The 52,914-nt window shown below is 36.4% G+C and overlaps 4 protein-coding genes, 1 long non-coding RNA gene and 1 pseudogene across 5 annotated transcripts; 5 read left to right on the forward strand and 1 right to left on the reverse strand.

The window, feature by feature from the left end:
• Positions 1–8,021: 8,021 nt before the first annotated feature.
• On the forward strand, positions 8,022–12,820 carry LOC103938981. The gene is made up of 4 exons (XM_009349036.2): positions 8,022–8,746; positions 12,268–12,376; positions 12,489–12,601; positions 12,817–12,820. Exons 1-4 carry the CDS (start codon positions 8,310–8,312, stop codon positions 12,818–12,820), a joined length of 663 nt encoding a protein of 220 aa, XP_009347311.2. The 5' UTR covers positions 8,022–8,309.
• A 62-nt stretch (positions 12,821–12,882) lies between these two features.
• On the forward strand, positions 12,883–30,588 carry LOC103938980 (annotated as a pseudogene).
• On the forward strand, positions 26,802–30,588 carry LOC103938966 (transmembrane 9 superfamily member 8-like). The gene is made up of 7 exons (XM_048588463.1): positions 26,802–27,073; positions 28,078–28,242; positions 28,331–28,440; positions 28,528–28,636; positions 28,726–28,838; positions 28,934–29,075; positions 29,304–30,588. Exons 1-7 carry the CDS (start codon positions 26,960–26,962, stop codon positions 30,447–30,449), a joined length of 1,899 nt encoding a protein of 632 aa, XP_048444420.1. The 5' UTR covers positions 26,802–26,959; the 3' UTR covers positions 30,450–30,588.
• A 4,564-nt stretch (positions 30,589–35,152) lies between these two features.
• Positions 35,153–38,552, forward strand: LOC108865308 (transmembrane 9 superfamily member 8-like). The gene is made up of 7 exons (XM_009360841.3): positions 35,153–35,445; positions 36,042–36,206; positions 36,295–36,404; positions 36,492–36,600; positions 36,690–36,802; positions 36,898–37,039; positions 37,268–38,552. The coding sequence occupies exons 1-7, from the start codon at positions 35,332–35,334 to the stop codon at positions 38,411–38,413; spliced, it is 1,899 nt and encodes a 632-aa protein (XP_009359116.2). The 5' UTR covers positions 35,153–35,331; the 3' UTR covers positions 38,414–38,552.
• Positions 38,553–41,450: 2,898 nt separating this feature from the next.
• On the reverse strand, positions 41,451–44,048 carry LOC125479299. Its single transcript, XR_007259919.1, has 3 exons — positions 43,133–44,048; positions 41,773–42,745; positions 41,451–41,730 (listed from the first exon to the last, which is right to left on the reverse strand). It is a non-coding gene; the product is annotated as an uncharacterized LOC125479299 (long non-coding RNA).
• Positions 44,049–45,408: 1,360 nt separating this feature from the next.
• On the forward strand, positions 45,409–48,895 carry LOC103949729 (transmembrane 9 superfamily member 8). The gene is made up of 7 exons (XM_009360844.3): positions 45,409–45,639; positions 46,260–46,424; positions 46,504–46,613; positions 46,709–46,817; positions 46,907–47,019; positions 47,130–47,283; positions 47,513–48,895. The coding sequence occupies exons 1-7, from the start codon at positions 45,526–45,528 to the stop codon at positions 48,668–48,670; spliced, it is 1,923 nt and encodes a 640-aa protein (XP_009359119.2). The 5' UTR covers positions 45,409–45,525; the 3' UTR covers positions 48,671–48,895.
• Positions 48,896–52,914: the final 4,019 nt, after the last annotated feature.

Below are 52,914 nucleotides of genomic sequence, written 5' to 3' on the forward strand. Positions count from 1 at the left end.
CCTTTAAACTTTCTTCCTCTTCTTCTCTTTATAGAGTAAATTGTAACACTAATATGATGACACTATATAACATTCACATTAACGCGATATAATTGTAACTGTTCAAATATGAGGATATTAAAAAAGAAAAATTTGGACGGAAGAGAATACATCTGTTTGGCAAAATTTATCCCGGTCTAGACGTTTTTCTTCGAGAGTAATATGGATTTGCTAGTTTAAACTTTTTTTGTAAGATAATCAAAATTATACTCTCATTACAATAGAGAATACCAAAATAAAACTTATCGTAATCATAATTCATTAGTTCACTCTCTTGAACTACATCACTGAGATCATGTCATGACTCATAATTCATAAAACCTAGAATGTAAGATCAATACATAAGCTCGCATCTTGCAACTTAAGCGAATTTGTAATTGTTACACTAAAAAAGCACTCATTAAGTAGATAATAAAGAGCATTGATTAAGTAAAACAAGTGATTACATATTTACGATCAAATCTTCAGCTGATGAGATTATATAATGAAAACCATTATATAATCTACCTACCGTGCAAGCAGATTAAAGTTAATCGGATTGAGATCCTCTCAGGATAAAAGACTCCAAAATCTAGGTTGTTTAAAAGATAGAAAGATATCCGTATATTTTAAGTTTTTGAGATACTATGGAATGGGCTAGTAAAATGAGTCAACAAATATTGTAGGATTGAAACTGAGTTGGCTAAATTCGAACTCCTAACGTAGAAATCCAAAATGTATATGACAATACGAATCCAAATTAATCCACCGACTATCACCCATTCACATTTATTATTATCCATGGCATGAACCAGATCTATTTTAAGCAGTAAATTCACAGACAACATGCAATCAATTGGTCAAACAAACCAAATTTCAAACACCTAACTTTTCCTTTTCCTTCGTTTAATTATTATTATTATTTTTTGTTTCTTTTAATAATACAGCCTTAAAGCTTCGGTTTTAAGCTTCAAACTTCATGCACATGGTAGGTCGTGTGTGACATTTAGGATCCTAGGCAATGGTTCATTTTGGCAAACTTAGAAATTTGACCATCCACTCTTTGACTTTTACTAGCCCGATTTAGACTCCAGAGTTTGGTTCATACTCGTTAAATGATTCTAGCTCATAGTCAATAATTTTATTATGTTTTCGCATGAATGTAGAACTAAATATGCGACTAAAGGTTCAATAATCAAGATCAAACAGATAAATGATTCTGGTATATATTATTTACCGATGAATATTAAAAAGCCGCTTATGTACTTTGCTTCAAGTCAAAAGCCAGTAGAGTAGGCAGTAGTTAATTTAACGAGTACAAAACATATTACTTGAATTGCCTAACTTCCACTATACTAGACTATTACAGACAATTACAGAATGCCCCCTTCAGGTAATACGGCTTTCGTGAGTAATATGTGAAGCAGCTGAGCGATGGGTCTCTTTGATCGCTATATTCTTGCAATAGCAAGGGCATAGTTCATCCCTTAAGAGAAAGTAGATGCGAAGATTCGGATCAAAAATCTTCGCTTCGGCTATCTCGCGAAGTTCAGCACTCGAAGGCTTGAGGAGCAGTTGAATTGCCTAACCTCCACTATATTAGACTATTATAGTCAATTAGAGAAGGACCTGGTTTCTCTGCCCTTCCAGTTCCCATACACTCTCATCCCCTCCTATTTGTGCGGTCACGGTTAAGCAACGTCAACATGTTATATCACTATTGCTTTTTGTCTTATTATCTCTACAAAAAAAAAAAATCAATATGAAATGTAGAAGTTGCTTAACCGTGACCGCACAAAATAGGAGAGGATGAGAATGTGTGGGAACTGGAAGGGCAAAGAAGCTGGGTCCATTAGAGAAACCTCTTACATGCATGAAACGTATGTGATAATTAATTAATTCGATGGTTGTCGGACGCTAATTCAACATAGTCCTGATTATTTTAACAGTATTTATCAGTTAGTACAAGGTAATTAAACTAGAAAATGAAAGTATAAACTTTGACAAAACCAACCAAGAAACTACTTCGTAAGTGAACTTAATTAGGTTTTGAATCTAAATTAGGGGGTATGTCGACTTCACATGTAATATGAATGACTTTACTGTTACGTAGTGTTTGAATTTGATAATGCAATATTACTGTGGTGAAATTTTTTAATAATATTCTACATTACTTAATTAGAGCGCCACAATAGCAGTAAATTTGTTCTGTATACAAATTTCTCCTTGTAGAGAGAAGAACAATGTTTGGCTACTCAATGATGAGTAAGAAGTTCTATTCAAAACTTTTCGTGTTCGAATCACAAAGTTTTGTGCATATGATCAGAACTGTTCATATTATGAATCACTCCATAAAGATCATCCATGCAAAATATCAATTAAGATTAGGGTCGTTTAGTCAATCTATATTGTAGCAAATACATAGAGACGTTCATAATGCATTTACTAATTCCGTTCATTTGGTTTTATAAACCTTGATGACGAAACGATATTAGTTTTAATTGATTTTTTTTTTCAGAAGCAATCTTCACATAGTGATTTATAATATGAATAATTATGATCATAAATACGAAGATCATAAATATGAACCCTTATGAACCGACAACGAACAATTTTAAGTTGAAACTCTTACTCATTCTTTGAGTAACTAAATATTATTGAAGAAAGAAATGACAAGCAACTGTGCAGGACAGGTGAGATATATGTGTGTTGGTGAAGTTGAACCATGATTTCCCTGTCAACTTAATATCAATTGGTCCAATAATTTTAATAGTTAGCAGAGCTACTATTGGTCCCTTGAGCCATAGGGCCTCTGGGTTTTGTACAAAGTGTAATCAATTCCCTTAAATGTATACTTATTTTCTTGGGCAAGAGAACCTTTCAGAGTACAAGTTCCCCCATTTCTCTCACATCTTTACAGCTGCAATTCATCATTCTACCTTTCCTCAACGACTTCTGCTACTTTATCCTTTAATGTCTTCATATCAAAACATTTCTTCTTTTTTGATGAAAAAAAAATCAATAAACGGATGAGGAAGAATCGAGCTCACTTATCAATAAGTGAGCTTGATTCTTCTTCATAAGAGCGTTTTCAGCCCATCCCAATTAGTAGGGTAATTGGGCAAAAATCACCCAAAAGAAGGAAAAATAAGTGATCGAGCCCACGCCCAAAAGTTGAGTAATTTAGTTGCCTAACCCAACCTGACCACTAAATTTGAGGATTACCGCCTGACCTTGTGCTCAAGGGATATGACATCAGCCATGACCAAAACAAAGGGGATGGAGAAGGATTATCGCCTGACCTTGTGCCTAGGTCTCCATCTCCTTCCTCTGTGACAACCTTGGCCGCTTCAATGATTTCTGGGTTGTTGTCGCTTTGACGATTTTTGGGTCGGATTTTACCGAAGTATGTATAACGCTCACACTCGATTACTTAAACTAATTAAGATAGTGAATGAGTTACATATCATGAATGCACCAACGATCACACACATAAATGTACGACTGACTCTAACACAACTCAAACAGTGTAAATAGTATTTCCAATATTGATTCACATGTTTAAGGCACGTACATTTGTTCATGATGTAAACTCGTGGCTCTCCTCCAAAGTAGAAATTAGTAATGGGCGTGAGCCTACCATCACAAAGTGATGATATATATATGATAGAAAGAAAGAAAGAAAATATGAGGGTCCCAAGCCAATATAGCTTTATAGAGAGGAGGAGGGGTTTGATCTCTGATGTGCTTTTTTGCTTGGCAAATAGGTCAATGTGGGGGACCATACATGCCTTGGTGAAGAATATAAGTTTGCACGTTTTGGGTTTGATTGGTGGTGTTTGGGTTACACATTGGAAGATTCTGTCCAGGTTTTATGCCCTTAAAGCTCGACATTTACTTACCCATATATCACCTCTGCTTCCCCTCCCTCCCATCTCCCGCGTACACACACTATATCGCGAGTATGAAATTTGGCTCGTGTCCTAAACCCTAAGTAACTGAAATCTAAATCATATGTAGGGGGTGATCATGGGGTTGTGTTCGTGTTACTTATTTATTTTTGTGTTGTGTTTGTGCCCATTATGTGTTGATCAATATGTAGGCAGATATGAAAATCATAATAGAACAATTGAATAAACAGTACTACTCATCGAAAAAGGAAAAAAGTTGTGTTAATCATGTCTTGTCATGTCATGTATTTGTGCGCGTTTTGAGTCATTTTAATGTGTTATGTGGAATTTCTTTGGTAAATTGAAATGATATTACGCTTATGAGTTATAATCATGTCATTTAAACCTAGGTTGGAAAGGTTCAATTGGACCGTTCTCAACAAATTAAATGCTCATTTTGGTTTGGTGGTTAGCTTGATTGAGCGGTTTTTTTCCCCAACCCCTAATTATGAGAATTCAAACTTAAAATATCGACTCCCCATTTCATACTTACATATACGCTATTTACAATTTATTTCATACTCACTTAATCTGAAGATCGATCAACCCCACATAATGCAAGTGGCAATCTAGGGTTACCACAAAGAAACCACAACCAGAAAATTCAACTTCAAAATATACCTATATTTATGAGGTTATGCAAATCTTAAAAAGGAAGGAATCTCTCTTTGTCCATCCATCAAGTAATGAGAGTGATTTTCTGTGGGTTTTTTTGCTTGTTTTGGTACAAGTAGATGAAGATGATGCACGTCCACTTCAAGTCATTACTCCGAAAGGATATTGGATAAGTAAACGATGTTTCTCCTTCCCCTCCTTTTGTTCAAGTGGATGCCTTCTCCATGTAAAGAACAACCTCCTTAACAAATTGACATTTATGCAGCTTATATGCCCATGAGAAACCAATCCTCTGAAGCACGGTATGATAATGTTAAAGTTTCAGAGAGACAGGACGTGGTCTACCACTAATAGCGTCGATATTGTTCACACTTAATCACCCATGCAATTATTAAGTTTGAGATTTCTATGCAAGAGGCCTTCATACAATTAGAAGTGGAACCATTTGATATGAGTTATACATGACAACTTTCATTCACTTTGTAGGGGAACCTTTATATGGGATTGTATCGATCCCGATATTCTTTTCAACATTCTTGCTGAAAATGTAAACTTACTGGTTAAACTTGATTGAATAAATTCTACATTTCGACCAAAAAAACGAGGAGACTCAATTGGGCTGGGTTGCTAACGCTCACGGTAACGGATATGAAGTGGACATTTTTTAATTACTTTTATACTTTTTTAATTTTTGAATCCATTAGGCTCGCAAATTAAGAAATTTTGAATTTTCACAAATTGCAAAACCCCCCACTCTCGTATTCGCGCACCATAGTTCGAACATGACCAACATTTTTTATTTTACAAATGATTAATTCATATAAACTACATGTAATGAGAGTTAAAATTAAAAGGCATTAGGTTAAAAAGGAAGACATTATTCACCGTTTACGCTATGCGCCGACGATAACATTATTCACCATTTGTTGGGTTTTCTTGTATTGTGGGCTGTTTGCCCACCTCATATCAATAGGCCTAGAAAACTTGGGCACCAACTAAAGGCCCAACCCTAGTTCATAGGTTGGCAGCAAAACCAATCTTTCGACACATCACCGAAGTGTTTCAGCCGTCGGTGTTATTATCTACTTTCTTTTTCGTGTCATGGCAAAATCATTTGTCTTATGGCTTAAGACTTGATATCATTGGAGTTGTGTTTAATTCCAATCATGTTGAGTCGCACAACTATAGATGAGACTTTTAAGACATAATATATCGGATTATTGCCGAATTTGGAAAATCTTATCTTAGCGTATACAAGTTAACTAAACATCGGCGCTTGATGCTGGACCAAATCTAAGAATAATTCAATTTAAGTCCAGCCACCGAACGAGGATGATAACATGATACGGTTTTACGTGAAAATACTTAAGGGTTTTAGTCGAGCCTTCTCGAGTCAAGTATGTGATAAGAACATGTTTCTTTAACACGCCAGCTTAAGTGTCAAATTGCAAAACACGCTTAACACGATAATACATATATTACATGTTTTTTTTCATTAAATTGAATAAATTTTAAAAAAAAATCAAGTTTCCTACTCATATTTCCTATTTCCATATTCAAACCAAAATTTCAGGTACACACTAAAGGCGGATGATGCAATGGTTTCACGTAACATATATAGTTGACAAAAAAGTACAAACGACATGTCGTTGCATTAACGTAAAAGGAAAGGAAAGCTAGAAAAAAGGAATCCCTAGCAAATTAGCAAATTCTTTAAAGGGGAACCAATCCAATCAATAGTGAAATATAATTATTTACTCATTTGTGATTATCCATTTTTTACCATATGCACGATATTTTTTTTTTTTAATAAACGATGTTATCTACACTAAGAGAGTGGGAGTGGGCTAAGCCTCATAATGGGTTAGCAATAATATTATTCAAATTTGTCTTTGACGAGAATTGAACCTAAGATCTCTTACTTACAAGTTACAAGTGAAGAGGAATATCATTAGACCGTAGTACTAAGTGCCTATTCCACACTTGTTAATATTTGAATTAAGGGTGACTTTGGATGTGGTCACTATTTATCAATGTTCTTTGATTGAAAGCTTGTTGGTTTTTAGTTTTTTATTGAAGTCCCTGAAATTAATGCAATAATGACCTTCTATGTAGGTTACTATAATTTTAAATTAAAATTTGATATTTGTAGTTACTTATATTAATGAGATTTTAAATAAAAACCAAGATTTGTGGGATTAAAAATATTAGAAAATAAATTATACTTATATAAAAAAGTATAATTTATCTTAATGACATGATTTGTCATTAAGATAAATTATATTTAAATAAAACCTATGATTTGTCATTACTTATATTAATGACATTTTTACATACTGTACATTTTACATACAAAAAGTTGGTACATTTTTTGTCACATACCGCCCTAAGGCGGATCACTTTCCGAGCCCGCTCCACCACCGTAGCACAATATTGTCCGCTTTGGGCTTACCATTCCCTCACAGTTTTGTTTTTGGGAACTCACGAGCAACTTCCCAGTGGGTTACCCTATCATGGGATTGCTTTAGCCCCTTCTCGCTTAACTTCAGAGTTCCTACGGAACCTGAAGCCAGTTAGCTCCCAAAAGGCTTCGTTCTAGGTAGAGATGAGAATATACATATAAGGATCACACCCCTGGACGATGTGGGATGTCACATTTTTTACAAACAAGGTGGTACGTTTTATATAAAAAAAGAATGGGTACATTTTATATACAAACTAAAACTAAAAAGAAATTTGGTACAAGTTAAAAAAAAGGGTTGCAAATTAAAATAGGTACAAATTAAAAATAAAAAATATAAGATGCAAAATTTAGCCATAAATAAATAAATAAATAAATATATATATATCAAATGTAATGTTTCTAACACTAAATGAATATATTTAGAAATAAAATTTAATTATCTTGACATGTAAAATAATTTATTATTAAAATAATTAATGACATTTATTAAAACCGAGGGACCATGATGAAAAATTGAAAAGGAATAAGGTTTCGATCAATGGAGTTGAAAAAAGAGGGATGATAACCTAAATTGCGATGAGTTGAATTTAACTGCAAGTATAGCACAAAATTGATGGGCGATGGAGCTCACAATTTCAAAGATTCATACATCTGTTACACATTTTAACGCCAAATTCTAGAAATCAATTTCAAATTTCGGAAAGTTTGTGATCAATGTGATGTATTTTTTTAATACAAATGATATTTGAAGTGGGACATCTTATAAAATTAGTGTGGAACTAGTGGAAGTGGATTTTTAAAATCCAAATTTGATCCACACCTTAAAATTTATTATGAGTGTCTTAAAAAGGAAAATATTGTGCGAAAATAGTTTCTCGTGTTTAAACGGATTTTTCTTTACTCGAATCACACAAGATAGGGTAGACAAAATTCTTGATGAATGATGGCATGTCAAATATTTGCTATGCCATGATTGAAATGCACACTATTTGAGACCAAACCATTTCCCTCTGATGTGAGTGTGTTTTCCCTCCGTTGTGAGGTTTCCAGATCGACCAACCTTTCCTGTAGAAACTCTACTCCCCTCTCAACTCCTGAACGCAGATCAGCTACCTTTCTCGAACCCTTGTTTACTTCCCACCTCAACCCTTGCTTACTCCCCACCTAATTCAAACCCTAGTCACATCATCTACCACATTCATCATTACGGCACAAGATGAAAGCACTGCAGTAAAGATTCTTGAACAAGTCCCTGGGCTGTCATGAAGCAGAATTTTTCTGTCAAGAGATGGCCGCCTGAGCTTGCACTTGAGGAGATCCAGATGGAGCTGGTCCCCTTCTGGGTACAAATAAGGGGTGTTTTGCTATACCTGATTACGGATACTAATGTTCGACGCCTGGCTAAGGAGATTGGTAAGTTCGTTGAGCTAGAAGACACCTCCAAGGTGCGTGGGTTCTTACGAGTGACAGTCACTGTTAATACCCAAAACCCATTGACGACGGGATGCTGGCTCCCAAGGGAGGACAACAAGGACTCGTGGATTGAATTTCGATACGAGAGGTTTCAAGATTTTTGCTATAGATCCACAAGGATCGGCCATGCCAACAATGAATGTTCCTTTGAACCTGGAAGTGGGGCGCGGCTGGTTATGGGGAATGGACTAAGGCCGCCTCAATACGGGGAGTCTAGGAAACACTGGCTATGACAATTCAACCCGTCAAATCCGATCTTCGTAGATAACCAATCTAAACAGTTTGGTTTTGGGATCAAATTTGGGGTATTTTGCAGTTATAGGTAACCGTCGGGTAAATTATCCGGTTTCGGGTTCGCTTTTGATTATTAGGGTATTTACCCAGTACCCATACCCGAAACCGCCCCGTTTTTCGTTCTTTAGTAAAAAATAAAAATATTTATTATATGTTTTTATTTATTTTCTCTAGCAACTTTATCAATTAAGGGATTCTACGAGACTTTAAGGGGGCGTTTGTTTGCCCTCACTAGGTTGGACTGGACTGGACTGGACTAGCTATTAGTCCAATACTGTGTTTGTTCCATGCTGGGACTAACATTAATGAGACTAAAGGGGACTAGCATGACAAAACCCTTCACTAAGAGGTCTTAGCGAGACCCCCCAATAACCATGGGACTAGCTAAGACTATCCTCTCTTTCTCATCCTCGTCATGCTCAACGACCACTCCCGACAAACTCCTCGTCATCTCCGGTCACCTAGATCAATCATTAACTTTCCGACTCTCTTCAGATCCATTTCACAACCAACTTTCATATAAAATATACCAAATTGAAGCTGGGAGTGACAAGATTACGATTTTACCTGAATCGAGGCCAAAATGTGGTCAAATGTGGCCGGAAAATGGCCTGGAAGTCTCGGCCTGTTTGGGCTTCTTCAAATCCATGACAGATTCGAGCATTCAAAGCTAAGATCTCGGTCTAGGGATGGTGATGAATTTTTTGGCGGTGCTAACTTCATCCAATTTAACAAGGGTTGGCCGAAAAACACATCGGGAAACCTACAACTCGTCGGGAAAATTGGAGCCGTGAGGTTCCATTCGAACAACGCATAGCTAGAGAGGGAGGGAGGACAGAGAAATAGAGACTGGAATCAATAAGGAGTTTGACCAGGAATGAGAAAGAGACATGAATTGAGAGGTCTAAGAGGAAAAAAAGAGGGAGAGGGTGGGACGATGAGAGAAGAGGAAAAGAGTGGGACAGAAATGGTAGGAAAAGATGAAGAAAAAGATAAGATCATAATAAAATATTAATAATTTATAAATTAAATAATATAATATTAGAATTTGTTATTATCTAGCTTCTTAGTCCAATACTGCATCAAACGCTTCACTAAGTTAGTCCAGTTTAGTCTAGTCTAAGCCAGTCCAGCTTAGTTCTTGAAGCTAATCCAGTCCGAGATAGTCCGGCGCAACAAACGCCCCCTAAAGGTCTTGAGCGTGCAGACTTCAAAGGTCTCCAACAACATTATGCCAAAAATTTCTGTGCTTTCAATCAATCGATGGAATCTAGGACAATTTGCATGAGAAACTGAATAAATTTCCTTCCAAAATTGAATTGTTTTCCAGCTTTTTGTCTTAGTTGGGATGGAGGAGAATCATGACTTAAGCTACTCTTTCCAACTATTATTTCTTGTTCCATTTCTTTGCATAGCTTGTTGCTTCATACTTGTTCCTCTTTTATGAATTCCTCTTATTTCATTGAAACCCAAAATTCTCCAGCAAATTTTGTCCCTGTTAATTGTTACTTTGAAATCCTCTTTTATTCTCATACAAAATACAAAATGACAGCGTCATACGGCCAGCAGCCTCTTGCTTTCTCCTTTGCCATCCCTAACTACATGGGGAAACCTTTACCTGATGGGGAATCCGTTACCTGACACGTTTGGTTATGGGTAATTCTTATTCGGGGATTCTACGGTTTCGGGTTCAGGAAAAATAATCGAGTTTGGTTATGGGGATGGCATATCTGTGGAGCAAAAAATAATCACAATGTGACATGTGGATCTTTGGATGAAAAGGACAAGAATACCCTTGAGGCACATCGGGATTCCTACGCGCGAGCAGCGGACAATCATCCCTCAACCAAGACAAAAGTGCCCAAAATAGGTAACAATTCAAAACTTATTTCATCCATTCTCCTCAAATCCTTTCCACAAGGTAACTCCCAAATCTTTCCCTTTTTAAGGTAACTCCTAAATCTTTCCCTTTTTATTATACTAATTAGCTAATCAATTAGGCAATTATTCTATTAATTGGCTAATTAATTAGTTAATTATTCAATTATGCCCAATTAAACACAAATCAAGAACCTAGCCCACAAAGAGAGCTAAGTGGCCGGTCCTCTCTCACCCAAGGAGGCCGGCCACACCTCTATAAAAGCCCTCTCATTCTCTCCAAAACTCAATTCCAATTCTCTTGCTAAACTCTCTAAATTCTCCAAACACTTTTCCCTCAAAATTCTAACTTTGACATCGGAGGTTCTTCGGCCAAAGCCCCCCCCCCCCATTCATCATGGGCACGTGAGGCTCTTGGCCTTGACCTAGGACGTTATTTGTTTTGCAAGTACAATTTTGTCTAAGAGCAAGGAGGAAGAAACTTACATCCATAACATCCGAACCCAATCTGTCCTGTTGCCATCCCTATGAGATGCCCATAGTCTGCCACTTATTGATGCGATGTCTAAGTTTGGTTGGGTTTTTATACATGCTTATTTTTAGTTATGCCCTTAGAACTCGATTTTGATATCTTTTTACCTTCTGTTAATCAAAAGTCATCACTTTACTTAATGAAATTCAAAATTCGCTTTACTTTACTATGTTTCCGTTTCGTCTGTCAAATTCGCTCCATTTTGATTTCACTTTGCCTTCTGAAACTCGATTTCGATCCCATTTTGCCTCCTGAAACTCAAAAGTCATCATTTTACTCCATGAAACTCAAAGTTCACTACACATTACCTTAATTTATCACACCTATTTCTATATAATTTAGTAACCAATCAAGGCAACTGAATCCGCATAGTAAAATAAGTTTTAGTTTGCATTCATATCATATTGAATTTACATTAAGAGCAATACAACAAAAGAAACAGGGTCCGTCCGAATTTCTAAATTCAAGCTATATACAATCTCTAAAATTGTTCAGATTTATATGTATTTCAATTTGCAACTAAATTATAATAACTTTAGACTGACAGCCTATGTTCAACAAATTTGGACCCCCACCAGTTTTTGAATTTGATTAACAATGGCTGAATTATCAATGAAGTTTTAAAAAGAGAGAGAGTGGTTCCATGGCTGCTTCTCCAAGTCCTTATCCGAAAAATTAAATTGGATAAAAATTATAAGACACATATAACAGTTGCTAATAATTATCTAAATAGGGTTTATTTCTCCGTGCATTAATGTGTTTGCCTTTACCGTTTATTCTTAGTGTAATATGTTTATTATCAGTACTAGAAAAAATTAAAGATTTGATGTTTGATGTCACAACTGTCCAACCGAGGCTCCAACGTTAGTTTTTGACAGCATAAGTTTCTTCACCCGGTATGCTAAAATTGAGGCGGAATTTGGCATCAAGCTCTTCATCGAGTGAACATGTATTTTTCTGACGCTTTAAATTATTTATCCTAGTATATTAGAGGAACTAAAACGAAGTCGCATCTCTTGTTAAGACCTTTCTTTCTATGACAGGATCCTCGATAATGTACCTCTACTCGTTCCCTTTGAAAGGCTATATCAAAAAGCTCGTACTGTTTATCAGCTTGGATTTCATGTTGGGTTCAAAGGCCATTATGCTGTGGTATGTCCATTATTTGTTTAGGGTTTAGGGTTTAGGGTGTTGGCACCAAATACCTTTCTTATTCGGGGATGATTATGTTTTTCTCGTTCTTACAGTATGTTATTGTGCTCAGAGCAAAGAAGAGGAATACTTCATCCACAACCATCTGGCATTTACTGTGAAGTACCATAAAGATCCGCGAACTGGAACAGCAAGAATTGTGGGATTTGAGGTTAAACCATTCAGGTCGGTATTTTTCAGGGCGTTCCTTTTCTCCTGCATGATTCCTTCTTGCTGAATCTTCTTTCTAAATTATCAGTTGGTAATATGGTTTGTTTGACTGTTGAATGTCATGAACTACCTGTAACCCCCATTCGAAACACACTGTTGTTAATTCTAACTCTCCTCAAGAGGTTGCTGAGAAGCAAGAAATCGTATTTACCTATGATGTTGAATTCCAGGTGAGCTCCATAATTTAAAATTTTACTTGGTATTTTTTCGTAGGAGAATTATAACTCATAATTTACCGTCTACTCTTTACTTATTACAGCATCATTTATTTGTGTCATGAACTACTATCGTATGTCTATTGCCCTAATATTTCTGATGTAATGGTGTTGAACATACTTTGTCATTTGTGATGAACAAGTCATCTCATCGGATACTTCTTTTCATGTCTACCTGTTTAGGAGAGTGATGTGAAGTGGGCTTCTAGATGGGATGCTTATCTACGGATGAGTAACGAAATCCGTTGGTTTTCAATTGTCAACTCATGGATGATTGTCCTCTTCCCTTCGGGTATGGTAGCGATGATTATGCTAAGAACACTCTACCGTGATATCTCCAAGTATAATGAACTTGAGACCCAGGAAGAAGTGCAAGAAGAAACAGGATCGAAACTTGTCCGCGGGGATGTCTTCAGGCCTCCAAATAACTCTGAATTGCTGTGTGTATATGTTGGAACTGGTGTTCAATTGTTTGGAATGAAACTGGTGACAATGATATTTGCTGTCCTTGGCTTCCTCTCCCCATCTTACCGGGGCAGTCTCATGACCACAATGCTCTTACTCTGTGTCGTCATGGGACTCTTCGCCGGTTACGCCTCAGTTCGCTTGTACAAGACGTTTCAGGGTACAGAATGGATGAAAATCGCATTCAGGACTGCAGTCATGTTCCCAGCAACTGTCTCTGCCATTTTCATTGTCTTGAACACTCTGATTTGGGGCCAGAACTCATCTGGAGCTGTGCCATTTGGCACAATGTTGACCCTGGTCTTTTTTTGGTTCGGAATCTCAGTCCCACTCGTATTTGTGGGAGGCTATGTTGGGTTCAGGAAGCCAGCACTTGAGGATCCAGTAAAGACAAAAAAAGTCCCAAGACAAATCCCAGAACCGGCCTGGTCCATGAACCCAGTTTTCTCAATTCTAATCGGAGGGATCCTCCCCCATTCGGAGCAGTTTTCGTCGAACTACACTTCATCCTCACTTCGATTTGGCTGAACCAGTTCTACTACATGTTAAGTTTCCTCTTCTTGGTCTTCATCAACCTCATCATCACATGCGCTTAGATCACCATCGTCCTCTGCTACATCCCGTTGTGCAGCGAGGATTATTTGCGGTGGTGGAGATCATACCTCACATCCGGCTCATCGGCTCTCTACGTCTTCCTCTACGCCACATTCTACTTCTTCACAAAGCTCGAAATCACAAAGCTGGTCTCGGTCCTCTTATACTTCGGGTACATGCTCATTGCTTCTTATGCATTCTTTGTTGTCACCGGAACAATCGGCTTCTACGCCTGCTTTTGGTTCACGAGGTTCATCTACTCATCGTAATCCAAATTCTTCACTTTCTTGGCCCACATTGCTGATCATTGAAATCACGTCATGAATGTAGTATGTAAAACCAATAAATAAACTCGTATGTTACAGCTTATGCGAATTTGTAATTGTCACACCAAAAAATCACTCAGTAAGTGGATAATCAAGAGCATTGAAACATGTGATTACATATTTATGATTGATATTCTTCAGCTGATGAGTTTATCGACGTCCCCTATTGTGATTTTCAGTTTAATTGTTTGGAACTATTATATAACATGCCCACAGCGCAGTCGGATTAAAGTTAATCTGCTTGAGATTCTCTCAGAATTAAAAGACTTCCAAAATCCAGATCGTCTAAGAAAAAGAGATCTGGTCAAGGTCCAGACAATTTAAGTTTCTGAGGTACTATGAGGTGGACCAGTGAAATAGAAAGGACTGGAAATCGTATTTATTACAACATTATGTTTGAATGAGGAAATAATCTTGGAATTTGACAATAGCCAGAATTTATAAATTGACATGCAACAATAGAATACTTCATAGTACTCATTGAAAAGGGAGAAAAGTTGTGTTAATCATGTCTCGTTGCATCACATGTTCGTGTGGGTTTTGAGTCGTTTTAAAGTGTCTTGTGTGGAATTTCTTGGGTAAATTGAAATGGTATTATGCTTATGAGTCAGAATCATGTGATTTAAACCTAGGTCGGGAAGGTTCAATTGGAACGCTTCCAACAAATTAAATGTTCATAAAATATGTACTTTTTATCATTAATTGATATTTATGGTTTGGTTTGGTGGTTGGTTTGGTTGGGTGGTTTTGCTGCCCACCTCTTCTTATGAGAATTCAAACTTAGATATCGACTGAGTTTACAATTCATTTCATACTCATAGATGTTAGCCCCACATTGCAAGTAGCAATGTAGGGTTACCACAAAGAAACCACAACCAGAAACTTCAACTTCAAAATATAACTACATATATATATATATATATTTTGAGGTTGTGAAAATCATAAAAAGGAAGGAAACCAAGTTGGCTCTCTCTCACTGTCTCTGTCTTTGTCCGTCCATCAAGTAGTGAGAGTGATTTTCTGTGGTTTTTTTGCTTGTTTTGGTACAAATAGATGAAGATGATGCACGTCCACTTCAAGTCATTACTCCGAAAGGATATTGGACATGTAAACGATGCTTATCCTTCCCCTCCTTTTATTCAAGTGGATGCCTTCTCCATGCAAGGAACAAGAACCTCCTTGACTCGGGGAGGAGGGGATTAGGGAACAAATTGACAATTGTGCGGAGAGACGGTTACGGTATACAACTAATAGCATCGATATTATCTCTACTTAATCACCTTTGCAATCAATAGGTGTGGTTTTTCTATGCAGAAGGCCTTGATATAATTAGAAGTGAAACCATTTGATATAAGTTGTGATTTGTTTTGTAAGATAGTCGATGTGAAACCTTTTACTTTATTCAACATGCTCCCTCACCTAGGACCACTTTGGGATGGGTCAGATGTGGAGCTACATTGGTAATGTTTATAAGTGAACCCAATAATTTGGCAACAGATTTGAAAACCCGCTCTGATATTATGTTAAAATTTTGAGAATTTTTGCATATTATTCTAATCCCGTTATGAAGGCAAATATGTGTAATTTACAAAAGACTATACATGGTAATTATACGGTCATATGAAGCCCTAACATAAAGCCAACTAGGAGACTATACATGGCAGCTTTCATTCAATTCGTACGGGGGAACCTTTATATGGGATTGTATAGGTCCGATTTTCTTTTCAACATTCTTGCTAAGGATATAAACTTATCAATTAGTATTGATTGAATAAATTCTACCTTTCAACAAAAAAAACTAGGAGACTCCATTGGGTTGGGCAGCTAATGCTAACGTTAACAGATAAGAAGTGGACATTTTTTTAATTAGTTTTATACTTTTTAAATTTTTGAATCCATTCCGCTCCCAAATTGAGAAACTTTGAGTTTTTACGAATTGCAGAACCCTCCACTTTCGTATTTGCGCACCATAGTCATAACATGAACAATATTTTTTTTCTTTTACAAATGATTGGATAACATAAACTAATTCATCTAAACTAGTGGAATGAAAGTTAAAATTAAGGGTTAATCTCATTTTACTATTATAAAGTTTTTTGGTTTTCAACATTTGGTATATAAAGTTTTTTTCGTCCCAGTCTGGTACCTAAAGTTATAATTTTGGGACACTTTCATACATCCGTTAAGTTTTCTATTAGAACTTCTGTTAATTGATGATATGGCGCCCAGTGGCGCTCACGTGGACAATAACTGGGCGCCACGTGTTAATATGGGCCCACTTGAATATTAAAAAAATAAAAATTCGAAATTTAAAAATTTAAAAAGATAAAATAAAAGAAAAACTCATCTGTCTCCTACCTCATCCCCCGCACCCTTTGGTCCTTCTCCCTCCCTTCTCTTTTTTGCAACTTGCACCACCCTCCCTTCTCTCCTCTGCAACCCATAACCAACATCCCCGCACACCCAGCACAACAAAATTCCACCCAAAGGAATTCCAATTCAACAAGAAACCCATCCAATTTCTGAAATTTATCAAAAACCCAGTTGACCTAAATCCCTAATTTGGATAAACTCCTAAATCCTAACCGATTCTTGGCATTCCTAGCCCCTGCCGCCATCGCACTGGACTCCAACAACGACACATGGTGGCTCCCTTGCTTTGGTTCTTCTCTCTCCTCGAGTGCCTTGCGAACTGTAGATGCTTCGAATCGAATTTCAAATTTGTGTTTCTCAGATTTTGAGGATTAGGGTTTTTGCAAATGGTGGAGGTGAAAAGGACGAAGGAGAGAGAAGGGAGGGAAGGTGAAGAGGGTGGAGGTGGGTCGGGTATAGAGCATTGGCTAGGCGCAGAGGAAAGAAGGGAGGAAGTGGGGGTGAGGTGAGGTAGGAGAGGTGGGTGTAGGTTGCAGAGGAGAGAAGGGAGACAGGGTGGGTGGGGGTTGTAGAGGAGAGAAAGGAGGGTGCGGGTTGCAGAGGAAAGAAGGGAGGGAGAAGGTTAGGGGGAGGTAGAAGACGGGTAGGTTTTTTTTTTTTTTTTTTGTGTTTTTGTATTTTAATTTTTTAATATTCAATGGGCCCATATTGACACATGGGGATCAGTTATTGTCCACGTGGACATCATGTCATCAGTTAATATAAGTTTTAACGGAAAACTTAACGGATGTATTAGAGTGTCCCAAAATTTTAACTTTAGGTAACAGACTGGGATGAAAAAGACTTCATATACCAAATGTTGAAAATCAAGAAATTTCAGGGTAGTAAACTGAGATTAACCCTAAAATTAAAGATGCATTAGGTTAAAGAGGAAGACATTATTCACTATGTTTGCGTCCAGAATATTCCACTCATAAAACTTTCTAAAACATACTATCTTCCTTTGTTGGGTTTTCTTGTATTTTGGGCTGTTTGTCCACCTCTATATCAAGGGAAGAGGATTCTCTACAGATTCACTTTGTAGGGATCCATCATAGCCGTTCATCATACATTGTGCGGTTAGTTTTCGTCAGATGTTATTTGTGTTTAATTTTAAATAAAAAAAATCAAATGATTTCTAATTGCGCGATACACGATAAATAACTATAATATCGGGATCTAATTCCTATATGAAGGGCCTAACCATAGTTCCTACGTTGGCAGCAAAACAAAACCTTCAACACATCACTGACCGAAAACATAGTGCTATAGCCTGTAGCCGTCGATGTTCTTTTCTATCTCTGCTTCCTTCTCGTGTCATGGCAAAAATCACTTGTTTTATGGCAAAGATTTCGGCTCTTTTGTAGTATTTTTAAAATAATTAAACCACTTTTAAAGAAAATATTTGTAGGCTTCAAAATCACTTCAAGCGCTGGCACATAATTAATGTTTTTTTGTAAGAAACACTTAAAAGTTTTTTTTAGAATTCACTTGCATTTTTATTAAATATTGGTTTACAAACATTTTCACCAAAAACGCTTTTAACAGTTTTAAAAACCACTTCAAAACAAGCTCTTGATATAATTAGAGATGTGTTTTTTTTTTTTTTTTAAATTTTAATTTTAATTTGAAGAGCAATAATAGAGCATTTCATTAGATCAAAAGAAGGCTGATAACAACCATTACATACGAGGGAAGGGAGAAAGAAACAGCCCCTCACAATAACTATCAACCATTGCAATCCAACACAAAAAAATCAGCTAACACATATGGAGATTCCTCGACCCAAGACCGGAGAACCTCACAATGAAGGGCAAGCTTAGCGAGTCGGTGGGCCATTTCAGTAGCTTGTCATCGAACATGGGCACAAGAACCTCCATTGATCGAAGACGAAATAGCTTTAGCTTCCTCGATAACAGGACCAATGGAGAACCTATTAACCGCAGGCTCACGTAAATCCGTCACAATCCGGAAGGAATCACTTTCCAAAATGAAATTTTGATAGCCCATTTCAACACACAATGAAAGACCTTCCCTCATCGCCGATGCCTCGATATGATCCAGGGAGAACACGTTCTCGAAACGAGCAACCCGCGCAGCAACAAAATCACCATGGAAATTCCTCGCAATGATGCCTGCACCACCACGCTTAGAAATCTCATTCCAAGAACGTTCTACGTTTGTTGAGAGTTGTCCCACATGAGTAAGAGATTAGGTTTGCTATGTGCTTATATGGTATTGGGCTACTCTTATATTGCCAATTGGTTTTATGGTGAAACCTCAATTTCATCATGGTATTAGAGCGGGTTGTCCTCGTGTGAACCCAAATGGTTACACACACTCCACATCACCCAGTTGTTGTCCACATGTAGGCTTAAAAATTCGCCACACGTGTGGGGACATGTTGAGAGTTGTCCCACATCGGTGAGGGACGATGTTTACTATGTGTTTATATGATCTTGAACTACTTCCCATATTACCAATTAATTTTATGGTGGAACCTCAATTTCATTAACGTTCACTTGATGTGTACTGGGGTTGGGGGCACCCACCTCACAGTGGGGATGGGCAGAACCAACAACAACAGGCAATTGGGCCTTCAAGAGCTCCGCCAACCCTAAACCAATCCTTTTGAGTCACACAATTGAATATAAGACTTCTAAGGCATAATGATATATTGGATCATTGCCCCTTTGAAGAATCTTGTCTTGGCTTATACAAGTTCACTAAACATAGGCGTTGATACTAGATTAAATCTAAAATAGTTCAATCTAAGTCAAGCCACCAAATGTGTACGATAACATGATATGATTTTGCATGTAAAACTTAAGGGCTTTAGTCGTGCCTTCTCGAGTTTGGTTTGTGATAATAACATATTTCTTTAACACATCAGAATAAGTTTGAAATTGCGATACACGCATAACATGATAATATATAATATACATTTATATTTTGTCATTACATTGACTACATTAGAATAAAAGGATTAAGAACCTAAAACCTTTTAACTTTTTAGTTGCATTCCAAATTACCTTTTTAAACACTCTAACAAGTACTCAACCTTTGACAATGTCACATCCATTAAGTCCAGATAACTTTTCCGTTCAATGTACATGTGGCAATAATAGGTCTCACTTATTTGCTTATTTGGACACTAAAATAATAACAAAAATAATTTCAAAAAAGACATGAAGATGAAAATAATAAATAAACAAATTCACAAATTAAATGAAAAACAAAAATGAAGATCGGGAAATCTTCTAACAAAAAAGAGGGTTAAGAATTCATATAGGGTTTCAATGAGCTTGTTTCTGCTCATGTGATTTCCTCATTTGTCAGTTTTTAGCTAGTAAAGCTTCAAGTTCTTCTTTGTGGGTGGTGAAGATGGTGGCAACCGCATCATGACAGTTCAAACCATTTCAGCAACCTCCATGACCTTCTTCTTGATGTTGATAGCTTGAGTTGTAGGGTGAAGTTTGTTGTTGTATGCAGGGTTTGGAAGTTATGGCCTAAAAGGGGTGGTGGTGTCCGTTACTTGATGGAGACCATGCTTTCATGATAGTCTTATTGATGTTAGAGACAAAGTATGCCTTATGTAATTTAACAAAAATTTCAGAGCTTAGCGAAGGTGACATTTTCAATAAGTTGAGTACTTGCTTGGAATGTTTAAGAAGGTTGAGACTAATTTGGAATTACCCTAAAAAATTGGAGAATTTAGGTACTTAATCCTAAAAAAAATCAAGGGAATAAGAAGTCTGATTTCTCATTGAGGATTGTCCGATAGTTTTAGAGCGCTGTGAACAAGGCAGTGGAGAGGAGTGGCTCAAAATTTCTCACATCCCAAACGTCGTACATAAGAAGTGTCTGATTTGTAGCAGCGCAGGGAACTGATGAGTGAGAAGCACGCCAAGTCTTCCATTGTCATCTCCTGGTAATATCCGAGCTCTATATTATTTAGAAGTTACGTTGCATCAATTGTGGCTATCATCATATTTATTTTTGCTTAGTTTCTTCTTCTATATATATCTTTTCAGATGATATTCGAACAAGATTAATGATGCTTTTACATAATTATTCATCACTAGATGTAGGTACACTCCCATCCTATGTTACCAAATTCGATATCAAATGTCCATGGCGAAGGATTATTCGAGTTTCAGTCCGTTTCGTAGCACAGCAGGGAATCGATGAGCGAGTAATTGAGCTCTATCTAATTAAGATAGTTATGTATGAGGTCCAGATATTAATCATATTTGTTTAATAGGAAAACTAATGAAAATGATTTGAAAATTTTGAGTTTTAACGATAAGGACAAAATAAAGGGTAAGTGAATAGTATAAGGATTAACTTTTTAGTATAAAAATATGATTTTTCGTTTAAGTGAATAATACCACAAGTTTTTCATTAAAGTTCCCTTGTTTAATTTGCATATTTTTCTTCAGATGATTTCATGTTTAATTATGATGATTTAACTTCACCCGCATGCAGGACGGCTGTGTGAAAAGTTGTGACCGATGAACCATCAAGGAAAACTATCGTGCATTCATCCAACTGATTGATGACAATTTTACGTAACTTCAGTTTCATTTTTTGGTTTACTCATAAAAACTATCAAAAAAAATAATTGAATATAATAGCTTTCAGCCTTGTCAACTGATAATGATATTTACTTTTGATATGATCAAAAGAGTTTTACCAATTCCAAAATATTAACTTTTGAATTTTATCGAATTAGATCCTTTAAATTTATATATCTAAAATATCCTTATGAAGTTGTTCCAATTTATTGATTGATACTAACCTTAGGTCATTTTCAACCGAGGGTTGGCCATATCGTTTTAACCCTCTGGTCCTCTAAGATATTAGACCATCTCCAACTGAAGGGTCCAGAGGGCAAGAGGGCCGAAAATAGCCCGAAAACCGTCTCCAACCGAGAGCTAGGCCAGAGGGCTCAAAAATCTGAGAAGGCCCCACAGAATCGGAGAGGGCTGGGGGGCTAGTTGCAAGCAGCCAGCCAGCCAACCCGTGGCTGGCCAGAAAATTCATTTTTCCTGTCAGTTATAACCGACAGGAATGCTTAAGAAAAAAAATTCAAATGCAACAGCTAGCTGACGTCAGCTAGCCGTTGCATTTGAATTTTTTATTTATAGTTTTATTATTATTTTTTATTTACAAAATTTTTCCTATAACTTCTATTTTTAATATTTTTTTAAATTCTATTTTTTCCTATAACTTTTATTTTACAAAATTTGTCTCATTTTTTTTTAAATTCCATTTTTTCCTATAACTTCTATTTCACATAGTTGCTTTATTTTATTTTAAATTCTATTTTTATCCTATAACTTCTATTTCACAAAATTTGTTTCATATTTTTTTTAAATTATTTTTTTTCCTATAACTTCCTAAGCCATTAAATTAAATTAAGTAACATGAAACAACATTAAACTAAATTAAGTAACATGAAACAACATTAAACAATATGAAATAACATTAAATAACATTAACCAACATACAAATTATACAACATAAAAAAAACATTTAACAACATGAAACTTAAACAACATTTTAAAAAACATTTAACAACATAAAACTTAAACGCCTACTCCATGCTTCTTTTGGCCCAAAGATGTGCAACAAGATCATGTTGTAGGTACTTATTTGTGGCACGAGAACGTATCATTCTATAGCGCCTCATGTACTCATTTATAGAGATATTACCAGTTCTTGGATTGAAAGGCAAATTAGGCTCATCATATATTTTTGCACGAGCCATTCTTGACCTATTTGGATCTTCTTGGTCGTCATCGGACTCTCCATCAATATACTCATCTCGCTCATCCTCCACTATCATATTGTGTAATATGATGCAAGACATCATGATGGAGTCCAAATTTTCTCAACTCCACCCTCTTGCCGGTTCGCTAATAATCTTCCACCGTGCTTGTAAAATACCAAAAGCTCTCTCAACATCTTTCCGGTATGCCTCTTGGTGTAAGGTAAACAACTTTGCTGCTGCTATGTTTTGTTTGTTACACCTTACTTGAACTTCTTCATCACACTCCTCATCTTCTCGTCTCATTTGCGTCCATTTTGCTTCCAATTTGGAATTGGATGAGGACCCCCAGTTGGAATCCAAAGAGGATCCAAAGTTGGAATTCATTGCAAACTTGAATTAAAGATTGAATTGAATGAGATTGAATTGAAATAGATTGAATTCAAAGTTGTGTGAATTATAGCCCAATATCCACCCTATTTATAGCAAAAGAAAAATTCAAATCCAACGGCTAGCTGACGTCACTTAGCCGTTGGATTTGACTTTAAGTTGTAGTTTTTAAATAATAAATTATGTTTGGCCCTATGGCCTTCGGTTGGAGACGATTTTTGTGGCAGGGCTAAAACGAGCCCTCTAGCCCTCGGTTGGAGACGGAGGCAAATATGGCCCTGTACTGTTCATTCAAATATTAATATATTGGAGAATCTTGGAGGGCCAGAGGGCTAAAACGAGCCCTCTGGCCAGCCATCGGTTGGAGATGGCCTCCAACCGAAGGGTCCAGAGGGCCAGAAGGCCGAAAATAGCCCGAAAACCGTCCCCAACCGAGGGCTAGGCTAGAGGGCTGTCGAATTTGAGAGGGCCCCACGGAATCGGAGAGGGCTAGAGGACTGGAGGGCTAGCTGCAAGCAGCCAGCCAGCTCGGGGCTGGCCAGAAAATATAGCTTTCCTATTGGTTATAACCGACATGAATATATTTATATTAAAAATTAAATGTATTATTGTCGGTTAAAACCGACAGGATTGCTTAAAATTTTTTTGAATACAACGGCTAGTCAACTAGCTACCGTTGTATTCAAATTTTTTATTTTTTTGGTGTTTTTGTGCCAATTTTTTTTTAATTCTTAAAAATTCTAATTTTTTTTCTTATAAATACCTAAACCATTCATTAAATTTAAATTCTAATTTTTTTGGGTCAGTTATCGTTGTAGTTTTAAAATTTAAGTTGTTGGATTTGAATTTAAGTTGTTGTAGTTTTTAAATTTAAATAATAAATTATGTTTGGCCCTATGACCCTTTGGCCTTCGATTAGAGACGGTTTTTTGTGGCAGGGCTAAAACGAGCCCTTTGGCCCTCGGTTGGAGACAGAGGCAAATATTGCCCTGTACTATTTATTAAATATTAATATCTTGGAGAATCTTGGAGGGCTAGAGGGCTAAAATGAGCCCTCTGGCCAACCCTCGGTTGGAGATAACCTTAATATTTTAATGAACAGTACATGGCCATAGGGCTCGTTTTAGCACTGTCACAAAAAACTGTCTCCAACTGAAGGCCAAAGGGTTATAGGGCCAAACATAATTTATTATTTAAATTTAAAAACTACAACAACTTAAATTCAAATCCAACAACAACTTAAATTTAAAAACTACAACGGTAAATGACCCAAAAAACCAAAAAAATTAGAACTTAAATGTAATGAATGATTTAGGTATTTGTAGGGAAACAAAAAATTAGAATTTTTAAGAATTAAAGAAAAAAAATGGCCCAACAAACCAAAAAAAAAAAAAAATGAATACGACGGCTAGTCAGCTAGCCGTTGGATTCAAATTTTTTTTAAGTATTCTTGTCAGTTATAACCAACATGATTTTTTGAATTTCTAGCCAGCCCTTTGGCCCTTTCAGATTCTGTGGGACCCATGAGCCCTCTAGCCTAGCCCTCGGTTGGAGACGGTTTTCAGGCTATTTTCAGCCCTCTGTCCCTCTGGACCCTTCAGTTGAAGATGGCCTTAGATTCTTGCCCTTGAGCCAAAAGAGCCGTTTTCATTTTCAAGTAATGTTCAATCGATTACGTGTTAATCAATATTCGGTTGACATTCTAATCCATTAGTATGTGTAACTTCTCTTACGATACGAAATTCGATATCAAATTTCCAAGCCGCATGCAGGATTTGCTTATCTTAGTTGCGGAAGCTTTTGAAAGGACCTTCAAATGTCATCAAGACACCAAAAGTTTCTCGTGAAGTTTGCTGTTTGGCTTTAATCTACATAATTTAGTTGACAATTTAATTCTAAGACAATGCCTTAGAGATGTTGCTGAATCGGAAATCCATCTATGGTTTCAGGGATTCTATCGAAGCAAAAAGCGTGATCTTGACCATCAACTCCCCACTGAATTTTCAAGTGAAATTTTGATCATATTCGCCGACGCCATGAGAACTTGCAGGCGTTGGAATGTAATTCCTTAAAGCTCCTGTTAATGATACTAGATCCTTCATGGCCATTTTTCAACCGGTCTAATACAATCATGTGAACTCGTTTAAAAAATAAGAACACGACTAGAACACAGCGATTAAAATCTAATAAATATTACATATATTAAAAATAATACTTCAAACTTACAATATAACAAAATACTCATGTTTATCAAGTTCATTCATCATACATAATGATTAAAACACAAACATAATAATTAAAAGGAAAATTAATGAAAATGGCTTGAAAACTTTGAGTTTTAACTGATAAAGACAAAATAAAGGGTAAAATTAACCAGGTTTGACCTTTTAGTGTAAAACTATGGTTTTTCGTTAAAGTGAACAGTACCACGAGCTTTTCGTTAAAACTCTCATAATTAAAACTCACAATAGAAGTTTTGTTATTTATAAAATTGCCCCCAAAATTTCTATGATATTTACAAAAGTGTCCTTGCCAGTGTCTTGACCGTTCTTTGACGTGACATTAATCAGAGTAGGTTTATTTGTCCGAGACTCTAACGTGGCATTAATTGTATATTATTCGGAATATTTTTAAATGAAGTTGTTGAAACTAGCATTTCTAATTCGCATTTCTAAATTTTCTTTGATGACAAAAAAAAATTAAAGAAGTTTTCAAATAAATAAATAAATAAAGAATTAATTTTCTATTTCTAATTATCTTTCTATCAATGTAAGAAATATTCGGAAACTTCCAAATAATTGTAAAGAAATTAAAATATATTATTCATCCTGACTTGTAAGCAAAGTTGGCTGAAATGACTAGGACATATTATAATTGGGATTCATCAAACCAGACGGAGGATCACTATCAAATCGACGTGGAGTTGGAAATTAATATGCAATAAAAGACATACGATTGATTTGAAGTTTTGCCTTGATAACTTAGTCACTAATTACTATATAATATGAGTGTGAAAGATTCCGTGTAGAACGTTGATTTATTTTTATTGTTCATATGGTGCAGGGAAAGATGCAATGATGAAGATAGGTGCTTGATTGCTTTTCAACGAGTAATGTTATATTTATCACAATTTTTATATTACATTTATATTATTTCTCTAATAGATGTACGATCTACTTGTATAGACAACTCTTATTTTTATTAAGAGTTGATACAAATATGATATGAAAAATATAATAAAGGTAATATTTTTACTTTTTTTTTTTGCAGGTGTACGTTTGTACAACGGTCGTATTTGTCTCCGATGCTTGACAACTTTCTTGACTGAAAACAGTATAATTTGAGGGATCAGGATCCTCTCCTGATCTTTGTATGGGGATCCTCATGACCAACAAGTGTGGGCCGTTAGATGAAAATCCAACGGCTACAAATATGAGGGTCCCTTTAAAGTTATAATACGTTGAATTTTCATCCAACGGCCCAGACTTGTTAGTCATGAGGATCCCCATACAAAAATCAGGAGAGAGGATCCTAATCCTAATTTGAGGACTACCAATACATGATGGTCATTTTGTTAGTCAATGAGAATCGCCATTGTTGTTGGGTCAGGTTGAAACTGGTGGTAGGCCTGGCATTTTACACCTTGACTCGTTAACTCGATGGACTTGGCTTCTCTGCTCTTCCCAGTTTCCATACACTCTCATCCTCTCCTATTTGTGCGGTTATAGTTAAGTCACGTCAACACTTTATATTGATTTTTTTATAAAAATAATAAGACAAAAATCAATAATAATATTAAATCGGAAAGGATGAGAGTGTATGGGACCTGACATTTTACACTCGACTCGTTAACTCGACCCGATTCACCCATTTAAATTGGATAAAAATTATAAGATACATATAACAATTGCTAATAATTGTATGAAGAGGGTTTATTTCTCTTTGCATTAATGTGTTTGTATAGCTCTACAGTTTGTTCTTAGTGTAATATGTTATTAAAGATTTGATGTTTCGACGTCACAATTGTCAAAACCGAGGCTTCCATGCCACAATGAAAGCTCCAACGTTAGCTTTTGACAGCATAAATTTCTCCACCTGACCTACACACCCATCCTCTTCTCTCTCTCAGCCGGAGGCCATGGCATCTCGTAAATCCCCGGCAGTCCTGGCGATCTCTGCGATCTTCTTACTCTTAGTCCATGGCGCCCATTCCTTCTACCACCCCGGCGTCACTCCGCAGGACTTCTTCAACGTCAGCTCTCAATCGCCTACAAATCTAATCTGTAGTTTCATTTAATTTCGATATTTTTGTAGAAATTGTATGTGTTTGTGTATTAAATGAGTGATCAGTGTGTTCCTTTTCGAATCTGTGACTGTGACTGTAGAAAAAGATATGTAGGCTAAAAAATATATTTGTTATTGATACGTGAATATGGAAAAAATGGAAAAGAATGCTTCTTTTCTCATTTTCTTTCTCTACAAGATTACAAGGAAATATATACATGATACAAGTGTGTAGGTAGGACAAGGTAGCCGTCCTAGTGTGTAGGTAGGACAAAGTAGGACGGCTGTAGGACGACTTGACGGTTGTAGGACGACTTGACGGTTGTAGGACAGCTAGTGTGTAGGTAGGACAAGGTAGGACGGCTGTAGGACGGCTTGACGGCTGTAGGACGGCTAGTGTGTAGGTAGGACAAGGTAGGACGGCTGTAGGACGGCTAGTGAATAATATTATATACAATTACACAAGGACTCCAACCATATTCCTTATTTGTCTAACAGTGACCTAGTGTTAGGTTTGGTCTGTTTGGTTGCCGAGAAAATGGAGGAAGATAGAAGGATTGGAGAGTAGGTTATCGTGAATACGATTGGTTGCTACTTTGCTATTGAAATGATCGTCGAATTAGGTTTAGTTGACCTCTATCATATTTCAAATCTTGAGATTTGTAGGTTTTGATATATGTTCTTGTGCTCTGCGTATTTCTTTGATTTGCTTAGGCTGTGTTTTATTAATACCTTGATGCGTAGAGTAACTCCCGGCGCATCTGTTCTTGGTTGGTCCAACATCGATCTGTATATGCCCTAACTCCTAAGCAAGTACTCTAAGAAGATCGTCATTTAGTTTCACTGGATTACAAATGCTGTCCGTGGAATTTGAATGACTTCTTGTAAATTAGATTTGAAATTCCGTCGTTGTTTTACTTTACTTGACTGAGAAGCAAAGTGCTTTGCCTCGCGGAATTTGAATTATTGCAGGGAGATCGTTTGAAGGTTAAAGTGAACACACTGACTTCTACAAAGACTCAGCTTCCTTACTCATATTACTCTCTCCCTTACTGCCGACCTGAGAGAATCGTCGACAGTATAGAGAATCCTGGGGAAGTACTCCATGGTGACCGGATCGAGAACTCCCCCTATGTGGTTAGTGTTATTGCACTTGTACAACTCTAAGAACTCTAAGCCTACTTGTTTCTCCTATGTTCGTAAACTTACAATCGGACTTGTGCAGTTTAGTATGCGGGTGGATCAGAAGTGCAACATTGTCTGCCGGTTAATACCTAATGCCAAAATTGTAAAGGAGTTTAAGGAGAAGATAGATGATGAGTACCGAGTGAACATGTATTTTTCTGACTGATTTATTCTTTTATATTAGAGGAACTGAAACGAAGTCGCATATCTTATTAAGACTGTCTTTTTCTATGACAGGATCCTTGATAATCTACCTCTAGTCATTCCCATTCAAAGGCCAGACCAAGAAGCTCCTACTGTTTATCAGCTTGGATTCCATGTTGGGCTCAAAGGCCATTATGCTGGGGTATGTCCATCATTTGTTGGCACCAAATAATTTTCTTATTCGGGGATGATTATGTTTTTCTCTTTCTTACGCTATGTTATTGTGCTCAGAGCAAGGAAGAGAAATACTTCATCCACAACCATCTGGCATTTACTGTGAAGTACCATAAAGATATGCGAACTGGAACAGCAAGAATTGTGGGATTTGAGGTTAAACCATTCAGGTCAGTTTTTTTCAGGGCGTTCCCTTTCTCCTGCATGATTCCTTCTTGCTGAATCTTCTTTCTAAAGTATCAGTTTGACTGTTGAATGTCCACAGTGTTAAACATGAATATGAAGGGAAATGGACTAAGTTACCCACCTGTGACCCCCATTCGAAACACACTGTTGTTAATTCTAACTCTCCTCAAGAGGTTGCCGAGAAGCAAGAAATCATATTTACCTATGATGTTGAATTCCAGGTGAGCTCCGTAATTTAAAATTTTACTTGGTATTTTTTCGTAGGAGAATTATGACTCATAATTTACCGTCTACTCTTTACTTATTACAGCATAATTTATTTGTGTCATGAACTACTATCGTATGTCTATTGCCCTAATATTTCTGATGTAACGGTGTTGAACATACTTTGTCATTTGTGATGAACTAGTCATCTCATCGGATACTTCTTTTCATGTCTACCTGTTTAGGAGAGTGATGTGAAGTGGGCTTCTAGATGGGATGCTTATCTACGGATGGGTGACTACCAAATCCATTGGTTTTCAATTGTCAACTCATTACTTAATGTCCTCTTCCTTTCGTGTATAGTAGCGATGATTATGCTAAGAACACTCTATCGTGATATCTCCAAGGATAATGAACTTGAGACCCAGGAAGAAGCGCATGAAGAAACAGGATGGAAACTTATCCATGGGGATGTCTTCAGGGCTCCAAATAATTTTGAATTGCTCTGTGTATATGTTGGAACTGGTGCTCAATTGTTTGGAATGATACTGGTGACAATGATATTTGCTGTCCTTGGCTTCCTCTCCCCATCTAACCGGGGTGGTCTTATGACCACAATGCTCTTGCCTTTTGTCTTCATGGGACTTTTCGCCGGTTATGCCTCAGTTCGCTTGTACAAGATGTTTCAGGGTACAGAATGGATGAAAATCGCATTCAGGACTGCAGTCATGTTCCCAGCAACTATCTCTGCCATTTTCATTGCCTTGAACACTCTGATTTGGGGCCAGAACTCATCTGGAGCTGTGCCATTTCGCACAATGTTGACCCTGGTCTATTTTTGGTTCGGAATCTCAGTCCCACTTGTATTTGTGGGAGGCTATATTGGGTTCAGGAAGCCAGCACTTGAGGATCCAGTAGAGACAAACGAAGTCCCAAGACAGATCCCAGAACAGGCCTGGTACATGAACCCAGTTTTCTCAATTCTAGTAGGAGGGATCCTCACATTCGGAGCGGTTTTCAACGAACTATACTTCATCCTCACTTCGATTTGGCTGAACCAGCTCTACTACATCTTTGGTTTCCTCTTCTTGGTCTTCATCATCCTCATCATCACATGCGCCGAGATCACCATTGTCCTCTGCTACTTCCAGTTGTGCAGCGAGGATTACTTGTGGTGGTGGAGATCATACCTCACATCCGGCTCATCGGCTCTGTACCTCTTCCTCTACGCCACATTCTACTTCTTCACAAAGCTCGAAATCACAAAGCTGGTCTCGGTCCTCTTATACTTCGGGTACATGCTCATCGCTTCTTATGCATTCTTTGTTTTCACCGGAACAATCGGCTTCTACGCCTGCTTTTGGTTCACGAGGCTCATCTACTCATCGTAATCCAAATGCTTTTGGTTCACTGAGGTTGTCGTTGTAAAGCAAACTTTATCTTGATCTAGACGTTTTCCTACAGTAGTAGTCTCGATTTGCTAGTAAAAACCTTGTTTGTGAAATATAATCAAAATTTATACTTCGTTATGATAGAGAAGATCGAAACGAAACTCATCGTATTCCAAATTTATGATTGATTCTTCAGCTGATAAGTTTATCGTCATCCCCTATTGTAATTTTCAGTGTAATTTGTTCAAACTATTATATATATAATCTGCCCACAGGGTATTTAGATTAAGGTTAATCGGATTGAGATTCTCTCAGGATTGAAGACTCCAAAATCCAGATCGTCTAAGAGAGATATCTGCACAAGGTCTAGACAATTTAAGTTTTTGAGGTACATCTGACTCCAAGTTAATCCACCAACAAGAAGCAGTCACGAGTGAATTGGTCAAACAAACTTAATTCAAACGCCTAATTTTCCTTTTCCTTCCTTTAATTTATTTTTTCTTTTCTTTTAACAATACAACCTTAAAGCTTCGATCTTAAGCTTCAAACTTCATGCACATGGTTGTACGTGTGTGACATTTAGGATCCTAGGCAATGGTTCATTTTGGCAAACGTAGAAATCTGTCCGTATTAAAACATTTCGTCTTTCAGAAAGAAAAAAAAAATCAATAAAAGAAGAACGAAGAATCAAGCTCACTTACCTATGAGTGAGTTTGATTCCAACCGGAAATTCCATAAACCATAAATAATAATAAAATAATAACTAATTTTCCAACCGGAAATTCCATGATGCCTACACCGCCACGCTTAGAAATCTCATTCCAAGAACATTCTACGTTCACCTTGATGTGTCCTGGGGGCGGGGGCACCCACCTCACGGTGGGGATGGGCAGAACCAACAACAACAGGCAATTGGGCCTTCAAGACTCCGCCAACCCCAAACCAATCCTTTTGAGTCACACAATTAAATATGAGACTTGTAAGACATAATAATATTGGATCATTGCCCCTTTTGAAAAATCTTGTCTTGGTTTATACAAGTTCACTAAACATTGGCGTTGATACTAGATTAATTCTAAAATAGTTCAATCTAAGTCAAGCCACCAAATGATGACAATAACATGATATGATTTTGCATGTAAAACTTAAGGGTTTTAGTTGTGCCTTCTCGAGTCTAGTTTGTGATAATAACATATTTTTTTAACACGTCAGAATAAGTTTCAAATTGCGAAACACGCTTAACATGATAATATATAATATACATTTATATTTTGTCATTAAATTGACTACATTAGAATAAAAGGATTAAAAACGTAAAAGCTCTCAACTTTTTAGTTGCATTCCAAATTACCTTTTTAAACACTCTAAACAAGTACTCAACCTTTGACAATGTCACATTCATTAAGTCCCAGATAACTTTTCCATTAAATGTACTTGTGGCAATAATAGGTCTCATTTATTTACTTACTTGGGCACTAAAATAATAACAAAAATAATTTCAAAAAAGACATGAAGATGAAAAAAAATAAATAAATAAACAAATTCACGAATTAAATGAAAAACAAAAATGAGGATCGAAAAATCTCTTAACAAGAAAGAGGGTTAAGAATTCATAGAGGGTTTCAATGAGCTTGTTTCTGCTCATGTGATTTCATCATTTGTCAATTTTTAGCTAGTAAAGCTTCAAGTTTTTCTTTGTGGGTGGTGAAGATGGTGGCAGCCGCATCATGACAGTTCATACCATTTCAGCAACCTCCATGACCTTCTTCTTGATGTTGATAGCTTGGGTTGTAGGGTGAAGTTTGTCGTTGTATGCAGGGTTTGGAGGTTATGGCCTAAAAGGGGTGGTGGTGTCCTGTTACTTGATGGAGACCATGCTTTCATGCTAGTCTTATTGATGTTAGAGACAAAGTATGCCTTCTGTAATTTAACAAAAATTTCAGAGCTTAACGAAGGTGACATTTTCAATAAGCTAAGTACTTGCTTGGAATGTTTAAAAAGGTTGAGACTAATTTGGAATTACACTAAAAAATTCGAGAATTTAGGTACTTAATCCTAAAAAAAATCAAGGGAATAAGAAGTCTGATTTCTCATTGAGGATTGTCCGATGGTTTCCAATGCAGAATCTTATCATTGAGGATTGTCGGATGGTTTCAGAGCGCTGTGAACAAGGCAGTGGAGAGGAGTGGCTCAAGATTTCTCACATCCCAAACGTCGTACATAAGAAGTCTGATTTGTAGCAGCGCAGGGAACTGACTGAGTGAGAAGCACGCCAAGTCTACCATTGTCATCTCCTGGTAATATCCGAGCTCTATATTATTTAGAAGTTACGTTGCATCAATTGTGGCTGTCATCATATTTGTTTTTGCTTAGTTTCTTCTTCTATATATATCTTTTCAGATGATATTCGAACAAGATTAATGATGCTTTTACATAATTATTCATCACTACATGTAGGTACACTCCCATATATCCTATGTTACCAAATTCGATATCAAGTGTCCATGGCGAAGGATTATTCGAGTTTCAGTCCGTTTCGTAGCACAGCAGGGAATTGAGCTCTATCTAATTAAGATATTTATGTATGAGGTCCAGATGTTAATCATATTTGTTTAATTTGCATATTTTTCTTCAGATGATTTCATGTTTAATTATGATGATTTAACTTCACCTGCATGCAGGACGGCTGTGTGAAAAGTTGTGATCGATGAACCATCAAGCAAAACTATTGTGCATTCATCCAACTGATTGCCGACAATTTTACGTAACTTCAGTTTCATTTTTTGGTTTACTCACAAAAACTATCGAAAAAAAATAGTTGGATATAATAGCTTTTGATCTTGTCAACTGATAATGATATTTACTTTTGATTTGATCAAAAAGAGTTTTACCAATTTCAATAAAATTAACTTTTAAATTTTATCGAATTAGATCTTTTAAATTTATATATCTAAAATATACTTATGAAGTTGTTCCAATTTATTGATTGATACTAACCTTAGATTCTTGCCCTTGAGCCAAAAGAGCCATTTTCATTTTTGAGTAATGTTCGATCGATTACATATTAATCAATATTCGATTGATATTCTAATCCATTAGTATGTATAACTACTCTTACGATACGAAATTCGATATCAAATTTCCAGGCCACATGCAGGATTTACTTATCTTAGTTGCGGAAGCTTTTTGCAGGACCTTCAAATGTCATCAAAACACCAAAAGTTTCTCGTGAGGTTTGGTGTTTGACTTTAATCTACATAATTTAGTTGTTTTTAATCCATCGATGGTTTCAGGGATTCTATCGAAGCAAAAAGCGTGATCTTGACCATCAACTCCCCCCACTGAATTTTCAAGTGAAATTTTGATCATATTCGCCGATGCCATGAGAACTTGCAGGCGTTGGAAAGTAATTCCTTAAAGCTCCTGTTAATGATACTAGATCCTTCATGGCCATTTTTCAACAGGTCAAATACAATCATGTGAACTTGTTTAAAAAATAAGGACACAACTAGAATATGACGATTAAAATCTAATAAATATTACATATATTAAAAATAATACTTCAAACTTACAATATAACAAAATACTCATATTTATCATATTCATTCACCGTACATAATGATTAAAACACAGACATAATAATTAACACTCATAATAGAAGTTTTGTTATTTACAAAATTGCCCCAAAATATCTTTCATATTTACAAAAGTGCCCTTGCCGTGTCTTGACCGTTTCTTGACGTGATATTAATCAAAGTAGGTTTATTTGTCCGAGACTCTAGCGTGACATTAATTGTATATTATTCGGAATATTTTTAAATGAAGTTGTTGAAACTAGCATTTCTTAATTTTCTTTGGTGACAAAAGAAAATTAAAGAATTAATTTCCTATTTCTAATTATCATTCTATCAATGTAAGAAATATTTGGAAACTTCCAAGTAATTGTAAAGAAATTAAAATATATTATTCATTCTTACCGTTAAGCAAAGTCGGCTGAAACGACTAGGACATATTATAATTGGGATTCATCAAAACCAGACTGGACGGTCTCTATCGAATTGACGTGGAGTTGAAATTAAGATGCAATAATAGACGTACGATTGATTTCGAGTTTTGACTTGATAACTTGGTCACTAATTACCATATAATCTGCGTAGAGCGTTGATTTCTTTTTTATCGTTCATGTGGTGCAGGGAAAGATGCAATGATGAAGATAGGTGCTTGATTGCTTTTCAACGAGCAATGTTATATTTATCACAATTTTTATATTATATTTGTATTATTTTTCTAATAGATGCATGATCTACCTGTATAGACAACTCTTATTTTTATTAAGAGTTGATACAAATACGGTATAAAAAAATATGATAAAGATAATATTTTTACTTTTTTACAGGTGTACGTTTGTGCAACGGTCGTATTTGTCTCCGATGCTTGACAACTTTCTTGACTGAAAACTGTATAATTTGTGAACTACCAATACCACACTTCCGAGCAAGGACATGATGGTCATTTTATTAGTCAATAAGAGTCGCCGTTGTTGTTGGGTCAGGTTGAAACTGATGGTAAACCTGACATTTACACTCCGACTCGTTAACTCGATTCGATTCACCCGTTTAAATTGGATAAAAATTATAAGATACATATAACAATTGCTAATAATTGTATGAACAGGGTTTATTTCTCTGTGCATTAATGTGTTTGTATAGCTCTACAGTTTACTCTTAGTGTAATATGTTAATAAAGATTTGATGTTTCGACGTCACAATTGTCAAACCGAGGCTTCAATGCCACGATAAAAGCTCCAACGTTAGCTTTTGACAGCATAAATTTCTCCAACTGACCTACACACCCCTCCTCTTCTCTCTCTCAGCCGGAGGCCATGGCATCTCGTAAATCCCCGGCAGTCCTGGCGATCTCTGCGATCTTCTTACTCTTAGTGCATGGCGCCCGTTCCTTCTACCTCCCCGGCGTCACTCCGCAGGACTTCTCCAAGGTCAGCTCTCAATCGCCTACAAATCCAATCTGTAGTTTCATTTAATTTCGATTTTTTGTAGAAATTGTATGTGTTTGTGTATTAAATGAGTGATCAGTGTGTTCCTTTTCGAATCTGTGACTGTGACCTAGTGTTAGGTTTGGTCTGTTTGGTTGCCGAGAAAATGGAGGAAGATAGAAGGATTGGAGAGTAGGTTATCGTGAATACGATTGGTTGCTACTTTGCTATTGAAATGATCGTCGAATTAGGTTTAGTTGACCTCATCATATTTCAAATCTTGAGATTTGTAGGTTTTGATATATGTTCTTGTGCTCTGCATATTTCTTTGATTTGCTTAGGCTGTGTTTTATTAATACCTTGATGCGTAGAGTAATTCCCGGCGCATCTGTTCTTGGTTGGTCCAACATCGATCTGTATATGCCCTAACTCCTAAGCAAGTACTCTAAGAAGATCGTCATTTAGTTTCACTGGATTACAAATGCTGTCCGTGGAATTTGAATGACTTCTTGTAAATTAGATTTGAAATTCCGTCGTTGTTTTACTTTACTTGACTGAGAAGCAAAGTGCTTTGCCTCGCGGAATTTGAATTATTGCAGGGAGATCGTTTGAAGGTTAAAGTGAACACACTGACTTCTACAAAGACTCAGCTTCCTTACTCATATTACTCTCTCCCTTACTGCCGACCTGAGAGAATCGTCGACAGTATAGAGAATCTTGGGGAAGTGCTCCATGGTGACCGGATCGAGAACTCCCCCTATGTGGTTAGTGTTATTGCACTTGTACAACTCTAAAAACTCTAAGCCTACTTGTTTCTCCTATGTTCGTAAACTTACAATCGGACTTGTGCAGTTTAGTATGCGGGAGCCTCAGATGTGCAACATTGTCTGCCGGATAATACCTAATGCCAAATTTGTAAAGGAGTTTAAGGAGAAGATAGATGATGAGTACCGAGTGAACATGTATTTTTCTGAATGATTTATTCTTTTATATTAGAGGAACTGAAACGAAGTCGCATATCTTATTAAGACTGTCTTTTTCTATGACAGGATCCTTGATAATCTACCTCTAGTCATTCCGATTCAAAGGCCAGACCAAGAAGCTCCTACTGTTTATCAGCTTGGATTCCATGTTGGGCTCAAAGGCCATTATGCTGGGGTATGTCCATCATTTGTTGGCACCAAATAATTTTCTTATTCGGGGATGATTATGTTTTTCTCTTTCTTACGCTATGTTATTGGGCTCAGAGCAAAGAAGAGAAATACTTCATCCACAACCATCTGGCATTTACCGTGAAGTACCATAAAGATATGCGAACTGGAACAGCAAGAATTGTGGGATTTGAGGTTAAACCATTCAGGTCAGTTTTTTTCAGGGCGTTCCCTTTCTCCTGCATGATTCCTTCTTGCTGAATCTTCTTTCTAAAGTATCAGTTTGACTGTTGAATGTCCACAGTGTTAAACATGAATTTGAAGGGAAATGGAATGAGTTAACTACCTGTGACCCCCATTCGAAACACTTTGTTCTTAATTCTAACTCTCCTCAAGAGGTTGCCGAAAAGCAAGAAATTGTATTTACCTATGATGTTGAATTCCAGGTGAGCTCATTAATTTAAAATTTTACTTGGTATTTTCTCATGGGAGAATTATAACTCATAATTTACTGTCTACTGTTTGCTTATTATAGCATCATTTATTTGTGTCATGAACTACTATCGTATGTCTATTGCCCTAATATTTCTGATGTAACGGTGTTGAACATACTTTGTCATTTGTGATGAACTAGTCATCTCATCGGATACTTCTTTTCATGTCTACCTGTTTAGGAGAGTGATGTGAAGTGGGCTTCTAGATGGGATGCTTATCTACGGATGAGTGACGACCAAATCCATTGGTTTTCAATTGTCAACTCATTAGTTAATGTCCTCTTCCTTTCGTGTATGGTAGCGATGATTATGTTAAGAACACTCTATCGTGATATCTCCAAGGATAATGAACTTGAGACCCAGGAAGAAGCGCATGAAGAAACAGGATGGAAACTTATCCATGGGGATGTCTTCAGGGCTCCAAATAATTTTGAATTGCTCTGTGTACATGTTGGAACTGGTGCTCAATTGTTTGGAATGATACTGGTGACAATGATATTTGCTGTCCTTGGCTTCCTCTCCCCATCTAACCGGGGTGGTCTTATGACCACAATGCTCTTGCTTTTTGTCTTCATGGGACTTTTCGCCGGTTATGCCTCAGTTCGCTTGTACAAGATGTTTCAGGGTACAGAATGGATGAAAATCGCATTCAGGACTGCAGTCATGTTCCCAGCAACTATCTCTGCCATTTTCATTGTCTTGAACACTCTGATTTGGGGCCAGAACTCATCTGGAGCTGTGCCATTTGGCACAATGTTGACCCTGGTCTATTTTTGGTTCGGAATCTCAGTCCCACTTGTATTTGTGGGAGGCTATGTTGGGTTCAGGAAGTCAGCACTTGAGGATCCAGTAAAGACAAACAAAGTCCCAAGACAGATCCCAGAACAGGCCTGGTACATGAACCCAGTTTTCTCAATTCTAGTAGGAGGGATCCTCACATTCGGAGCGGTTTTCAACGAACTATACTTCATCCTCACTTCGATTTGGCTGAACCAGTTCTACTACATGTTTGGTTTCCTCTTCTTGGTCTTCATCATCCTCATCATCACGTGCGCCGAGATCACCATCGTCCTCTGCTACTTCCAGTTGTGCAGCGAGGATTACTTGTGGTGGTGGAGATCATACCTCACATCCGGCTCACCGGCTCTGTACCTCTTCCTCTACGCCACATTCTACTTCTTCACAAAGCTCGAAATCACAAAGCTGGTCTCGGTCCTCTTATACTTCGGGTACATGCTCATCGCTTCTTATGCATTCTTTGTTGTCACCGGAACAATCGGCTTCTACGCCTGCTTTTGGTTCACGAGGCTCATCTACTCACCGTAATCCAAATGCTTTTGGTTCACTGAGGTTGTCGTTGTAAAGCAAACTTTATCTTGATCTAGACGTTTTCCTACAGTAGTAGTCTCGATTTGCTAGTAAAAACCTTGTTTGTGAAATATAATCAAAATTTATACTTCGTTATGATAGAGAAGATTGAAACAAAACTCATCGTATTCCAAATTTATGATTGATTCTTCAGCTGATGAGTTTATCGTCATCCACTATTGTAATTTTCAGTGTAATTTGTTCAAACCATTATATAATCTGCCCACAGCGCAGTTAGATTAAGGTTAATCAGATTGAGATTCTCTCAGGATTGAAGACTCCAAAATCCAGATCGTCTAAGAGAGATATCTGCACAAGGTCTAGACAATTTAAGTTTTTGAGGTACATCTGACTGCAAGTTAATCCACCAACAAGAAGCAGTCACGAGTGAATTGGTCAAGCAAACCTAATTCAAACGCCTAATTTTCCTTTTCCTTCCTTGAATTTATTTTTTCTTTTCTTTTAACAAAACAACCTTGAAGCTTCGATCTTAAGCTTCAAACTTCATGCACATGGTTGTACGTGTGTGACATTTTGGATCCTAGGCAATGGTTTATTTTGGCAAACGTAGAAATCTGTCCATATTAAAACATTTCGTCTTTCAAAAAGAAAAAAAAAATCAATAAAAGAAGAACGAAGAATCAAGCTCACTTACCTATCGAGTGAGCTTGATTCTTCTTCCTAAGAGCATTTCCCGCCTACGCCAATTAGTTGGATAATTGGGCAAAATCGTCCAAAAGAAGGAAAAAGATGATCTAGGTCACACCCAAAAGTCGGACAATTGAATGGACCTAACCCCACTCGACCGGTCAATCCGACGATCATTGCCTGACCTTGTGCCCAAGTGATTTGATGTCATGTTGACGTCAACCATGACTAAAACAGAGGGGATGGAGAAGGATTATCGCCTGACCTTGTGCCCAAGTCTCCAGCTCCTTCTTCAACAACCTTGGCCGCTTAGACGATTTCTTGGTTGGATTTGAGTGTGTTAAACCTAGCACAGTTCGGATTTTACTAAAGTATGTATAATGCTCACACTTGATTACTTTAACTATTTAAGATAGTGAATGAGATATGGATCATACATGCATCAACGACATGAATATACAACTGAGTCTAGCACAACTCAAACAATCAATATAGTTTTTCCAATGTTGATTCACATGTTTAAGGCACATATATTTGTTCATGATGTAAACTCGTGGCTCTCCTCTAAAGTAGAAATTAGTAGTGGCGCGAACCTACCATCATAAAGTAATGATATATATATATATATATATATATATATATATATGATAGAAAGGAAGAAAGAAAATATGAGGGTCCCAAGCCAATACAACTTCATAGAGAGGAGGGGTTTGATCGTTGATGTGCTTTTTTGCTTGGCAAATAGGGCAATGTGGGGGACTATATATGCCTTTGGTGTGTTTTGAAGAATATAAGTTGCACGTTTTGGGTTTGATTGATGGTGTTTGGGTTCACGTTAGAAGATTTTGTCCAGGTTTTATTGCTCTTAAAGCTCGACATTTACTTACCCACATATCAACCTCTGCTTCCCCTCCCTCCCTCTTTCACGTACACACGCTATAGCGTGAGAATGAAATTTGGCTCGTGTTCTGAACCCTAAGTAACCGAAATCCGAAATCATATGTGGGGGTGATCATCGAACTGTGTTCGTGTTACTTATTTATAATTGTGTTGTGTTTGTGTCAAGTATGTGTTGATCAATATAATAGAACAGTAGAATAATTCATACTACTCATAGGAAAAGGAGAAAAGTTGTGTTAATCATGTCTCGTCACGTCATATATTCGGACGGGTTTTGAGTCGTGTTAATGTGCCTTGTGTGAAATTTTTTTGGTAAATTGAAATAGTTTACGCTTAGAGTCATAATCATGTCATTTAAACCTAGATCGGGAAGGTTCAATTGGACTGCTTTCAACAAATTAAATGTTAATATAATATGAATTTTTTAATATTTATTGATATTTTCGGTTTGATTTGGTGCTTGGTTTGGTTGAGCGGTTTTTCTGTCCACACCCATTTATGAGAATTCAAACTTAAACATCGACTAAGTTTACAATTCATTTCATACTCACATATATGCTATTTACAAATCATTTCACACTCACTTTCTTTGTCCGTCCATCAAGTAGGAAGAGTGATTTTGTGTGGGTTCTTTTGCTTGTTTTGGTACAAGTAGATGAAGATGATGAACGTCCACTTCAAGTCATTACTCCCAAAGGATATTGGACAAGTAAACGATGCTTATCCTTCCCCTCCTTTTGTTCAAGTGGATGCATTCTCCATGCAAAGAACAAGAACCTCCTTGACTTGGGGAGGAGGGGATTAGAGAACAAACTGACAATTGTGCAACTTATATGCCAATGAAAAAGCCAATCCTATGACGCATGGTACGATAATGTTAAAGTTTTAGAGAGACGGGCTGCAATCTACCATTAATAGAATCGATATTGTCTCTAATGAATCATCTATGCAATCGATAGGTTTGGAGTTTCTATGCAAAAGGCCTCCTACAATTAGAAGTGGAACCATTTTACATAAGTTATGGTTTGTTTTTGTAAGATAGCCCATGTAAAACTTTTTACTTTATTCAGCACGCCCCCTCACGTTGAACCACTTTGGAGTGGGTCGGATGGAGAGCTACATTGATCATGTTTGTAAGTGAACTCAATAATTTGAGAACAAATCTGAAAATGCGCTTTGATACTATGCTAAAATATTTGAGAATGTTTGTGTATATTGTACTCCGTTATGGAGGAAAATATATATCTCAAAAGGCCTACAAAACTTGGGCACCAACTAAGGGCCCAACCCTAGTTCCTAGATTGGCAGCAAAACCAAACTTTCAACACCACACTGACGAGAGATTTTTTTAGTGTGATCGGCACACGATGTGGTATACCATATGTCATTATACAAATGGTGAAATTTATGTGTTAAAAATAACTAAAAGTGTTTTTAGAAAAAAATATTTTTGGATTCCAAAAGCACTTTAAAGTGCTTTTTCAAGATTCGCTTGCATTTTTATTAAAGATTGGTTCCAAAAATCATTTTCACCAAAGATAACTTTTTGTCACACCCCAAGTTCGAAAATAAGGATGATAATCGAATTAGGGCATGAATAGTATCTTAGAAAAAAAAAATTAATATTACAACAAAAGTATGATGGAACCAGAGCCATCTAAAAGTTCACTTAGACCTGTTTATTTAATACATCATGAGTTTAAAGAGTGCAACTCTTACAACACACTCTTAAGATACAAAGACACTTTATTTTAATTACAACTAGGAACCAACACACACATGATATGGCTATTCATTTAGAGATAGGTCATCATCAAGTTCCCCCATACTAGTACATGCAATAGCTAATAGGGTGTGAGCATTTTATGCCCAATAGGAACCATATACCCTTCAAGTTCATTTATCATAGTTAATCAAAGTGCCATGCATCAAACAATACGGTAAAATACAAATGATATGACAAAGAAGTACCCATGAACTCACTCCCTTCTAATCCCGCTAACTTATATTTATGGCATCCAAACCTGCATATCTCATACTATGCTTATACCTCTTGGTTTCAAACACCATAGAATATAAGTTAACTCTCATTCCTCCCTTAACCCTGAATTTTATTAGTAGTTTCAGTTTCATTAACATGGGCCCTTCCCCCGACGCCCAACTATACGTTCAAACCCTTCACCCGACGCTTGAACATATATAAGTTTTCAACACTTTGTTTAACCAACTTTACACAACCCAACACTTGACTCTATAACATGTAATGCAACCTGAACATTTTGATTTCAAATACAATTGTAAACCTCAACATATTCAATCCATCAATTTTACATAGCTCAACCATTCATCAAAACATAACAGCATTTAACATAGCCAATGTATAAAATACACCGGAAAAGAGACCATCAACCCATAACACAACCATGAAAATCAAAAGATCCAATTTCATCCAAACATTTCACTACTACTATAATAGATATAAGTACTAATATCACAAAGATTAAACATGATATAGACCTATCATCGGGAAATAGAGTCCCTACCTCGAGTCTAGCTAACTAGAATACCTCTCTAAGCCTCCGAAGTGTCCGGAGTCACTCCCAGGCCAAAAATCACATAAATAATAATAAAAGTTAGCATAAAACTAGAATGAAGATTCAATTTCAGCCTATCAAAAGTTTACTCAAATATACCCCAGTCACAACCTCGTGATGAACCAAGCTTCATTTTCATCCCTCAAAACTGCATGGAAAATGATGAAATTACTTGGATTTTAAATCTTAACAAACCTAGTTTCTAATCTAATAAGAATTTCTCAAAACGGATTTAAGAAAAGAAAATAATCAAGCTCCAAAGTAGAGTTCACAAACAATTTTTTTGCAAAAAATCTGCAGATTTCCAGATTTTTTTCACATTTCCAATCATTTTTTGTCCATAAAAGATCTCAACCAAAATCAGTGAAATAAATTGGGCTTTGTTCCTTGTCATGCCTAATTTCAAATATATAAGAAGACTTTTAAAAGCATGTAATGGATTGAGAGAAAACAAGAGCCAAAGTGAGGCTCACGAACTGCATGTTTCTAGAAATCAAAGTTGCAGTGGTAAGAAAATTAACAAATTTAAGCTAACCTTTTGTACCAATTGAAAAACACACCTGGCACCCTCTCAGTTCCCCTCTTCCGATTTCCTACTTTTCCCTTTCCAAAAGCTCTCGTTCTCCTCTAGTTCTTCAGTGAGAGTTAGAAATGCTCTCCCTAATCCCATCATTGCATCTTTGTTTTAGATGCTTACTCACTCCCCCTAGACTACCCACATCACCCCCAACATTTATGGATAGAATTTGATTATCTTGGTTTCCCACCGTGTGATGGTTGGGAAGAAGAAGAAAAGTTGGGATGTCTACACGTATAGATCATCTTTTGTCTGTTTCTTTGTTTTTTTTTTTAATATTTCAAAGCTAAAATAATCTTACTCCTATAATTTATATATATATATATATATTTTTTTTTTTCCAAGTGTTACACTTTTAACCATTTTAAAAGTACTTCCAAACAAGCTTTTGATATGATTGAAGTTGTGTTTAACTCTAATCCTATTGAGTCACACACCATAATTGAGACTGGTAAGACATAATAATATATCAGACCGTCACCCAGTTTGGAAAATCTTATCTCAGCATATACAAATTCACTAAACATCGACATTGATGCTAGACTAAATCTAAAATAGTTAAATCTAAGTCAAGCCATCAGAAGAGGACCATAACATGATATGATTTTGCATGAAAAAACTTAGGACATCTCCAACCAAAGGAGGGCCAGAGGGCTTGTTTTAGCCCTCTGGCCCTTCAAGAAATTAATTTTTTTAATGAACAATGCAGGGTCATATTTCTTACCATCTCCAATCGAGGGCCAACGGGCCATAGGACCAAACATAACCCTGTCACAAAAAACCATCTCCAACCGAGGACCAAAGGGCCAAACATAATTTATTATTTAAATTTAAAAATTACAACAACTTAAATTTATAGGAAAAAAAATTGTAAAAAAAAAAAAAAAAAAAAAAAAAAACGGCTAGCTGACGTCAGCTAGTTACTGATGCATTCAAATTGTGGCCCAGCTGGCTAGCTAGGTTGGGCCAGCTGGTTGGCCCTTTGACCCTTTTTTGTCCAGTGGCACCTACGAGCTCTTTGGCCTAGCCCTCGGTCGGAGACGGTTTTCGGAGTATTTTCGGCCCTCTAGCCCTCTGGACCCTTTAGTTGGAGATAGCCTTAAGGGTTTTAGTCGAGCCTTCTCGAGTTCAGTATGTGATAAGAACATGTTTCTTAACACATCGGCGTAAGTGTCCAATTGCAAAACTTGCCTAACACGTAAATATATAATATTTATTTATTTATTTTTCATTAAATTGGATAGATGAATAAAAAACAAGGGAATAAATAAATAAAAATTGGAAAAAGAAAAAAAAAATCAGTAGTGCATTAAATTGGATATATCGGTGTCCTACTCATATCTCCTATTTCCATATTCAAACCAAAATTTCAGGTATGCACTAAAGTGGCATACACATTGGTTTCACGTAACATTCATATATAGTTGATAAAAAAATACAAACGACAAGTCGTTGCGTTAACATAAAAGGGAAGGAAAGCTAGAAAGAAAGGAATTCCTAGCAAATTAGAAAATTCATTAAAAGGAAACGGATCTAATCAAATAGTGAAAATGAATTATTTACCCATTTGTGATTATCCATATTTTTACCATCTATATATGTCCTAATCAAAATATTTCAATTTCTCAACTATCATATAAATATTGTTCATGAAAAACAAAATCAATCAAGTCTGAGATCGTCATGTTAACGGTCTTAAAGTAGTAATATATCGTTTGAAAAAACATTAATCAACTCAGAGATCATACAGTCATATTCACCATCTTAATAAAATAAATCAATAAAATATTTGAAACACAAAATGTTGTGCGTGAGCAAAGTCTTATACCCCAAGACAATCCATCATTAAATGATCTCAAACTTGATCTTTACATAACGATTAATAAAATTAGCATGTATGACATGTATACAGCAAAAATTTGTTAATCACGATCATATGAAATAGTTCACAATGCTCAGGCCGGGCTTTATACCATAGTGGATTTCCTTTATAATCCAGAAAATGGATAACGTGCCTTAAAAATTTTATTATTATTTTTATTTGCACCGTCATTTGTATTATCTATCATATAATAAAACCTATACACGGATTTCACAGGAGAGAGAACCCGGAGTCCACCCACCTTGTAAGCTTCCAGTCCCCTCCCTCCCCTGTCCCCTTTTTAATATATATTTTTCCTTCAACTCTAATTTTTTTATTTTTTAGTTAAAATTTTATTTTATTTCTACGCAACAGACAAATACGAATCCAACTATTAAACACCATTACACCAACCAATAAACTAACTCCTCCTCCTTCGCCTCCTCCTCCAGATCTACACACCCCTCCTCTTCTCTCTCAGTTGGAGGCCATGGCATCTCATAGATCCCTGGCGGTCCTGGCGATCTCTGCGATCTTCTTACTTCTCGTCCATGGCGCCCACTCCTTCTACCTCCCCGGCGTCGCTCCGGAGGACTTCATCAAGGTCAGCTCCTAATCGCCGACAAATCTAATCCGTAATTTCATTTAATTTCGATTTTTTGTTGAAATTTTACGTGTTTGTGTATGAAATGAGTGATCTGCGTGTTCGCTGTTCGGATCTGTGACCTAGTGTTAGGTTTCGTCCGTTTGGTTGCCGAGAAAATGGAGGAAAATAGAAGGAGAGGAGATTAGGTTATCGTGAATTCGATTGGGTGCTGCTTTTCTATTGAAATGATTGTCGAATTAGGTTTAGTTGACCTTTCAAATCTTGAGATTTGTAGGTTTTGATACGTGTTCTTTTGCTTTGTATATTTCTTCGATTTTCTTAGGATGTGTTTTATTAATACTTTGATGCGTAGAGCAATGTAAGTGTGAGAGTAATTCGCGGCACATCAGATCTCGGTTGGTCCGATATCGATCTGTATATGCCCTAAGCAAGTACTGTAAGAAGATCGTCATTTAGGTTTCACCGGATTACAAATGTTGATTGTGGAATTTGAATTATTTCTCGTAAATCAGATTTGAAATTTTGTCATTGTTTTACTTCACTTGACTGAGACGCAAAGTGCTTTGCCTCGGTGGATGCTTTGTGTTAATTTCGATATCTTGGATCTTTCAATGCAGGGAGATGATTTGAAAGTTAAAGTGAACAAATTGACTTCTACAAAGACTCAGCTTCCGTACTCATATTACTCTCTCCCTTACTGCAAACCTGATAAAATTTTGGACAGTACAGAGAATCTTGGGGAAGTGCTCCGTGGTGACCGGATCGAGAACTCCCCCTATGTGGTTTGTGTTATTTCACTTGTACAACGCTATGGCTACTTGTTTCTCCTATGTTCATATACTTACAACGGGATTTGTGTAGTTTAAAATGCGGGAGCCTCAGATGTGCAACATTGTCTGCCGGTTAACACCTGATGCCAAAATTGTAAAGCAGTTTAAGGAGAAGATAGATGACGAGTATCGAGTGAACATGTATTTTTCTGACACTTTAAATGATTTATTCTTTTATATTAGAGGAACTGAAACGAAGTCGCATATCTTATTAAGACTTTCTTTTTCTATGACAGGATCCTTGATAATCTACCTCTAGTCGTTCCCATTCAAAGGGCAGACCAAGAAGCTCCTACTGTTTATCAGCTTGGATTCCATGTTGGGCTCAAAGGCCATTATACTGGGGTATGTCCATTATTTGTTGGCACCAAATAACTTTCTTATTCGGGGATGATTATGTTTTTCTCTTTCTTACGCTATGTTATTGTGCTCAGAGCAAAGAAGAGAAATACTTCATCCACAACCATCTGGCATTTACTGTGAAGTACCATAGAGATTCGCAAACTGAAACAGCAAGAATCGTGGGATTTGAGGTTAAACCATTCAGGTCGGTTTTTCCAGGGCGTTGCTTTTCTCTTGAATGATTCCTTCTTGTGGAATCTTCATTCTAAATTATCAGTTGGTAATATGGTTTGTTTGTCTGTTGAATGTCCACAGTGTTAAACATGAATATGAAGGGAAATGGAATGATGCAAAGACTCGTTTAACTACCTGTGACCCCCATTCGAAACACACTGTTGTTAATTCTAACTCTCCTCAAGAGGTTGCCGAAAAGCAAGAAATCGTGTTTACCTATGATGTTGAATTCCAGGTGAGCTCATTAATTTAAAATTTTACTTGGTATTTTCTCATAGGAGAATTATAATTCATAATTTACTGTCTACTGTTTGCTTATTATAGCATCATTTATTTGTGTCATGAACTAATATTGAATGTCCATTTAACTAATATTTCTGATGTAAATGTTGTTGTACATACTTTGTGATTTGTGAGGAACTAGTCGTCTCATAGGATACTTCTTTTCATGTCTACTTGTTTAGGAGAGTGATGTGAAGTGGGCTTCTAGATGGGATGCTTATCTACTGATGAGTGACGACCAAATCCATTGGTTTTCAATTGTCAACTCATTGATGATTGTCCTCTTCCTTTCGGGTATGGTAGCGATGATTATGCTAAGAACACTTTACCGTGATATCTCCAAGTATAATGAACTTGAGACCCAGGAAGAAGCGCAAGAAGAGACAGGATGGAAACTTGTCCATGGGGATGTTTTCAGGGCTCCAAATAACTCTGAATTGCTCTGTGTATACGTTGGAACTGGCGTTCAGTTCTTCGGAATGATACTGGTGACGATGATCTTTGCTGTCCTTGGCTTCCTCTCCCCATCTAACCGGGGTGGTCTTATGACCGCAATGCTCTTGCTTTTTGTCTTCATGGGAATTTTCGCTGGTTACGCCTCTGTTCGCTTGTACAAGATGTTTAAAGGTGCAGAATGGAAGAAAATTGCATTCAGGACTGCAGTCATGTTCCCAGCAACTGTCTCTGCCATTTTCATTGTCTTGAACACTCTGATTTGGGGCCAGAAATCATCTGGAGCTGTGCCATTTGGCACAATGTTTGCCCTGGTCTTTTTATGGTTCGGAATCTCAGTCCCACTCGTATTTGTGGGAGGCTATGTTGGGTTCAGGAAGCCAGCACTTGAGGATCCAGTGAAGACAAACAAAATCCCAAGACAGATCCCAGAACAGGCCTGGTACATGAACCCAGTTTTCTCAATTCTAATCGGAGGGATCCTCCCATTTGGAGCAGTGTTCATCGAACTATTCTTCATCCTCACTTCGATTTGGCTGAACCAGTTCTACTACATCTTTGGTTTCCTCTTCTTGGTCTTCATCATCCTCATCATCACATGCGCCGAGATCACCATCGTCCTCTGCTACTTCCAGTTGTGCAGCGAGGATTACTTGTGGTGGTGGAGATCATATCTCACATCCGGCTCATCAGCTCTGTACCTGTTCCTCTACGCCACATTCTACTTCTTCACAAAGCTTGAAATCACAAAGCTGGTCTCGGCCCTCTTATACTTCGGATACATGCTCATTGCATCGTATGCATTCTTTGTTGTCACCGGAACCATCGGCTTCTACGCCTGCTTTTGGTTCACGAGGCTCATCTACTCATCGGTGAAGATCGACTAAACTCAAGACCGGGTCTCGGCAAGGTGTGATCTCCTCTCTCCCCCCCTCCGGAAGATGCGAACAGATGATAATCTCTCTGAAGTAGTGTAAGATTTTGCAGTTAACTTTGGATTATTGTGCTTTCGAAATGTATCTTATTTGTGCTCATTTTTGAACCATGACAAAAGCCGACAACGTTATATTTACTGTTAGAGTATATTTCTATTTGTTTATTTTTCAAGGCTACTTCTACAGTGCCAATTGTTACTTGTCTATTTTATTATTTATTTTCCTCTGATCTTCATGGTTCTAATTTCCACGTTACGACCAATAAAATGTATCTGGATCCTCTGCGGAGAGACCGGAGCCCTTGATTTGTGTGAGGTGAGGGGCTCGTCTGGTCCCACTGGGGAGGAAGTTTTGACTGTTAGGGGTGCGTCTGATGGTATCGTATACGAAGATCATGCCTGCATTTAGGAGTAATCTTTCTCTCTTCAACAAGCCGGTGATGATCTCGCTTTCGAAAGATAGTCTTGACGTGGCGGGATACACTTGGCTCCATAGCGGAGCTAGTCATTTGCTACTGGTTTCTTTCCTATTGGACCAGAGGCGGCTGAAAATTAGTTTATGGAGACGGTATATTTAATTTGGGTTGTTCGAATTATCTTTTTTTTAAGCTCCCCACAGATCTGGAGAAGGTCTCTGTCCATCTCCCAGTGGGGCCTATGACGGGGGAGAGCAAGTTATAAAACTAGTGGTGACAGAACCAAAGAATCTGTCGACGCACCCAAAGAATCTGTCGTCGGATGGGGATATCATATCATGGTTGGGCCCGGCGGTTTATATGATAACGACGCTGCAACTCTCACGTTTATATTTTGTAATAATGTGGTGTGGCATTTATAAAATTGGATCGGACTTCTTTCTTCTTTTTTTTTGTATTTTTGAAAAAAAACAAAATTATTTACACTAAGAGAATGGAGAGTGGATTAAATCTTACAAGAAGTTTGCCATAATAATGTGGTTTAACTTCATATTTGACGAGAATTGAATATAAAATTTCTCATTTATAAGTGAAGAAGAATATCACTAAACTATCATAATAACTGGCGATTTCTTTCTTAAATTAAAATAAATAGAAAATCGCCCTATTTGGTAAAAACACCATTCATTGTGCATTCGTACTAATTATTATTCACCCTAGGTCAACGAGATTAAGTGTTAGAACTCATCGCAAATTTCCAACTTTTTTTTTTTTCAACTAAACTTAAATAAGTTAATATACTATCCATTGCAAATTTATATAATTTTCGTTGTAGGGAATGGATATCGGTATTTTCAACTATCATTTTAAACATTTATTTTGAAAAACAAAAATGTACTCTCATTTGTTAAAATTATTGTTTCAATTGTCATTTAGTACTACGGTCTAGTGATATTCCTCTTCACTTGGTATAATGATCTAATAGTATTCATCTTCACTTGTAAGGACGAATTTGAACCACATTATTCTTAGCCCATTGTGTGGCTAAGGCCACCCCTCTCTAGATAATATCAGTTGTTCAAAAAAAAAAAAGGAGAAATTAGGTTCCCATCCCTCTTTTTTCAACTCCATTGATTGAAATCTTATTCTTTTTCAATTTTTAATCAAGGTCCCTTGGTTTTAATAAACATCATTAATTATTTCAATAATAAAATATTTTACATATCAAGATAATTAAATTTTATTTCTAAATTATTCATTTAGTATTAGAAACGTTACATTTGATATATTTATATTTATCGCTAAATTTTGTATCATATATTTTTATTTTTAGTTTGTACCCATTTTAATTTGCAACCCTTTTTTTTTAAATTGTGCCAATTTTCTATTCAGTTTTGGTTTGTACCCATATATTAATTTCTTTTTGTATCCATATTTTTCAAACTTTTATTTGTACTCTTTCTTTTTTTTTTTGACCTTTTTATTTGTACCCATAATTTATTAATAACGTAATTTGTCTTTAAAAATGTACCACTTTGTTATATGTAAAATGTACCCATTTTTTTGGTAAGTACCATCTCTTTTGTCTAAAATGTACCTATTGTTTTTCTATATGAAATGTACCCATTATATAAAATGTATCACTTTTTTTTTTTTTTTGGGTATAAATGTACCAACTTTTTATATGTAAAATGTATTGTATAAAATTACCAATTTTTTGTATGTAAAATGTCATTAATATAAGTAATGACAAATCATGGGTTTTATTTAAGTTTTTTTTTTTAATATTTTCAACAAATTACGGATTTTATTTAAAATCTCATTAATATAAATAACTACAAATATCAAATTTTAATTTAAAAATTATAATAACCTACATAGAAATGCATTATTGCATTAATTTCAGGGACTTCAATCAAAAATCGAAAACCAACAAGGTTCAATCAAAGAACGTTAATAAATAGGGACCGCATCCAAAGTCATCCTATTTTTTATTTGTTATTGAGAGATCTTAAATTCAATTCTCGCCAAAAACGAATTTGAATCATATTATTATTCCTAACCCATTGTGAAGCTTAGTTCACTCTCCACACTATTATTGAAAATAATATCATTTGTTAAAGAAAAAATCGTTACTTTATTTTTTATTAAAGTATTATTTATCAGTTTATGAGTTTAACGCTATTTTTTCAGTGAAGGTCCAAGGTGGATTCAAAATTAGTGTATACCTCTTGTGCCTAAGTTTAAACTAGGACGAATGAATATCTTACTATCTATTTGTATTTTTCTTACCCACATGTATTAATAGATCTTATTTTTATTAAAAGATGATAACAAATAATGGTAAGGGTGACGCTACTCCTTTTACAGTTTTACTTACATATGAGAAAATTGTAGAAAAGTGGAGAAAAGTCCCTCAACTATAAAAAATGTCTCTCAATTTTAACTCTAATTCCTCAATTTAAAATTTATAATCATTGACCCTTTATCTTATCAAAACGTCTAACTATGATCATTTTCGTCAATTTTGATCAAAATTTCATCAAAATTATATATGTTTGAAAGACTATTTACTACAATTAAATAAAATTGATGGACCATTTTTCCAAGTTGAGAGACTCATTCCGATTGAATTAAAAATGAAAGACCACTTGATTTTTCAAATTTGACCCTTGATTCAATCTCGCATAGGTGAGACATGACTCGTTTTGACAAAAAAATTAACGGAATTGACAAAGATGACTCATTTTGATGAATTAAGAGACTAATGGTTATGAATTTTTCATTAAAAGACCATAACTCCAACTAAGTTGAATTTTTAGTTAAGAGACCATAACTTAATTGAAGTTAAAGTTGACTACTGCTCCAACTTCTTATACATAAACCATGAAGAAAGATCTCTCTACAAAAACATAAAACAAATAAACGAGTATAAACTATGCCACAATCACTTGAGCAACACACATGCAGCTATTATTTAATCTCTAGGAGGAAGGTCGATGACCAGGAGATTTCCTGGGACGAGTGATGTCAGGGTCAACCCTAGCTGCGGGTGGAGGGTCTGCAACCCTTCGAGGATATGCCTCTGGCTTTCTCCTAACATAAAGGGTATAGTAGCCAACGCCACCGGCGATAACAGCGGCGGTGATGACCATGGTGGTAGTGGTCAGGCCGAAGAAAAGGCCACTCCTCGCAGCCTCGGGAAGGGGATGCCCCTTTGGTGCATCTACCATTTTTTTCTCCTATCTCCAATTCTTCTTGCTCCACAGTCTGCCTCTCTCTAATCTGTATATCTTAGGCCATCTCTAACTGAGAGCTGGTTAGAGGGTTTGTTTTAACCCTCTGACCCTCTAAGATATTAATATTTTAATGAACAATACAAGATCATATTTACCTCTGTCTCCAACTGCAGACCAAAGGGCAATAGGGCTCGTTTTAGTTCTGTCACAAAAAACCGTTTACAACCGAGAGCCAAAGAGCCATAGGGCGAAACATAATTTATTATTTAAATTTAAAAACTACAACAACTTAAATTCAAATCTAACAACTTAAATTTAAAAACTACAACTTATATTTAAAAACTACAATAGTAACTGATTCAAAAACCAAAAAAAAATAGAACTTAAATTTAATGAATGGTTTAGGTATTTATAGGAAGAAAAAAAATTAGAATTTTTAAGAATTAGAAAAAAAAAAAAAAAAAAAAAAAAAAAAGGCCCAAAAAACCAAAAAAAAAATTTGAATACAACGGTTAGCTGGATTCAAATTTTTATTTAAGCGG

This window comes from the organism of the source record quoted next, unplaced genomic scaffold (genome assembly GCF_019419815.1).
Source record: "Pyrus x bretschneideri cultivar Hongxiangsu unplaced genomic scaffold, Pyrus_bretschneideri_v1 Contig28, whole genome shotgun sequence".
Lineage (NCBI taxonomy): Eukaryota > Viridiplantae > Streptophyta > Magnoliopsida > Rosales > Rosaceae > Pyrus > Pyrus x bretschneideri.

Excerpts from the sequence above, each read along its gene's own strand:
- LOC103938981 (XM_009349036.2), top strand. The coding sequence starts at position 8,310 with ATGAAGCAGAATTTTTCTGTCAAGAGATGGCCGCCTGAGCTTGCACTT. Across the intron at positions 8,747-12,267 it reads GGGGAGTCTAGGAAACACTG|GATCCTCGATAATGTACCTC; the intron begins GCTATGACAATT and ends TTTCTATGACAG. Across the intron at positions 12,377-12,488 it reads TCAAAGGCCATTATGCTGTG|AGCAAAGAAGAGGAATACTT; the intron begins GTATGTCCATTA and ends TATTGTGCTCAG.
- LOC103938966 (XM_048588463.1), top strand. The coding sequence starts at position 26,960 with ATGGCATCTCGTAAATCCCCGGCAGTCCTGGCGATCTCTGCGATCTTC. Across the intron at positions 28,839-28,933 it reads TTTGAGGTTAAACCATTCAG|TGTTAAACATGAATATGAAG; the intron begins GTCAGTTTTTTT and ends GAATGTCCACAG. Across the intron at positions 29,076-29,303 it reads CCTATGATGTTGAATTCCAG|GAGAGTGATGTGAAGTGGGC; the intron begins GTGAGCTCCGTA and ends CTACCTGTTTAG.
- LOC108865308 (XM_009360841.3), top strand. The coding sequence starts at position 35,332 with ATGGCATCTCGTAAATCCCCGGCAGTCCTGGCGATCTCTGCGATCTTC. Across the intron at positions 35,446-36,041 it reads CTCCGCAGGACTTCTCCAAG|GGAGATCGTTTGAAGGTTAA; the intron begins GTCAGCTCTCAA and ends GAATTATTGCAG. Across the intron at positions 36,207-36,294 it reads TCGAGAACTCCCCCTATGTG|TTTAGTATGCGGGAGCCTCA; the intron begins GTTAGTGTTATT and ends GGACTTGTGCAG.
- LOC103949729 (XM_009360844.3), top strand. The coding sequence starts at position 45,526 with ATGGCATCTCATAGATCCCTGGCGGTCCTGGCGATCTCTGCGATCTTC. Across the intron at positions 45,640-46,259 it reads CTCCGGAGGACTTCATCAAG|GGAGATGATTTGAAAGTTAA; the intron begins GTCAGCTCCTAA and ends CTTTCAATGCAG. Across the intron at positions 47,020-47,129 it reads TTTGAGGTTAAACCATTCAG|TGTTAAACATGAATATGAAG; the intron begins GTCGGTTTTTCC and ends GAATGTCCACAG.